This window comes from Mustela erminea, chromosome 1 (genome assembly GCF_009829155.1).
Source record: "Mustela erminea isolate mMusErm1 chromosome 1, mMusErm1.Pri, whole genome shotgun sequence".
In the NCBI taxonomy this organism is placed as follows: domain Eukaryota; kingdom Metazoa; phylum Chordata; class Mammalia; order Carnivora; family Mustelidae; genus Mustela; species Mustela erminea.
The window spans coordinates 144269377-144339439 of NC_045614.1; the positions used below are offsets into that span (position 1 = coordinate 144269377).

Here is a 70063-nt window from a genome sequence, read left to right on the forward strand (position 1 = left end):
GTATTTACTTTAGAACTAAGCACAAAAACTATTTCAAATGCTACAAATAATATAATCAATATAATATTTAGCACAATCAGATTTTTAAGGCTTTAATTTAAAATTTGGACAATATAATAATTCTTTAGGATTAAAAAAAGCCATTTTATACATTCAAAGGAAAAATTTCCAAACTTGTGTTATTAATTAATAAAGGACTTGTTAACTTAGGAACTTATAACAAAGCCAACGATGATTAAATTTAAATGTTTTTATTCACATGTATGGTAAATACTGTCCCCTAATAAAAAACCAATGACATTGTCTTTCAATCTTTCAAACTTATTAAAAAATTCATGTGTTTCTTTTCTGTATCATGTGTTGACATGATAAAGGATGCAGGTTGTAAAAATCAATTTAACAGACATTATTAAATAATTTCAAACATATGCAGAATCTTGGATAAATGGTTAAAATTATAGATGAACATTAAATGTGGGCACATGGATATTTCATGTCCACCAATGGGTTTAACAGAAAATGTGTTTGCTGATTTCTGGTAAGAACTTGCTTTCTGTGAATCTTTAAACGCCCAATTCCAAATCTTCCAGCTCCTGGATAAGGGCTTTCTCTTTTTGAATTTTCTCCAACTAGAAAAGTTCAAAACAACAAAGTTATTAAATAGGAAATGAAATAAAAGAATTACTGGATATACAGCCAAAACAGCAAAGGAGAAAAAGGTTATAAAAAGAGTATTTCTGATACTTTAACAGATCTATTGGAAAATACAGATTTAAAAATACAGGGAAACAAGCTCATTTTTTTCCTGGTATGAATCAAGGGGGCAAAGGACAGATGCTGTCTTATTGCAACATTGAGGGTCCAAGAAATTTTCCATTCTACACTTGGGCTTCCCTCAGAAGGAGAGAAAAGAGCAAACAGAGCAGTATAACCTGAGATACAGAAAGGAAGAGAATCCTATGTTTATCTATTTTAATAATTTGCCTTTATTTTTAATAGCAATGGCCTGAGTATACCTCTTGGGAATACTGATTCTCTCATTCACCATGATCTACATCCTATCTTCCCCTATCCTCTTTTAAATGTGAAAACATTTTACCAAATATATGGCATATGTTTTCAAGTTAAGTTTTTCAATTATAAGCTCTCCCACTTGATTAAATAATTGTTTATAATAAAAAGAAGAGTGGTAGTAATTACAAGCATAAATGAAACATGTAAAAATGACCTGATTTTTTTCTAGCTGTTTCCCAGCTGCTGCTTGTTCTTTCAGTTGTTCGATTGCTTTCAGTTTCTGTGAATATCAAATATATTACAAGTCAAGAGGAAGGAAGAACAAGTAATTTCAGAATGCAAATTTTCTTAGTAATAACACAATCACATGGATTGGAAAAATGAGTAAGAAAAAACAATTATCTTACCTTTGGATCAAGGATAGTCTGTTAAAATGCTAAGGCAAAATTTTTTGTTTTTTAACTTATATGTAAAATTGAATATGTTAAGAACATGGGATTTGGCAAAAAAATTTTCAAGCTCTCAAGTAATTATATTATATATGTACATTTATAAGTATGTAAATATATCGCCAACTTTACTACTTCTTCCAGCACTTCACTGTACCCAGACAATGTGTTTGGCTTTAAGAGGTATTTTGTAATGCAGCCTGGGAAGGCTCTAGAAACCTGGTTTTACCCCAGGGCCATCATCACAAACTGGCTGCAATAAGACAAATTAATAAACTTTTTGTCTCTGTTTCTTCATCTTCAAAACTGGGATAAACATCTGTTCCTACCTATCTCACAAATGTCTGATGAAATACTAAGTATAAATGTGTTCAGTGTATTTCTGTACAAATGTACATTTCTTATTACTCCAAGAATCAATAATAAAAACTAATAATAGCTATCAGACATTTGTGACTAGAACTAAAATCAGTTCCCAAATTATAGAATTTCATAGAGAGAAAGCAATAATCAGAACTGCTACAAACTTCTTAGATGCCTCTCTTCATATATTTCTCATGGATTTCTTTCAATAAATACATCTGATTTTTACTTAAGTGTCTCACCTTCTTTAGGTTCTTGATTTTTTTGTCTACTTCAGGGTCTCCAGAGGTTGATTGTGAGACAGTATTTCGTGGTGTGCTCTGTGGGGCAGGAGTAGGTGCCAAATCTGGACTCTTCTCATTTCTTGCTTCCTGCAGGAAACATTTTCAAAAATTCAATTTTCTAAATTGAAACATTAAAGTACCTCAACCAACAGTCTTGGTATATAAAATGCAGAAACCAAAATGTGATTTTATCTTTTATACTACATTTTATATAAATGATCTGAATTGAAAGTCTCATGAAGTAGCCACATTGTCCCATAACAGAAAGATACAATGCAGCTTAAAAAAAAAAAAAAGAAAGAAAAACACAGTATTAAGGAGACACCCAAAAGGATTTTACCATGCAATCATCATAGTGAACACTTTGTTAGGTCTAAAATTTGGAGTTGAAGTAGAATAATAAAATACTAATAAATGATAAATTAATAAATAATAAAACAAAATAATAAAAATAAAATACATAAAAAATAAAAATAAAAAATAAAATAATAAAAGAATAATAAAATAGAAAATAATCCTATATATGAAAAGAAACGAAATGATTTTAGCAGAAAAACACAGGAGGTTTTTGTATCAGCCTACAAGCATTCCAAACTTTTGGGTATTTTGGAATGTGCCACTATATGAATGGTTTAGAAATGTGAGAGGGCCCTTCTAATTTAAGGTGTTTGAAGTTTTACTTTGATGATGTCCTCCAAAAACTCTAGTAAGTATGTATGATCAAGTACATGTAATGGATAATGTTACTAGATAAGCCCTGCAGAGATTTACTTATAATCAGATCAGTTCAGCTGATCTGAACAAATTTAAATTTGTGACAAATTCCTAAGGAAAACTCAAAGGGATATTGCTCTCAATGTAATCAGACCTGATTCTGAACCACTTCTACTTCCCCTCAGGTGCCATATACTTGTTTTCTGGCCTTCGTGTGTGCTAGAACAACTTCAGGTTGCCTGGCTGACCCTACTTATCGTTTAGGCCTTTTGAAAAATTTTCTCCCAACCCAGAAGACTGGATTAGTTGCACAACACGTGCTATGTATTCCTACTGTAACAGTATATTACACTATCTCCCATTAGATTGTACCAGAGGTTTCTTTGTTCACTGTTCTGTTTGTGCCCCCAGCACAAGACCCGCTTTATGGCACATGCTAAATAAATGAAGTAGTCAAAGAACTACTCTGCTTTTGTAATTATGACAAGACATACATTTTTACAAGAGGGGGGGTAAAAGGTTACTTAAGGCTTTATTAGCCCCAAGACAGAACTTCTATTTCTTCCTTATAGAGCTCCCAGTGGAATACATAAAGCCCCAAGGCCACAACTCTTACTCAGAGTTCTGGGTAAAATGCTCTGAATACCAAAGCATCCTAGGGGGACATGAAACATGGTATCACTCGTATCTAGAAATATTTGCCTGAGAGTTTTTGGAGAGCATAGAACTGGAGTCACTTTTTCTTTTTAAAGCATGTTAGTTGTACTTTTTGTATATTCCAGTTCAACAAGTATTAACTTCTAACCTTCCATGTGAAAATGCATTACTGAGCAAGCACTTTAATAAATAGAAAGAAACTGTTTAGATTCTACTCCTAAGAAGCCTATTTATTCTAATAATATGTAGTTTGGTACTTTCATAGTAGAAAACCAAAGAAGAGTGAGTAAAAGGGGAAGAGAGGTACTGCGCCTATCAAAATTCACTTCTGGGGCACCTGGATGGCTCAGATGGTTAAGCACCTGCCTTCGGCTCAGGTCATGATTCCGGGGTCCTGGGATCGAGTCCTGCATCAGACTCTCTGCTCAGTGAGAGCCTGCTTCTCCCTCTGTTTCTCTCTCTGTCCCTCATGAATAAATAAATAAAATCTTGAAAAAAAAATCATTTCTGATATCAAGTAAGTATTTTTAAAATTTAGTTTGCAAAGAGCTGAGAAAAATTTTCTTCTAGGAAAGAAGACTGATGTCAATACATGTGAAAAACTACTAAGTGAAATATGAAATTTAACTTTCTACCATATTTTTGAAAACCAAGAATAAGTTAAAATGTCTGCATTATTATACTTAAATTCTGGTCATTCTCTAAAAACAATATATATATAGTAAGATTAGATTCTTAGGTTCAATTCCTTTTGGTAGAGTTCATAAGCTTAAAAAGTCATCACTAGTTTATAAAAGCACTTGGTTAGATTATATGTCTCTAACTCCTTTATCTTTGATTACTTAACTCAAGAGTCAGGGCTGAGAAAGTAGCTATTGTCATGGACCATTTACCTTTGTTCTATCACACCACGTTAACAAACTCCTACCATCCATTTCAATAGACATTTTCCCAAAGATGACATACAGATGGCCAACAGACATATGAAAAGATGCTCAACATCACTCATCATCAGGGAAACACAAATCAAAACCACAATGAGATATCGCCTCACACCTGTCAGAATGGCTAAAATCAACACAAGAAAGAATAGGTGTTGGCGAGGATGTGGAGAAGGGGGAATACTCGCGCTGATGGTGGGAATGCAAACTAGTGCAGCCACTCTGGAAAACAGTATGGAGTTTCCTCAAAGTGTTAAAAATAGAGCTACCCTAAGATACAGCAATCACATTACTAGGTATTTACCCAAAGTTTACAAAAATACTAATTCAACGGGATACATACACCCCGATGCTTATAGCAGCATTACTTACAAGAGCCAAATTATGCAAATAGCCCACCCAAGTGTCCGTCAACTGATGAATGGATAAAGATGATGTGGTATATATATACAATGGAATTATGAGCCATAAAAAAGAATGAATCTTGCCATTTGCAATGACACAGATGGAGCTAGAGAATATCACACTAAGTGAGGTAAGTCAGAGTCAAACACCATATAATTTCACTCAGATGTGGAATTTAAGAAACCAAACAAACAAGCAAAGGGAAAAGAGACAGAGAAAGTGGCAAACCAAGAAACAGATTCTGAACTATAGAGAACAAACTGCTGGTTACCAGAGGGGAGGTGGGGTAGATGGGTTAAATAGGTGATGGGGGTTAAGGAGGGCACTTGGTGTGATGAGCACTGGGTGATGTATGGAAGTGCTGAATCACTGTATTGCACACCTGAAACATTATACTGTGTGTTAACTAATGGGAACTTAAATAAAAATTTAAAGAAAATCTTTTAAAATAATCTTTTTTATCTTTTTTCTTATTTATTTATTTATTTATTTATTTGACAGGCAGAAATCACAAGTAGGCAGAGAGAGGTGGACGCAGGCTCCCTGCTGAGCAGAGAGCCTGATGTGAGGCTCGATCCCAGGACCCTGGGATCATGACCTGAGGTGAAGGCAGAGGCTTAACCCACTAAGCCAACCAGGTGCCCCCATAAATAAATAATCTTATAATAAAGAGGAAGAAACACCATTTACAAAAATAAGATTCTTAAGTTGAGTGGGCTTCAGAAAGCTCTTCCATCTCAACGAGAAGGAATCCTATACTGCCACTATGGGCAGATTGGAGGTTCCTCAGAAAACTAAAAACAGAGCTACTATATGACTCTGTAATCCCATTTCTGGAGATATACCAAAGGAAACAAAATCATTATCTCAAAGAGATACCTATATTGTGTTCATTGCAGCATTATTCACAATAGCCAAGGTGGAAATAACCTAAAGTGTCCATCAATGGATGAATGATAAAGAAAATGTGGAATATACATATAAAATGGACTATTATTCAGGGGCACCTGGGTAGCTCAGTTGGTTAAGCGTCTGCCTTCAGTTCAGGTTACAATCCTGGGGTCCTGGGATTGAGCCTCACTTCGGGCTCCTTGCTCAGTGGGGAGTCTGCTTCTCTCTCTCCCTCTGCTGCTCCCCCTGCTTGTGTTCTCTTAAGTGCATACTCCCAACCTCTCTCAAATAAATAAATAAATATTTGAAGGAAAAAAAAGGAAATCCTCCCATTTGCAATAATATGAATGAACATGGTGGGATTATGCTAAGTGAAATAAACCAGACTGTGAAAGAAAATACTGCATGGTATCACTTTTATGTGGAATCTATTAAAAATAAAGTAAAACTCTTAGAAACAAAGAGTAGAATGGTGGTTGCCAGAGGCTACAGAGTGGGGGGAATGGGGACAGACTGGTAAAAGGATACAAACTTCCAATTACAAGATGAATAAAGTCTGAGGATCTAATATATAACGTGACCACAGCTGATAATACTGTATTGTATAACTGAAGTTTGCTAAAGAGTAGAATTTCAGTGTCTTCACCTCTCAAAAAGCAAATATGTAAAGTGATGGATGTGTTAATAAACTCAATTGTGGGCATCTTTTCACCATGTTTGCCTATAACAGCTTATCACATTGTACACTTAAAAATTTTTGTCAGTTATGCCTGAAAATATTAGCTAGGAAAAAAAAAAAAAAAAAAAAAGAACTCTAATCTACCAGTACTTAAAAGGATACTACTGACTTGTAATATTCAGGGCCAGTAAGGGATTTCTACTCACACTGATGAAAGGACAATTCCTGCTTTTATACAAGTCAAATACATGGAATAGATCATTATGCTTAGAATGACCTAAACCTGACCTATTTAAAGATTATCTCTGGAGATGAAATATATCAAGTACAAAAGAGCACACTGATTTTTTTTTAAGCTCAGATTTTAGCAGACTGGTTGCATAATACAATTCTATGACTTAAAATAGTAACTGCCTACCAAAACATAAGCAACCTAGATATGTCAAAATTCCAGCATTACCAGCAAGACTACATTATCTGAATCTTAAAAATGTGATCATGATGACTTCACTAACCAGATACTCCTAGCTTGGCTGACTGCAATATCACCGTAAGCCATATACAATTGTCATTTATCAATTATTACACTGGTGTGGTTTTTTAACTATAAAATCACATAGAAAAGGGGTGCCTGGGTGGCTCAGTCATTAAGCATCTGCCTTCAGCTCAGGTCATGATCCCAGGGTTTTGGGATCGAGCCCCGCATCAGGCTCCCTGCTTGTAGGGAGCCTGCTTCTCCCACTCCCCCTCCTCCGCTGTGTTCCCTTTCTCACTGTGTCTCTGTCAAATAAATAAAAATCTTAAAAAATAAAATAAAATAAAACCACATAAAAATTATTTTAGAACAATTCCATTGTTTAGAACAAGTACCATTGGGTACTTCTGTTGTTTAGACTCCCAGTTGAACAATTTCCTACAGTAATATAATACTGAGTAACAAAATGGCTTTATGGTCATATAATTTCTGATCTCTCTTAACAAACACATGCTTTCAGAGAGCAAACCATACCACTTCACACTCCAACAGAAGGGTCTATAACAAGTAACATACCACATAATCCCATTAAGGTTTCGGGTTTTAAGATCCAGTTCCCTCACTGCCTCATTATATAAACAGAACTACCCAGAAAATCATAGGCAAATACAAAAGAAAGACATTCTTGCTATTTAAGTCTAACTTCAATTACGTTTTACAACACAGTAGTCAAATCTTAGGGTGCCTGGGTGGTTCAGATGGCTAAGTGGCCACTTCTGAACTGGGCTCTGATCATGATCTCAGGGTCCTGGGATCAAGCTCCGCGTTGTCCAGCTCCATGCTCAGCAGGGGAGTCTGCTTGAGGATTCTCTCTCTCCCTTCTCCTCTGCCTTGCCCCTGCTCATGTGCATGTACACACGCTTGCTTTCAAATAAATCAATCTTAAAAGAAAAAAAAAACACACACACCAAAAAAACCCACAATAGTCAAGTCTTTAGGACTACAATCTTTAAACTTTGAGGCTTAAATTAAGCTAATTTAACTGGTTTTATTTTGTTTCAAAAAGATTAGTGTCCCAAATACCTGTTTCGCAGCTTTCTTAGCCTCATGCTTCCTTTGATTTTTAAGGGCTGTTTTTGATAATGGCTTATCACTTCCTGCTTGTGGTTTCATATTCTGAGGTGGTTCCTCCTCATGCTGTGGAAAATGTAAAATAAACAACTGTGAAATGGAATCCATGTTTTTAAAAACATGTATCAGAAATTATACAATTTTGTTACTGTGGGATAAATGTATTTTATTAAATTTATTTTAAGATCACTGGCAAAGGATATTTTAAAACTCAGTAGTAGGCACATTCCAACTATCAGGATGGATTTAATGAGGATCTTATTATTAGTGGATATATGATGTCTTTCAGTTATACAGTGCTGGCAAAACACAGTATAGTTTTGTTAAAACAATGGAACTTTTCTTAGTACTACTACTGACACATGCTTCATAGGAAATCAGATATTAACAACAGCTTCTTCCAGGCTCTTTTTGGACCTGACTACTGCCAACTGAAACCCAGTTACCTCATTTGCTTTCTTTACACAAAGAATTACTTGCTAGGTCTTTACATGCAAAATCAGAGATTAGAAGATTAAAAATAAAAGCAAATTAAAAACTAAAACAGATCAGAAGGAAAAAAAATCCAAACAAACAGCAAGTGGTAACTGTATATTTGTAAATCCAGGATTAACATAATGAAGAAGCTCACAAAAAACTAAATAACTGGTCAGACTATAATAATAAAAAGAGAAAATCATTTCCATCAGGAGATATTTATACAACCATCCATCAACTATATTCCACAACAGAAAGGATCACTTAAGGATAGGATCAAGGAGAAGCTAGCATAGACCATGGTGACTATGGTTAACAACACTGTATCATACAACTGAAATTGCTGAAATTTGCTAAGAACTCAAATGTTCTCACCACAATAAATAAATTATAATGAGGTGGTAGATTCATTAATTAACTAGATTAATTAACTATATCTCACAATATATACATATATCAAATCACCATGATGTATACTTAGATATCTTATCATTCTACATGCCAGTTATATTTCAATAAAAAATATATATACACAGGTTTAAGTCATCTCCACAGTTGCTGGAGGCCACATGAAGCATGCGTGGTTGCACCACAGCTTCTTATCAGGCTCACGTTTACTTATTGATTTCCCTCCAAACTGCTGTTATCTCAGTGTTAACTGTCTCTTACACTCTATCATACTCAGCACATCTAAAGAACCAGATCTCTATGAAGTTTCCTAAGTACTAGATATCAGACCCCTGTGGTACTTGTAAGTGCTCTAAGGAGATGGGCAGGGCTCAAACACTGAAGGTACAGGAGGAAGAAATAAGAAACCATACTGTGACTTTATCTTAGCTGCATCAACTATTCAGGTCATCAAAGTTCTCGGTGTGTACATGCTCTACCTGAAGTAACTGAGTATTTGTAGAACAGACAATTTGATGGCAAGTTTCTTTCACTTCTTTGTTATCCACACTGCATACAATATTAGTTAAGACATAGCAGTATTTGCTGAACATGTGTTTTATACATCAAAATTCTTTCCACAGTGGGCTCTCCTACAGTACCTTGCTTTGGGTGAGAAGCTTCTAGTCATGAGAACGTCAAAAAAAAATGACAAAGCAATTAAAAATGATGTAAGGAAGGATGAGTAATAAGGCTCTTCTATACCATGAACACTATGTAGTCACTGACAGACTTTCATTTCAGACACACAAAAAATCCACATGGCTACTACGGATCATGAGCTTTTCTGGCCATAGTACTGTGCCCACCACAATTTCATCCCTGTTAATAAAATTTGTTTTTTCATTTATGTCAATTATTACCAGACTGTTTTAATGAGTACACTATAAAAGTGAAAGATTTTTGGAAAGCCAAGAAATACTTAAGTAGAATTCATTTGTGAATTTTTCTTTATAAAAAAAGCTAGGAAGTTTTTTCTTGAGAGAAAATCCCATCTCTTTTTTGTCCCTTTTGCTATCTAACCCTCCTCCCTTGTGAAGTTATTTACAAGAATGTCTTTGTTTCTATTAATTTCTTGACTATTTTTTTTGCCACTTAGCTCATTTCTAGAATTTGATACAAACAAAACTTTCTCACTGGACATATAATTCCTTCAACTAAAATGATTTGATAGGATCACATAATCACCATGTCACATACAAAAACAAAAACTTAGTGGAAATCTTAAATGTTACAACAATGCTGGTTTTTTAGAAGTTCTTACCAAGTTTTATCACTATTTTCAAAGTTTATCTTTCTCTTCCTCTCCCTATCAAAACAAATTAGTTTTATGAATCAGAGAATAAAAATACATATTGACTTAAAATTTATTACTCTTGTGCAACCTTACAGATATTTAGAAGCCAGGATATGTTGAGGCTGTTTCTGTTTTTATCTTAGGCAAGGAACATTTTAATATAGAGAATAAGACAAATCCAAAGACTACTGTAGCTCTCTTTTTTTATTCTAAATGGCAAGTATCATAAATGGGGCTTAATTTGTTCATGTATTTTTATGTTTTTAGTAAATAATACAAAAGGATGTTTAAACAGGACACTTCAATGAAGTCAAGAAGTTACAGACTACTGCTAGGTTTTGTGCAGGATGGCTATTCTTTTGTTTTTGAGAGGGTTAGGAGTGGCATGAGGGAGGCATAGGAATATTTATCCTCTGAAAAAGTATCTACTTCCCTGACTGCCTAATAATTAAGTGACTATATAACCCTGTTTACTTGGTTCCAACTTACACTGATTGTAAGGTCACCACTATAATACTAATAATATTATTGTTCATTCTTGCAGAACAGCTTCATTCCTTAACCTCATCCCAGAGACTCAGGTCATTAGTAAATGCTTCTCTGAGCTCTGAGATGCTAACATTTTAAAGCATATCAGAATCTGACCAATGCTCTGGTCCTAAATTTATGATATAGATGGGAACCAACAGCCTAAGGAAAACAAATAGGTTTTTGTCTGACCAACAGTGTTTTAAAAATTGAGAAATTTTATGTAAGCATCCAGACTTGTTCTGTCTTGAAAAATCAGACATTTTGGCAAACTGTGCCCAAATCTCCTATGGAAACAATCAGCTGCTGCTGTGTAGTTGCGGTGGCCTTTAAAGAGGGCATGGTCTCTCCCTTGCATTCTCCCCCAGTCACCAAAGCCTTACATTACCAGCCTCGCCTGACAAGCATCTGAATTTGAGCCCATGATCTCAATAAAGCCAGTATGTTATACTCCGTTCTCTTTCCCACATACTTAAAACGTGAACTGCTTTCAATCGCTACTTTGTCAACTTGACAATGCTAGCTGTTCATGATCTTCAGCAGTAGGTCCTCCATGATTTCTACTCTAGGGTTTATATTCTAATCAGGTACTAAGTAACGCAAGAAAATGCATGAGAAAAAGGTCTCCAGAACTCCACGCACTGAAAAATCTTTTCCCACCAAAATAGTAAAACTTTGCTTACCAGTTTGGAATTGGTGATTGGCTTATTTCTTAAAGCTGGGGGTCTGTAAGCTGTTGCAGCTTTAGGTTCTTCACTGGGTACATCACTTGGAACTGCTTGGTAAGTTATTGCTTTTACTGGAAATATTCCATCTAAAAATGGCTGCCAAGAAACCTGCCATAATTCTCCATTTGACGGGACATCATACTTGTGCAAGACAGAGCCAGTATAATGCCAAATTTTGTACCCGTTATTAACACGTAACCTGGGAGCACACGTGGCTGTTAAGATATGCTCACCATCAGGGCACCAAGCAAAATAGGTAGAATCAGAGGCTACTGGTTTAGAAATAAGTTTGTAGTTTTTAACATCCCATACTTCCATTTGTCCCCTCAGATTTCCAAATCCAGCCAGTACTAGTATATGTCCATGTGGGCTATAGTAGGCAGCATTACGGGGACCAGTTCCAAAGTCAAACACAGGATCACATTTCAAGTTGAAAATTGTTGCTTTGGCAGGCATAAAACCATAAACAGCACAAAACTCAGTAGAACTAGAATTCCAAACAACATCATAAATGGGGCCATTTTTTGCTAGAAAAAAAATAAAAGACCCAAATTAGCAATAAATCATTACATGAATACAATATGTATTAGCCAAGTTATAACTGTATAATACTTATAAACATGTCAAACAGTAAAAAAAAATCCAAAAATTTCAAGATATATTATAATTAAAGTATTATATGATATACTATGGCAATTAATGCTTTATCTTATTTCTTTTAAATATTTTGGCAATGTAAGCTCATAGAAACATATATTATTAGTCCTATTAATAAGCTAGTTTTCATTAGAAGAGGTAATATAGGGACATAGTAATAAAAATACAAATTATATAAAATGATATGCCACAAAATAAGTCCCTCCACACAAAGGCAACCCTCTGTTATATTCTTTGTATATTCTTTCAAAATATTTTTGTTGAAATTAAGCATCTCTCTTGAACACACATATACACTCACACTGAAGTTCTTTGCTGTTTCATTTAGTACTCTATCTTGGAGATTTTTCCACATGAGCACATTAAGATCTGCCTCACTCTTCCAGTGGTAATATATTCCTGTATACTCTCGACTGTGAGTATATACAAACACATCTGCAGGAGTGAACCTGGCTGCTCAAAGGTTATGTACATTTACTTGATAAAGCCAAAATGCCCCTCAGAGAAGCTGTACCACTTTACACTATTGAAAGCATTTTTTTTTTAAAGATTATTAACTTTTTTTTTGCAATCTTTAATCCCAGTGTGGGGTTTGAACTCTCAACCCAAGATCAAGAATCACATGCTTTTCTGACTGAGCCACCCAGGTGCCCCATGAGCAGTTCTTCTTTTTTTTTTTTGAGCAGTTCTTGAGTGTACATATTTTCCCCTCAGTCTCCCTCACACTGTGTAGTTTCATACTTTTATCTTTGCCAAGCTACTAAGAGAAAAACCTTTCTATTTTTTTATTATAAACTAAGTACCTTTTAATATATTTATACATAATTTCGTTTGTTTCTGTGGACTGTTTTTTACTGTCCCATGCTTATTTTTCTCTCCAGTTATTGTTCTTTTACTGATTTACTTCATAGAGTAACAAAATTCACCTTTCTCACATTTATCTCTTGTCTGTCTAAAAATTTTTCCCCAATTTTTTTTTTGTTTTGCTTAATTTATGGGCTTTTCTTCCTCCTATGTAGAAATCTGTATTTTATATATTTGCTTTCCTTTATTCTTCTGCCATGTTTGAAAATCTTTTTTCACTTTCAAGATTAGAAGAGAAGGTTAGGGTGCCTGAGTGGCAGATCAATTAAACATCAGACTTGAGTTCAGATCATGATCTCAAGGTCCTGTAAATGAGCCCTGTCTTGGGTTCCCTGCTTAGCTGGGTGTTTGCTTGTCCTTCTCCCTCTGCCTATCCACCTGCTCATGCTCATTCATTCTCTCTCTCAAATAAATTAAAGAAAAAAGATTTAAAAAAAAGAAAAAAAAATCAACTTTAGAACCAGTTTATCTAGTTAAAAAAAAAAAAGACAACAAACCCTGGCTTTTTAATTTTTAGGTTAATTTGGAGAGAAATGACATCTTCATAAACACTTGTATTTTTTTTAAAGATTTTATTTATTTATTTGACAGGGAGAGCAAGCACAAGCAGGGGGAGCGGGAGAGGGCAGGCTCCTGGCTGAGTAGGGAGCTTGATGCTACTGAGCCACCCAGGTGCCCCTATGAAACTCTTCTTAATAAAGGTCACATTTTGCCTCTTAGAAGTTTTGAAGTTTTCTTCCCATTAGTCCTATGTATTTCTTGCCTTTTGTTAGTTTCTATGGGATCTTTCCTTTCATTATGTTTTTCAAGTGGCTATTTATACTGTGCCTTCATGTACATGCACAGATATGATTCTGTTTTCTCCTTTCAGAACTGTATATTTATTCTTTTGATCAGTTACACTGACTAGGTCTTCCACAATATTAAATTATTGTAGAATCCTTGATGACTTCGGAGGGAATACAAAGTTTTTCTTTTATAAGGAAGTTTTTAATAAGGAAGTACCTTACTTTTACATGTTCAAAATGAAAAGTCAGGGGCGCCTGGGTGGCTCAGTGGATTGAGCCGCTGCCTTTGGCTCAGGTCATGATCTCAGTGTCCTGGGATTGAGCCCCGCATCGGGCTCTCTGCTCAGTGGGAAGCCTGCTTCCCCTTCTCTCTCTGCCTAACTCTCTGCCTACTTGTGATCTCTCTCTGTCAAATAAATAAATAAAATCTTTAAAAAAAAAAAAAAAAAAAAAAAAGCAAAGAAAAGTCAAGGAGTTGCCAGAATTTTAGAACTGTAATAATCTCAGTAATTTAGCTCATCAAAACAAAAGATGAAATGGTAACATTCCTTAGTTCTGCAGACAGTGCTAAACTCACTAGACCAACTTACTGTCATAATAAGCAAGTCCCTAGAGAGTACTACAATGAAATTACCTCACTCGACAAGTTCCCCAGAACTAAATAAACTAGATTTTGTCAAAATAATCTATGTTTGGGGATGATTTTAGGTTTGTTAATTAAGAGAAATTTTACTTTAAAGGTTATTAAAATATTTGAGTTTTGTCATGTGATCAAGAATTTGCATTAGATCCTTCTTATGGCATAGTGCTCTATTGTTTTATCACAAGAAGACAAGTGAATACTCACGCAATTGCACAACAGCACTTTCTCCATTCGCTGCAATGTAGTGCAGTGTTTGTTCCCCATAGTAGGACGCTCCTGTTTTGTCAACATCTGTACTAGCTATTACTAACACAGCAGTAGCTATAATAGTAAAAACTTTAGTTAGATTTAAAACACAAATTAACCTAATATTGATAAGAAAAAAATTCCAAAAAATGTAACAGAGCACATTTTCATTAAATAAGCATCGCTATTCTTTTTTTCTAAATATACAGGAATATGTCAATATTTCATAAATGAAATATAATTATCATACCTTTTTTATTCCATAGCATTGTAACCTTATCAGCTTTAAAGAAACTTTTATTAGCTAAAGCTGCATGAGGTCCATCAAAATTAGGGTACTGATACAATCTAACAAATGAAGGTGCACCCTTACTTCCCGGAACATAGACAGCCACCTGAAATACACACATATAAATCATTACTTAGTTTTTTCAGGCATATAAACTAAGATGGACATGTTTTTACAGTCACTAAGAACCAGGAAAAAGTTTAATCTAGTTACATTCCACATGAACAAAAACAAAGAAATTACCTTATATGGTTGGGGTCCAGGCGATAACACAAAATCATTAATTTTTTGCAAATGCAATTTATTTGCAATTGTGTCTGAAAAAAAGCAAATAGTGTTAGATGGACGAGAGAAGCTAATAGGAACATGATCAATTCTGAATGCATTATAAAAGATTAACTTAACTACACATTGATACTATTCATTACAGTCTCATGTAGGTAAGGCGTACGGTGGAAAAAATGTGGAGTGGGAACAACACAGACCTAGATTTGAATTCCTACCCAGTCACTTACTAGCTGGGTGACCTTGGTGAGTAATGGGACTGCACATCTAACTCCCACTGATGATTTTAAGAAAACAGTGTTCTTTCTTTTATAATTGGTCCCACTAGGTAACCAAGTAGTAGATGGGGGAATTTCTCTTTATAAAAGTAATATAGCTTATAAGTGACAGGGGAGCTGGGGAGACTTTGAACATCAATTTGCAACCACTCATAAAATAATGGATCCAAGCACTGAACATTAATGTCAGCTAATCCTACAAAATTAAAGACCATAAGATGTTATGTGCTTCTTGATAAAAGAATTGAGCACCGCTTATGAGGTAGATTTGCCCTCATTACCCCAAAAAAGAAGAATCTGAATCTGACCAGCTCTAGATCCAAGTAGCTATTTAGGGGACAGATGAACATGGTAAACTACAGGATAGGATACAGTAGCAAAATTCAACTATGAGAAAAATATATGACAAGTAACCTTGTTTCTTTACTAATAAATCTCAATGGGGGACAGAGGAGATGGGAGTGGGAATTAATAGCTTAAAAGAAACTTAAAGATATATATACCAATTTACAATGTGAGGAGCCTTATTTGGAGTCCAAGTTTAAAAAAAAATTGTAACATTTGCAATTATTAGAATTTGGATACTGACCAGATATTTTATAATCTGTGATAATGGTATTGTGCCTAAGTCTTAAAAAATTAAAGAGCCCTAATCCTCAAAGATACATACTGAGATGCTTATAGGGAAAATGATGCTATGTCTAGGATTTACTTTAGCAGAGTAAGAGAGATAGATGTTAGGTAGAGAGATATATGGATGAGGCAGGACTGGCAATGCACTGAAAGTTATTGGGACTAGGTGTCGACTTTCATGTTTCAAATTCTACATAACAAAACATTTTAAAAATCCATATCACAGAACTTTGATAGCAACTAAACACAGAAAGAGTATGCAAGTGTTTTAATTTAATAGCAATTATTAGATAATAAAAGCTTATTATAAAAAAAATCTTTGTTGTAGAATTTTAGTTGGCACTTAGACTTACAAAAGTTATCCAAATGAATTAATTTAACAATGATTATTAAAATATTAACAGTATTTAGGGGAACCCTATGATGCTATATAAGGCAATAAAACTATATACACTTAGAGTAAATAATAAACTTAGTTCATATATCCATACTAAAATTGTTGTTCTCAAAGAAGTGAACTTCGTTGTTAACATTTCGGGCGCAGACAGTTTCATCTTCTGACCAAGATGGACACCTATGTTGAAAAGAAAGAGTATGAACAAAATTTAGACAGGTATAACCTCAGTGTTAACATGCTGAAGTTAGTGATATTGCTTACTATTTAAGGAAAATTACTGATAAATATGTCAAGTCAGATCCCAATAGCTTTAGTTATTAGCATTTGTACTAGAAAGACACCATTCTCTTTCATTCAAATACTAAACAAAAGAAAGATCAAGTTTTCCTCTGTTACATTCCCACACACAAAATCCCTCAAGATCTAGATTTTGGTCGGACAAGTTATTTTCTATTTTAGTACCTGAGAAAAAATATTATATAATACATTTAAAATATTTTGTAAATAATTAGTATTTTAAAGCATTTATTTACCAATTTTGCATTTTTTTCTGGATGAAAGACTTCAAACATGTACCAGTTTTCACATCATAAAGTTGTAGGTTGGGTATCCCAGCTGTGCCATCTTTAGAAGCTAAAATAAAAACATTTTTTTTGCAGTAATTGTCTCCTAACGGTAGTATAAAGAATTCTTTCAAAGAACAACTTTGAACAAGATTATAAAGATCAAGTGAAAGAGTTGCTTTGAATCAACTTTTTCTTTTAGCTTTAATTATGGATTTAATCATCCCTTCCTAAAGCCACAATTTGACAGCTGTTTGAGCAAAAGTTTAGCATTTGTGAAATGAGTTAATTACTATAGATTTTAAGAATACTTAAGAGACTTGTATTAAGTTTGACATGGTTTGCAGTTAAATGGATTAAATTCTGTTATTATGAAATCTTTTTTTTTTTTTAAAGATTTTATTTATTTATTTGACAGAGAGAGATCAGAAGTAGGGAGAGAGGCAGGCAGAGAGAGAGAGAGGAGAAAGCAGGCTTCCTGCCAAGCAGAGAGCCCGATGCGAGACTCGATCCCAGGACCCTGAGATCATGACCTGAGCCGAAGGCAGCGGCTTAACCCACTGAGCCACCCAGACGCCCCTGTTATTATGAAATCTTATGTCTGTAAGTCACACACATAAACACACAAAATTATATTAACTACTCATGATCCTCAATTTCCTTTTTATTTACTTGAAAATGAACACTCATTCAAGTCTATGCCTCTTGGAAGAACAAACCTAGAGGGTTTATAACCCAACAAGGGGTTAATATATTTAACTTAACATATGCCCACGTTATTAAAACATGTTTAAAAAGCCCCTACCCCAGTTCTAAATTATTATTCATCTATGAAGCACATTCATATAAAATGTTCATATAACATATTATCTTTAAATGTGTTAAAAAACGGCACATTTCCTACTCTTTGTCACACCATATGCATTTCTTACCTATTGTGTCTATTTACTTCCTCTTTGAGTGACAATAATTATTTACTTATTTGTCTTTTAAAGATTTTATTTATTTATTTGAGAGATCACAGGTACGCGGGGGTGGGGGGTAGGGGGGTAGGCTCCCCGCTGAGCAGAGAGCCCGATGTAGGGCTCGATCCCAGGACCCTGAGACCATGACCCAAGACGAAGGCAGAGGATTAATACCACTGAGCCATCCAGGCACCCTTGACTGGCAATGATTTTTTTTTTTTTTTAAAGATTTAATTTATTTATTTATTTGACAGAGATCACAAGTAGGCAGAGAGGCAGACAGAGAGAGAGGAAGGGAAGCAGGCTCCCTGCTGAGCAGAGAGCCCAATGAGGAGCTCGATCCCAGGACCCTGGGATCATGACCTGAGCTGAAGGCAGAGGTTTTAACCCACTGAGCCACCCAGGCACCACCTGGCAATGATTATTTAAAATATTTTTCATTTAAGGGCCATTATTATCCTTAATTTTTGAGACCTTCTCCAACCAGTGGTATTCACTTGAGCTTTTTCTTTATCTCATGACGGATCTTTTCACTTACTTACTATACCTTCAAATTACTTAAAGTACATTATATTGTGGCCATACAAGATTCATTGTTCAGTGAAGACACTCACAAGCACTATTTACTATCTAACGATTAATTACTTTCATATAAGGTTTTAAACCTTCTCTCTTTTATTCCCCCCACTGAACTGAACTGGTCCTGTCAATATTTTTACAATTGGAAAATACTTACTAGTGTAAGGTTGCCACGTTGCCAGGACAGTGTTTTTTGGTGAGAACTCAAGGCAAACTGCCTTTGGGAGGTCGAAGGAGTGCAGAAGTCCCTTGTTAGTGACATTGATAACATTTATTCTGGTTTCAAAAGAAAGTACTTCAGCAATGAAATACTGTTTTAAAATAGCCAGCAAGATCCAAAACATTCATGCCTCTTTTCAAATACAAATTGCTATAAAGTGGTCATTTTCATAAAAATCAATTTTCAGTTAATTCTAGAAAATATCTAAAGAACACCTTAAAAACAACAACAAAAAACAAGTGTATATTTTACCAAAATGCCCCTATATAAGGTTGGTATTGGGAAACACAGACTTAGCAGAAGGATACAACAGATGATTCCATTTTTAGCTGAAAAGAAAATAGGCCTTTAAGTGGACACAGAGATACAGATAAGCGGACGTGTATCAAACCAAGGGAAAACAGAAGTGCTAAACTGAGAGTATATTTTTTAATTTGACTAAATGGAAGTTGTAGCGGCTGTGAAATCATCAAGGAGACTTTTGATGTCTATTAAAATCTCAGAAGTAATCTCCAAAAAATAAGACTAAGAATTATGGTGATATCATAATGATAAAAATTATAATAATTATATAATAAAAGCCGTTCCACTTTTTGGATGCTTTCTATGAACCATGTTCTGGTCTAACCACTTTATATACATTTTCTCATTTAATCCTCACAAGAGACTTAAAAAATAGGTATCATTGTCTCTATTTTACAAATGGTAAAAGTGAGGCTTAGAAAAATAAATGATTTGATGATTTGTCCAAGATCATACTATTGATAAATGCCAAAGTCGAGTTTTAAAACCAGTTTGGCTCGACTTATCTTGTGTATTCTTATAGGTAAAAAAAAAAAAGATACTCCATCTTACTTTAGAAAATTGCTTAAAGTTACTTTGTTCTACTCAATTTTGAGCCACTGGTTTAGGATAAGCGAAGTTGTTAAGAATGAATAATTACTGCATATTGTTTAAACACAAACACACACACACATAAATACACAGGATTTTTTACAAGTTACTATAAATTACATATTTTAGAATTACATGAAACTTTTGTTTTTTGTTGTTGTTGATAGCCTTTAATAGTTATTCTTAGTTTAACAGAGTATTTATTTACACTAAAAACCCCACATATTTAAGGAAAAATCAGTTATAGTTTCTGATTAATTAACTATGACCTCAGCAAAGACCACAATCAATACACTACATCTATTTCTCTTGTGCCCAGAAACATTATATGCTGTTGTGGTTGCAGAAATTGAAGGAAATAAATGCTAGAACCAGGGATAGAAAGTATCTATTAAAAAAATGGACACAACAAATGGGCACATTATTAAAAGGTCTGAGAGCTGAATACAACAGAAAGCCAATTGGGGATATGAAATACATAAAATAAAGAACTGTGAAGGTGAAAACAGACTTACTCAAACAACCCTAAGCTAGTAGAGTAAGGGTTACCTCAAAAAGATAATAGACAATGAAAGGAAGTATATTATGTCTCATTAGTAAATTTCTATTAGCTTATTACAGTATAAACTAAAATATAGATTTTAATTTTTTTTCAAAATTACCCTTAAAATATACATCTTAAAAAATAAGGGATGCCTGGTGGCTCAGTCCGTTAAACATCTGCCTTCAGCTCAGGTCATGATCCCAGGGTCCTGGAATCGAGTCCGGCATCTGGCTCCCTGCTCAGCCGGGAGTCTGATTCTCCCTCCACGTGCTGCTCTCCCTGCTTGTGCTCTCTCTCTCTCTGACAAATAAATAAGAAAATCTTAAAAATGAAACAAAATAAAATAAAACTCAAATACTGACAAAAGGTCACACCAAAAATAAGAAAATTTGAGAGTACATTCTTTGAGACTGAGATTAAGACTCTATTAACATTGTGGATAAGACCCAATATGATCATATTCTTTTTTTTTTTTTTTTTACGATTGTATTCATTCATTTGAGAGAGACAAAGAATGAGTTGGGGTGTGGGGGAGGAGCAGAGGGAGAGGACCAAGCAGACTCTGTTTAACATGTGGACCCCAACATGGGGCTCAATTCCAGAACTCTGAGATCATGACCTGAGCCAAAATCAAGAGGAAAACACTCAACTGACTGACCCACCCAGGCACCCCCAATATTATTATATTCTTACTAATTTATGAGTAGTAGTTTACTGGTTGGTTTCAATAACTTAAAAAAATAAGGTGATTAACATTTTTAATTACAAAAACTAATTCTGCCAGCTACTCATAGTCATCCAAAGTGAATCATCTAATTCAACACAATCTTTTTAGCATTAATTTTTAAAAATCAGGTGTTTAATCCAATCTGACTTTAGAATCCATCATCACTGTGTAAAAAACAACATTTAAAATGTACTTTTCATATTAATGAATACATTTTCTACCTTGTAAAAACCCTAAGGTATTACATCTGGTTAAAAACAACAAGAATAACTTTAAATCAAGCAACAAATACTTAGGCATTTTCCTGGTTCTTTGAACTGAAATGCTATAGTGACTATGGAAAAATTGTGCATGATTTTCTTAGTGAAATTATGAGTATTTAATCAGAATACTTTTTTTTTGCAAAACCGATTTCGTAATCTGATTATTTTATGAAACAGAAACTAATGTACTTTTGAATAATTTATAAAATTCTTAAATGACATACTTTTATATATAATAAAACTCAAAGAAATAACTGTTGTTACTAATTTAAAAGCAAAGATATAAGTATCTAAGTCTAAGGTAAACAAACAAGTTATTCTCTAAGTGTTAGTGCAGAACTGAAGAAACCCTTACCAATAACATAGAGCACTATTTAAAACAACTCAGCTTCTCCAGCATTAAATTAATTGCCTCTTTTAATATATTACTTTTTAATCCTAAGAAACTATGGTAAGTCAAGTGATAGCATATAAATAGAAGTTAATAACTTTAGAGTTCTAGGGGAGCTACACTGGAGATAATATCTAACTACATCATGACATTAAAAGAAGGAATTTACTAATAACATCAAAACACTGTTATTCAAATAATGCCACTTATGTTTTATACTGATAAAAATATATAAAGGAACACTAACTTTTCTCCGTTGCCCCAGGCAAACAAGGTGCCATCCTTACTAAAAGTATAGACTTTGCAATTTTTCCCAGATTCCCTGAAAATGACAAGAAAAAAAGTTTAATAAGCATTATTATTTTTTAAAAAAATGATTAAAAATTTACAATCTTACTACTAATTTAATGATTATGAACTTACATAAATTTAAGAAGTAATTCCAAAATGCCTTAGTCTACCAAATGCCTTATCTCTTAAAATGCAGTGCCAACAACCACTGTAAAGTAAGGTGGAAACTGATGTTACATCAACAGATCAATCTTAAGAAAAAAAGAAAGCCCTTTTGGGTGAATAACTAGTTTGTGTGAAAACTCAAAAATGTAAGTGAACATAGAAGTCACCAGCTGTCAGCCCTAATCTTGAGAGGGCTGAAGGATTTCAAAATGGAGACTTTGTAAAGAATGCCCAGATCGCCTGCACAACAACCTAACCATGGATAGAATACCCTCAAGAAACCAATAAGTGCCCCTGGATTTGAAGGACAAAGATCTTCCATCAATTTCTGATGTACAGAGACAAGAAGTGTAACAATAAGAGGATCTTCACGTTAAACTGTGGATGCAAGATTCTCTATAAGAACAGACCTAGGAAATCAGACTTCTTGGCAATATTCTATCCAATGATCAAAACTCTACATACTGTATCTCTCAACTGGAGATGGCTACTAGGAGTACATCTCCCAGCAATAAGGAACATACAAACAGAAATGTGTATGTGGGCACATGCAGAATGTCCATATGTGTAGTCACATAAAACCAGAATTTCATCAGCTAACAAGCATTTGAAGTATTAAATAACAAGCATTGAGAACTGACCAGGACATCCCCCTTAAACTGGATACTATCTTTACATTACTAATTCATCTGAAGATGGTATCTGTAATCACATAATAATGGTAGCTTATCTCAGTTTGTGGTTACTGAAACATTATTTTTTGTCCTCTTCTCACATAAACAACTATGAACAAGAAGTCCTCCATCTTCCACCTGTGCTGCAACTTATTTCATTTATTACCCAGTCCTTGGATATACAGGTTTTTAAAAGCTCCCCATGCCATTCTAGTGTGCAGCCAAATTTGAGAGCCACTCATCTACAATCTCGACTAAGGTCACAGGAATCAACTTTGGGGGGGGGTCACACTAACCTTAAGATGGGACACTTTGAGCAATGGAAAGAAAAAAATCACGAGTCCATATTGATATATGCAAGTCTATCCTCTCATTCCCATGCTGAAAAAAAAAACTTGGTTTCTAATGATTTTTAATATGTTATATATTTATTTATTTATATCATACAATGGATTTAAAATGGCGTATCAATTTTCTGTTACCAAGAAAACAACTGAATGCATTTCAGAATTTTGCATGTCATCATATGGTTATGCCACCAACTTAAACTTAGTATTTTCATTATAATTTTCTGTTTATTACCCATTCATTGTTTTTTTCTAGGAAAAAATATATCTGTATCTACCTAGTTATATATATATGTATTTTCTATTTCCTTCCTTTCCTATACCTTTTCCATTCTCTGACTTCATGAAGACTATAGCCAGGGGTTTGGTCATCACATTTGCAAGTTTTTCTTCATCCCCCAAGATAAGATTCTTCGAAACTAAAGGCTTGAACTCAAATATACTAATGTCTACACTTTTTCTTTTAAACATGCTGAATTATTATTTTCACATCTAAAGATTGATAATTTTTCTCGATAAAGATTATGCATTCTTTCCATCTTCTGTTGATATTACATAACACACCCCAAGAAACCAGCCTATCTGTTCTTTCTTTCTTGTTCAGAATGAAACAGCAAAAAAATAATTTAGCATGTATCATATAGTTCCCCATAACCTTAGTCAACAATATAAACCATACCTTGGAAACACAGTGCTTTCTGTAAAATGTGGTGGTCCATTTAACATGTACAGTCCTTCTGATCCTCGGACTAAAGAAACAAAATGGAAAAAACCATCATCAGTTTGTTAATAAATACTCAGTAATCACAAATATTTTAAAAAACAAAAAGCTTTCAGGGGCACCTGGGTGGCTCAGTCAACTGAAGCATCTGCCTTCAGTTCAGGTACTGGGGTCCTGGGATAGAGTCTGAGTTAGGCTCGCTGCTCAGTGGAGAGCCTACTTCTCCCTCCCTTTCCCCTAAACCCTGCTCATGTGCTCTCTCACTCTCTTAAATAAAATCTTAAAAAAAAAAAGCTAACAAAGTATCAATGAAATTATTAAACATTTCCTAGAACTATAGAATGTTAGCATTAAAAGGGTACCTTTTTCTTTTCTTTAAAGATTTTATTTGTTTATTTGACAGACAGAGATCACAAGCAGACAGAGAGGCAGGCAGAGAGAAAAAGAAGGAAGCAGGCTCCCTGTTGAGCAGAGAGCCTGATGCGGGACTCGATCCCAAGACCCCGAGATCATGACCTGAGCCAAAGGCAGCGGCTTAACCCAATGAGCCCCCCAGGCACCCAATGGTACCTTTTTCAATAAATAAATAAATAGGTACATTTTTCTTAACCCTATTGCATGAAATCCTGCAACTGCTGGGAAATCAATAGGTACTGCAATTGAATGAATGTTTATGTCCCCCCACAAATTCTCATGTTGAAACACTTATCCCAATGTGATAGTATTTGGAACTGGGGCCTTTTGGAAGTAATCCGATTCATGAGGGTAGAGACCTCATAAATCAGATTAGTGGCCTTCTAAGAAGAGCTCCAGAGAGCTAGCTAGCTCTCTTTCTGCGATGTAAGGATATAATAAAAAGTTGGCAGTCTGCAACCTGGAAGAAGAGGATATAGAAGAGAAAGCAGGGTAGCTGTGTGCGTTATTTAAAAACAAAACAAAAACAAAACCATAAAGATACAGAATATATTCAAAGTCCTTTAAAAAGTAAGGTATTATTAATATATTTACAATTTCTCAAACTAAGAGAAAAAGTGGGATGAAACACATTTACTATGTTTCCAATAATGGTAAAATCCTAAAAACTAAAGTCAGAACAGAATTCAAGATTCAGCAAAAACATCGACAGAATTATATATTTTTATTTATTTTTTTAAAGATTATTTACTTATTTGACAGAGAGAGACAGTGAGCATAAGCAGAGGGAGCAGCAGGCAGAGGAAGAGGGAGAAGCAGGCTCTTCCCTGAGCAGGGAGCCCAATGCAGGGACCCAGAACCCTGGAATCATGGCTTGAGCTGAAGGCAGACGCTTAACGACTGAACCACCCAGGTGTCGCAGATTAATTATGTATTTTTAAATGGCTGACTTAGAAGCTTCTAAAGCTGAATCAAAGAAATTGATTTGTTCATTTGAAAAATGCTTCCTGAGCAAAAATAAAAACTACCTCCCAAACCTTATGTAGAGTACTGATGATACAACAGGGAGGAAAAATCAGCCTTGTCCCTAACCTCATTAATCACATAATCAGTCAAATACATGGAATTCTGTAAGTGTGCTTAGTGCTATAAAGTAAAGATTTATGGAGCTAATCCAGTGAATAACAGGGAGTTTTGATCTAAAAATGGAAGGTTAGGGAAAGTGTCATGGAGTACAGGACTTGTGTGCTGAGTTCTGGAGGATGGATAGTAGTTAACAAGCAAAGAGAACAGCAACAAGTGCAAACAATCCATGGCAAAAGAGATGAGAGGGCGCCTGGGCGGCTCAGTGGGTTACGCCGCTGCCTTCGGCTGGGGTCATGATCTCAGGGTCCTGGGATCGAGTCCCGCATCGGGCTCTCTGCTCAGCAGGGAGCCTGCTTCCCTCTCTCTCTCTCTCTGCCTGCCTCTCCATCTGCCTGTGGTATCTCTCTGTCAAATAAATAAATAAAATCTTTAAAAAAAAAAAAGAGAGATGATAGAGCATCAGAAGTAACTAAAGTCCTTTATGGAAGTAACTGAGCTGGAGAAGAAAACAGGGCTCAGACCAAGCACAATCTCTTGTGGCCTAAGTTAGGCAACGTTGGTCTGTGGCCTAAGGTGGGAAACTTCTAAAGGGTTTTAGGTAAAAAAATTTTTAAAAGATTTTATTTATTTATTCAACAGAGAGAGAGAGAGAGAGATCACAAGTAGGCAGAGAGGCAGGCAGAGAGAGAGAGGGAAGCAGGCTCCCCGCTGTGCAGAGAGCCCAATGTGGGGCTCGAGCCCCGGACCCTGAGATCATGACCCAAGCCAAAGGCAGAGGCTTAACCCACTGAGCCACCCAGGCGCCCCTAGGTGAATTTCAAGAACCAGTTTTGCATTTTGAAAAGGTCAATCTGGTCCAGCATAGAGAATAAAACTGGAAGAAAGACTGGATAAGACTATTCAAGACAGTTCTGCAGTGGTCCCACAGGAGAGTATGGATATTGGACTGGTGGGGTACAGTGGAAATGGTGAGTGTGTGTTCAATACTTAAGAGATAAGACTGGCAGAACCTGGTGATGAGTTACTATCTTGTCAGCTAAAATTCTTGCTAGCAGCAACAGTTAAGCACTGAATAGAAGAAAAACTTATACTAAGGTTCATGGTTGTAATTCTATCTGCTTCTTTTTCTGCCAGCTGTTCACAAATCTTCCACTCTTCCCTTTAGTGAGAAAGCAGCACAGTTGGTAAACAGGGCCACTCTTGGCTCCATTTTCCTTCTCAAGGTACAGTTCTCATAACACTGATTTTCATTTTTTTTTTTCTTTAAAGATTTATTTATTTGACAGAGACAGAGAGGGCGAGAGAGAGCACTGGGGAGAAGAGAGGGAGAACCAAGCTCCCCATGGAGCAGGGAGCCTGATGATTCAGGGCTTGATCCCAGGACCCTGGGACCATGACCTGATCCAAAGATAGAGACGTAACCAACTGAGCCACCCAGGAGCCCCATCATTACACTGATTTTCTACCTGAGAATTAACCAGTTCAATTTTCAGATATTGAAAGTAATATAACTTATAGTCCCAAAGTAAGTAATTTAAAGCCAGGAAGTTATTAAGGAAAAGAACCACTGATGAATAAGACAAAAAAAACTATGCCCTCATGGAGCTTCCACTCTAGTGGAGGGACCAAGATAAATAAACACACAACTAAACAATGAATTGCTTGTTAGATATCTACAAGTACACAAGTCCATACCATGTTACCTCACATGCAAGCACTAGACTGAATGGTCAAACTGTTACAGGTCATTTGGCCTTGAATAGAGTGAAGCCGAGTGAAGTGTTCTGCGTGTATCAAGATCTAAACTTGTAACACTACACAGCTTACAAGACAAGGCTCTATATGATCTGGTCCCTTCACAGCTCTGTGTGCTAGGCATGAGGGATTTAAAAAAATGAATCCATAACTGCATTCAAGGCAATAATTTCAAAGGAGCTCAGTCTATTGCTATGCCTTGAATGAAACACTGAGATTTTAAAACTATGAACTATAATTCTCTAGCATCAAAATTCTCAACTGCTTCGCAGTTTTTTGGCTAAGATCAAGGGTAGCATCAAAATTCTTTTACTAAACAGGCAAAACAGTGCTATTTCTCATCGCGGAATCATTTGTTGTAACGAGGTACAACTCATTAGCATTTAGAAGAGGCCGTTCTTTTCTTTAACCAACTGAGCCACCCAGGCGCCCCAGGCCATTCTTTTCTTAATACTATAATAACAGCTTTAACACTTATCTCAGGGTTTAATAAAAAGTGAATTTACCAAACTAGAGAGTTTAGTTTCCAGATTACACTTTAATACTAGGCTACATACAACTGTCGTCCTAATGAGGTCCCTCCCACAAGCTGCTATTGTGGTTTAACACACTAAGGGCTCTCTTACAGAATTTACATATAGGCCTAGGAAAATAAAACAGCATATGGTCAGTGAAGTCCCAATGAAGTTGCAGCGTAATGAGAAAATGTGCCACAAGATGATGCAATCAAACCATGTTCTGTTTTAACTGCTGACCCTGAGAACATAATGCCTGAAGCGGCTGGTAAAACAGAAAAAACAAGCTTTATCGATCTCATCTCAGCCTCTTGTGTTCTCATGAACTTGGAACTAGTGACTTGGTCCTCCATATTTGTTCATTTTTCTGTTATCAGCAACCACAATGTTATAGTTGGGGTGAAATTCAAAGTTTTTGTACATTATGCAGTTGACCCCTGAACAACAGAGGGGTTAGGAGTGCTGGATCTGGTGTAACTCAAAATGCGTGAATAACCTGACTCCCCCAAATATTTAACTACTAATAGCCTAGAGCTGACCAGAAGCCTTTCTGCTGATATAAATGATTAACACATATTTTGTATATTTCATATCTTCATACCAAACTAAGACAGGTGGAAAACTCCAAAGGATCTACTACAAACTGTTTACCACCCACATCATTCAAATGTTGAAAGTTAATCCCCGATGTGGTGGTATCTGGAGATAGGCCTCTGGGAGGTGATTAGATTCCGACAGCAGAGCCCCCAGGAATAGGATTAGCACCTATATAAAAGAGATTCCCGGAAGCTCCCTCGCCCCTCCTAGCCCTATGAGGACACAGCAGACAATGGCTCTCTTTGAATCAGTAAACAGATTCTCACCAAACAATCAAATCTTCCAGTACCTTGAAGTAGACTTTCCCAGACTAATAGAAGTATGGGAAATAAATGTTGTTTAAGCCACCCACTCTATGGTATTTTTGTTACGGGAGCCTCAATGGACTGAGACAGAGTAGCAGTGAGAAACAAAAACTACTTAACCCACCCTCTTTCATACAGATTGTTAACTCAAAATCTTAAAAGGCAACACTGGACAGAAAAGTCCATGTAAGAAAGTGTCACTATTGAGTGTCACTCAAGAAGCATTCAGTCTCATGTGGTTTTCAGTTCCTGGTTTTAGTATGCTTCTGGAGAAGCAAAATCTTGAGTGAAATTGATCAACTTCTTTTCAACATGCACATGTTCACATTCTAAATAAAGAGTTTTAAAACAAAAATCCAAAAAGTTGTATGTTCTGATTCCATTTATATAACATTCTTGGAATGACAAAATCACTGAGGATAGATCAGTGGCTGCCCATGGTTAGAGTGGAAAGAAGAGTATGACTATAAAAGGGTAGCATCTTTTTCTTCTTTTTTTAGAGAGAGAGCACATACAGTGAGGGGTAAGGAGTAGGGGTTGCGCAGAAAGACAATCTTATGTAGGCTCCACACCCAGGGCAGAGCCTGACATGGGACTTGACCTCACCACCCTGAGACCATCATCTAAGCCAAAATCAAGAGTTGGATGCTCAAATGGATGAGACATCCAGGATCCCCAGGGTAGCATCTTCTTTGCAATGATGGAGCAGTTCTATATTATGACAGTAGTGGTTACATGAATCTACATATGTGATAAAATTTCTTAGTACCATATATACACACAAACTGGTGAAATCCAAATAAGGATTATAGTTTAGTAAATACTCCTGTACAAGCACCAATTTCCTAGTTTTAATAATGTACTATGGTTATATATTATCACTGGAGAAAGCTAGGTGAAAGGTACACTAGGAACTCCCTTTATTGTTTTTGTGACTTTTTATAAGTCTTAAATTATACCAAAATATAAGGCTTTGTAAAAGACCACCATTTTTTATAATGCTTTTTCAAAATATGGCAAGAAATTAAGCCAATCAAAAGTCTGGAAAAAAGTTTTTCTTCTTCTTCTTTTTTTTTTTTTTTTAAGATTTTGTTTGTTTGAGAGACACACAGAGGGAGAGTGAAAGGGAAAAGGAGACCGCCCGCTGAGCAGGGAGCCCAAGGTGAGGCTTCATCACAGGACCTTGAAATCACGACCTGAGCGGAAGGCAGGTGCTTAACCAAATGAGCCACCCAGATACGCCTGGAAAAAAGTTACTCAACATTTCTCAAGAATGGATTTGCTTGGGAATACCAAATAAAAGTGTTTCATTAAAATAAAAAATTGGGGGCGCCTGGGTGGCTCAGTGGGTTAAAGCCTCTGCCTTCAGCTCAGGTCATGATCTCAGGGTCCTAGGATGGAGTCCAGTGTCGGGCTCTCTGCTCAGTGGGGAGCCTGCTTCCCCCACCTCTCTCTGCCTGCCTCTCTGCCTACTTGTGATCTCTGTCAAATAAACAAATAAACTCTTAAAAAAAAAAAAAGAAAATAATAAATAAAATTAAAAATTGAATAGATCAAGATTTTTGTACTAAGATAAAGTCCATGAGACAAAAGTACAAACCAGAGCTACTTTAAAAAACTGGTGATACTAGTGGTTATATTCTTATAACAGATATGTCTATTTTAGGGGGATTAATTATCAACTGAATTCATCATAAAAATCATATTGGGTCACTACAGTCTTGCTCATACATACAATCACTATTTTTTTTCTTTTCTTTTTTTTTTTTTTAAAGATTTTATTTATTTGACAGACAGAGATCACAAGTAGGCAGAGAGGCAGGCAGAGAGAGAGGAGGGAAGCAGGCTCCCTGCCAAGCAGAGAGCCCGATGCGGGGCTCGATCCCAGGACCCCGAGATCATGACCTGAGCCAAAGGCAGAGGCTTTAACCCACTGAACCACCCAGGCGCCCCTACAATCACTATTAAAGCAAATATTTTATTTCACACCTCCCTACACAGAAGCATAACTAAAATGCTTAAATAAAATAACATAAAGTGCTGTAAGACATTTGGGAACCACTAAGATACTTTACTGGATTTAATCAGTTTTAGTAACTTATACAAGAATAAATGGATATGCAGTGTATTAGAAGACACAAAATCATATTCATAACAGAACATAAATTGTATTACAAGTTAACAAAAGCAAAAATATAAATATGAATATAAAGTTCTTTTCAGTAATGAAAACAATTTTTCTACATTACTTTTAATGAGGAATTCATTTTATTTATTCTTATTTTTTATTTTTTAAAGATTTTTATTTATTTATTTGACAGAGAGAGATCACAAGTAGGCAGAGAGCGAGGAGAAACAGGCTCCCCGCCGAGCAGAGAGCCTGACCCTGGACTCGATCCCAGGACCCTGAGATCATGCCCTGAGCCGAAGAAAGAGGCTTAACCCACTGAGCCACCCAGGCACCCCGAGGAATTCATTTTGATTAGAAATGACTGAATGCAAAACATTGAATAGACTGTAGAGATAGTTTAATATAGTGTACTGAGAGTTGCTATGATCTGTTTTTAATGATCTTCCCCTGCAAATCAAAGGGGATCTGGAAACATGCTCTATTAGAAAGAAAAACCTAGAACGTGAACAGCTCTTTTCAGTAAAGCAACAAATACATGCCAGAGTTTCACACAGAAAAACTGTTTAAAATCAACAATATTAAATATTGTATTTAAATAATCTTTTTAAAAATTAGTAGCCTTTCTGGATACTCATGTACCATTTATTGCTCTAGGCCTCAATTAATATGAGAAAACTACTAGGTTTCAACGAACAAGGGTTCTATGCCAGGGATACGGTGATCATTATAATGGGATACTTTTTCCAATCCTTGTATCTACTGCAGTACCATCAATGTAGGACAATGACTTCATTTTGGTTTTTTCTGTTTTTGTTTTTTAAATTTAATTTATTTATTTGCCAGACAGAAATCATAAGTAGGCAGAGAGGTAGGCAGAGAGAGAGGAAGGGAAGCAGACTCCCTGCTGAGCAGAGAGCCCGATGTGGGGCTCGATCCCAGGACCCCGGGATCATGGCCCGAGCCGAAGGCAGAGGCTTTAACCCACTGAGCTTCGCAGGCGCCCCAATGACTTCATTTTGAATAAATTAACTCAGTGGCCTCAACCAGGTAAGCTGATTAGAAATATGGGTTTCACATAAGGATCACTGTTTTACATGCCTGGCATCCAGAATCCACCTTCTAGAAGACTCTAATTTTCCAGGGAAAACTGTCCAAGCGTGAGAATATAATTTGGTCCTGGTGATTCGATTAACAACTGAATGATTCAAAGATAAGCAAGATCCAGGCCAAGTCAAGCCTAACAGACAGCATTGAGATTGGCAAAAAACATGCTTTCCTTTGGGGCTGCTGAGCTGGTTGAATGTAAACATGGAGAGCATTAGCCTGAGAATGAATTTTGTTTTAAACATTTATTTATTTATTTAGAGTGCACACATGCAAGCAGGAGGAGGGGCAGAGGGAGAGAGAAATAGAAAAAATTGCAAGCAGATCACCCACAGAGCTTAGAGCCCAACTCAAGAGAGGCTTAATCTCATGGATTAATGCAGTCGGATGCCCAATGGATTGAGCCACACAGGTGTGCTTTGGCTTTTTATCATTTCCAATTAAAAGTTATATGTACCAAAATTTACTTAACAATGTCCAAATTATTTTAAACTCTAAAATTCCATGAGTCTAAGTTTAAAAAAAGATGTTAGAAGTAAAAGAATCTATTATTGGCTGAAATATCTATGCTAACAATGTTTACAAAATTAATATGTGTGTTTAAGTAAAAGAAAAATGGACCATGGAATTGAATGACTAAATATAATCCTGATTCTGCCAACTTGGAATAACAATCTCTCTGGGCCTCCATGAATATGAGAATATGAGAAACAGAAAGACTAGTTGACCTTTAAGCTCTTACAAAGTCCTTGATTTTAAGCATTATAAGGAAATTGTCATTCTTAGTTAATTTGACTGTAAATGAAGTGATGATCCTTCATTAACTTATTCCTCCATTAAACATTTAGAGTGTCTATTGTTTACCATGCACTGTACCTGGTACTGAGAAGTCAGGGAGGAGTAAAACTCTGCCCCCACTACCAAGGAGTTCACAGTCTAGCAGGGCAGAAAAGCATCTAAACAACCAGATAATTAACCTATGTGGAAAAAAAAAATTCAAGTATATATGAAGTACAAAAATAGCCTAGGACTGACTGATCATCTGGGAAGAGTGGAAAAAAACTTCAAAAGGCAATGATGTTTGAAATGTGTTTTAAAGATGAAAAGTAAGTCAAATCAAGAGGAACAGGATAATCCTAGACTGAAGAAGTTATTTCTCAAGGGTTTTATAAGCCGTTTTTTATAAGCAGTTCAATACTGATGGAGCACAAGCCAGATGTAAAGAGCTTTTCAAGGATTATGAAGGGTTCCACATTCTATGCTAAACTGGAATTTACCCTGTAAGCATCAAGAAGACCCTGTAAGGATTTTTAAAGGAGAAAAATTTATAGATCATTTTAATGTACTATTTTTCTATTAGAGTTCAAATAAGCATTTAGTATTCCAAAAATGTGAACATACAAGTTATCTTTATGAAGCCAGAGGAAAAAATTCATTTAATTATGTAATTATGCCTTTTAAAACAGTATCTGCCTGGCATAATCATCTAATAAATTATAGTCAACATTTCATAAATATCTGATGAAGGAACTGCGGTAACCAGACTGATATGAGTGGACGTGGTGCTTAATAATAAAGATCTTAAAATGAAGAATGGGAAAAAGGTCAAGTTTTTAAAGGTTCCTTTCAAGTCACAAGGGGACATAATCCCCTTCCTCAAAAGTGGACAACCTTGGGGCGCCTGGGTGGCTCAGTGGGTTAAGCTTCTGCCTTCAGCTCAGGTCATGATCTCAGGGTCCTGGGATTGAGCCCTGCATCAGGCTCTCTGCTCAGCAGAAAGCCTGCTTTCCCCTTCTCTCTCTGCCCGCCTCTCTGCCTACTTGTGATCTCTGTCAAATAAATAAATAAATAAAATCTTAAAAAAAAAAAAAAGTAGACAACCTTTCTGTTAAAATGACTTTCTCCCTTCTACATAAGCTGTCCACGACTTTTAGAAAGCCTCTGTTCTTTTCTTTCCCAACACCCTTCTCTTTATTTGAGAGTCATATGAGAATCCCAATCGTTACTGTAGTCCAGTCTTCTCGGACACAGTCCAAGACTAAGTTAATTATCTTTTCCAAAATTATAAACTCTAACTCCACTTCAAAATCTCAGGAATCCTCTCATGTTCAAATTCGAAAATGCTCATAACCATTTCAACATCAAACGTTACCAGATCATTTCTATAATACTCACTGCTACAATCCCAGAGCACACTTTCATCACTTTAAATCTACACTAATACAGTTCTACTCTCTCTATTCTATTCTCTATTCTAATCTAATTAAAGCAAGGAGCACAGAATTTGGTCACCCGTAAATAGTGACTCCTACCAGCATAGTTCTCAATTTACCGGCCGGGAGCCCCACATAAGTCTCCCTTAAGTTCAGATGTATTTAATATGTGTGCTCATTCTAGGGACTTAATCATTTGTTTTTGTTTGTTCCTTATTAAAGGGATGAATGATTTCTCACTGTCAACAAGGTCTGTCACCAGATGAGGGTTCGTATAAAATCAGTGCTGCAGACCCGGGGTAACAAATTCAACCAGCACTTTCTGATCTTATCTTCCTTCCCCAATTCCAGTGAAACTTGAAGCGACAGGGAGGAATGATGGATGGGCCAAACGGGTGGGGAATGCTGGGGCCCAGAGGCGGGGGCCTCACTTCCGATTGCCACGCTACACCAAGAAACCCAAAAGGCCTTCGAGATCTTCCACAACCCACAAGGAAAAGTGCATCAGACACCAATGCTTCTCGGGTTATCCCCAAGAGCAAAGACACAAAAATAACGTGCTCTGAAAAACAGTCCCTCGCTTGTTCAGGACTCACCTGTCAGAAGCGGCGTGGACGGCGCCATCTTGTCCCGGAAAGAGAAATCCACCCGCTTGGGTCAGAGTTCACGAGGGCCAAACCCGGCCCCAACACGTCTCTTCAAGCGTGGAAACCGCGCAGAGTTGTTTCCGGTATCACAAGCCTCGGGGCCAATTCACTTCCGGTTGGAGAGAGTAGCGGAAAGGAGCCCGAAAGCGCACGCGCAGCTCCGGGGCAACACTTTTAAGAGCGTCGGGAGGCTAGGCTTCGTCCTCCCTTTTCTGTTTCAGCAGGCGGAGCCCGCGCTTCCGCGGGGCGGAGCCCCTTCAGTGCTGACGTTGGCAGCCGAACCCGAAGTAGTTCGAGGTTACGGACGGCACTGCCCGGTTGTTGCGTTGCATTTCCTTCCTCTTTCACTCCACGCTCCCGGCGGCGGCCAGAGCGGCGGCGCAAGAATATCCCGGCGGCCCGCCGTCGTCTCGCGCGCACGCCTTCGGCCGGCCAGTCCGGCGTCGTCAGTCAGTCGGCGGCCCGCGCCCCGCTAGCGCTCGGCACTCGTGCTCTCTTAGCCCAGGCCCAGCGGCCGGAGCTAGTGCCCCGCCTGAGAGCCTCCTAGCTCCGGCGGCGCAGGCACCGGGAGCAGAGCGTCGCGGCGGCCCAAGGGGAGGCGAGCGTGCGCGTCCAGGGGGTGCCGGGGGCAGGTGGTGGGGCCGCGAAGATGGTCGCCAAGCAGCGAATCCGTATGGCCAACGAGAAGCACAGCAAGAACATCACCCAGCGCGGCAACGTAGCCAAGACCTCGGTAAGGAACGGGCAGGCGCCCCTCGATCCGCCAGCCCAGGCTCAGGCCCGGGTCGTAGGGCCGCGTCGAGTTCTCCCCGAGACCCGAGGCTAGGGGACCGGGGCCGCGAGCTGGACTCCAAGTTGGCGGGGGCAGGCTGGGGCGCGGTGGGGGAGGTTCGGGAAAGTGGGTGCCGGAGCTTGGTGGTTCGGGAACGCAGGGGAAACCTGTGAATTGAGAGGACCCGGCCACCTGGACCGAGGTGTAGGCTGCAGGAGCCCGGGGTTGGAGCGGGGTTTTGCATTTGAAAAGGGAATCTTCATTTTTACAGAGAAATGCTCCCGAAGAGAAGGCGTCTGTAGGACCCTGGTTATTGGCTCTCTTCATTTTTGTTGTTTGTGGTTCTGGTAAGTGTTTGGGGGCTACCATTGGGTAGGGCTTTGGAGGTACGGTTTGGGATGACGTGGTGATCCATAAGTAGTGACTCCTGGCAGCGTAGTTCTCAATTTACCTGCCAGGAGCCCCACATAAGTCTCCCTTCATCTGAACCGAATTACTTGTCCCACATATGCACAGAGGGTGGTGCTCCAGAAACTTCTCACAGGTTGATTTGTGCTCACAGGAGATCAGAAAAAGAGGGCAGGTCCTTAGTTAGTAATGATCAAGTTGGAAGAAATTTAGACCAAAACAAAAAAGCCTCACGGAATGAGAATTCAGAATGTTTCGCAGTCTCATTATCGATACATTTGCAAAAAAGCTTAGGAACATGACGTATGTTATGGACGTTGAACTTAGTTTAATGTGTCCCAGAGTCTAATGTCTTAATGTCAGAATTGGGTATCTTTTATAAAGTAAAGAAAGCTCTTGAAAAGAATTGATTCTGTATAAAGAAAACGGATCTGACTGGCAACTTAATATATGAAATAAATGTTTTTAGATTAAAGAAACGTTTGACATATGGTAGGAAAAATAAATTATCAGGTTAACCTGCTGTTAAAGTAATAGATTCTTGTCTCTACAAATTACAGAATATCTTTTCCTCTCTTCATTTATCTTCATTTATTAAAATGCAAATTGTTGCATATTAAGTTGTTGATATTGAAGTACACATTTTTGTTTTTTACATTCTGATATTCTAAAGTTACTGAGGTTTCTCTTAAACATTTCACTTTGCCTCCTTCCTAAACTTAATAGTTAGAAGCTTTCTTGATAAATGGCTAAGAGCCAAGCAATTTACATAACCTAAGGATTATCAAATTTCAGCTTTGTGAGAATGAGGAAACATGATTATATTACAGGCCAGGCCTTAGAAGGACACTTAATATTTTGGGGATAAATCAGAATAATTCTATGCTAGAAAACATGTTTGCTTTGGTGCTTGAAGTTCTTTCTGAAATGGTTGCGTATTGCAAAATCTCTTGGACATTAAGACATAAAATTCAGAGAGGCTGAAATTTTAAAATATAATTTGACATTCAGTTGTTTAGAATAGGCTTGTCTTTATTTTTTTTATTTCAGTGAAGTTGCATAGCATTTACAAGTAATTGAAAAGGTGCTCTTGGGTTCTTGTGAGCTACCTTAATAAGTATTTATCGTGCCAGACCTATTTTATTCAAAGCATGCTTACTAAAACATTTGCTCTTTCTCTTTACAGCAATTTTCCAGATTATTCAAAGTATCAGGATGGGCATGTGAAGTGACTGACCTTAAGATGTTTCCATTCTCCTGTGAATTTTAACTTGAACTCATTCCTGATGTTTGATACCCTGGTTAAAAACAATTCAGTAAAGCATCCTGCCTCAGAATGACTTTTCATATCATCCTTCATTTGTCATTCCAAGGTTTCTTCACAGGTCATTCCAAGTTTTCTAGTCCATACCACAGTGCCTTGCAAAAGCACCACATGAATAAAGCAATAAAATTTGATTGTTAAGCTACAGTAGTGGACCCTACTTATTCAGTCAGTAAAGAGTAAATTTTTTTAATGTGGTTATTAAAACAGTATCCAATATAGATAATTAGGTTAAATTTATGTAGACAGGGTCTAGATTTTGTTAACCCTAATGTGTAAATGCAATTAGCTTAATTTAAAATTTGGAGTTACAATTTTTATATAGCTAGGCACTTTATTACTGTATCTTGAATTGAAAGCACACTCCCATATAGGGTCATGTAACAGTCCTCTAATAAAGTGCTTGTAATGGAACAACTACACAGTTAGCCTAGTTTCCCATAACCTTTAGCACCTAAATTTTTTAAAAGCTTCTAAATGCTTAATATAAAAGGAGATGCTTATAGCTACAACATCTATTTTAACAATATTATTTCTGTTACACTACCTTGGATTTTGCATGAGTAATTATACTGACCTGAAATGCCATAAGAAAACAACTTGATTGAGCATTTTGTAACTTAATTAGTCAATTGATTTTCACCAAAAGCTACCGTGGTGGAGTAAAGTCGGGAAAGTATGTCACCATTAAATTCACCAAAATTATTTTAATATATCAAAGGGGTCTACTATGCTAGACAACATTTTAGGGAAAAATACTACTAAAACTGGGTGTCTCATCGGGACGTACTGATGAGTCCAATGTGCCATAAAACATCTTAGCACATGAATAGCACTTTTAATACCAAAAAAGGCACATCAACTAAAAACTTAGTTTGGAAATAATTTTCTAGATCTATGATTAAAATTTTGTTAGGGTACTAGATACATCAGACTAAAGTGCCATCTGGAATTAAATGGATTTACTGATAAGGATCAGTGTTTAGTCTTCCCTTTGTTTTGTAATTCTATAGGTTATGATCAAAGTTTCTTTTTACTAATGGTAAGGGTGAGAAGGCAGGTTTTGGGTTTTCTGGTACCAGAAAATTTAAAGTTTAGGCTAATTTAAATATGTAGTCATAACTTGATTTAAAAAAAACAAAGGCATGAGTGAATTGGAAAGAAAGCTGCTCATCTGCTTTGTTAATTGTCTCAGGATATCTCTTTTAAAATAAACTCTTAAGAGGAACAGAAGGGAAATCTACCTAGTCATGCACAGTGTGAACCTCAGAGAGAGCTTCTGATACCCCTAAATACAGGGGGAGAATGAGGGAGAGGAGCAGGTAAGAATGTTGAGGAACTTTACTCAAGAACAGGGAAGGAGTCAGCTGACCTTGGATCGGCAGGGTTTTTTCTGCATTATTAACCTGCCTTTCTCACCCAGGAAATCAACCCTAGACTTGTTTCCCTCTTTGAAACAAGTGTCTTGGTTGACTAATTCTATTTTATTATAACTTTAAAAATTAAAGTTTTTGTTCTAAAGTTATAGCAGGTGCCTTATTCTTTGCTTTGAGTGAAACCATTCCATATCCCCTGGTTTACTATAGATAATTGGCTTTAAGATGTTAGGGTGTTTTTTTTTTTTTTAATTGTACGTGTCTTTATTAATTTGACTGTTAAATTGCTATAGCTAGCAATCATTTTACATATGTAAAGTTGCATTCCCTTTGTATTTCATGTGTAATTTCCTAATTGAGTACATTTTATATTAAGGATGGATTATGCATGTTTGGGTCAATGAAAGCTATGTCTTATTTGATTTGTCCTTTAAAAATAAAGTTCCCTGAATATTTGATGCCTTCTAAAAGGAAATGATTTTACAGGTTTCTTATTGGAGTGTACTTTCTATAGTTAGTAGAAAATGATTTTAAAGAATGCCTACGATTATGTTGTATTTGAGTTAAGTAAGTACCCAGAGACACAGATTAAAAGTTTATAACTGGGAATAAGTAGCAAGAAATACATAAAAAGCACAGTGAATTAAATACTTCCTTTCCCAGGGTTTATCCTCATCTCATTAGCTAATTCTCATTCGAGGAAAAATCATAGTTCCTTCGGTCTCCCTTTCCCAGTTGAATTTTATGTCATGCAGTGTTGAACACAGTGTGATAATATTGGGGGATTGTCTACATTATCCAATTACTCTTTGTCATTTACCTTTAACATTTCTAGGAGTTGTCAGTGATTTCATTGTATCCATTGGGTTGTATATAATGTTACTCAAAATAATTGAGTGGGCTTCCAAAATAAGGAAAGCTTTTCATTGTAACAGGATGTAATGGGCTTTGACTTAACATCAAAGAAGTGTGTATCTGAATTCAACAGCTGGGCCATTGCTCTTCTCACTGAGATTACTGGGGTTTTGCTGGCACAGAGGAATATCATGGAGATCTGGATTGTGTTCTTGGGAGGTTCATCATCAACAAAATTTTATTGCTTTTAGAGTATCTAAAAATTTAGAGCCTCAAATTTTCCACTTAGAAATTGTTTTGACGTTTGATTTGTCTTTACATACCTTTTTAGTTTTTTAACATACTGTTTGAGGTGCAAACCAGAACTTGAAGAAGCAGGAGTTGGGTTCAACAGCAAATTCTCTGTCCCTTCCCTTAGAGAATCATTTCCTGTCAAAACTTCATCCCACTCTAGCTGCTTGTTCTGTGTTAGCTTCAGGTTGGATTAGAACAGAAATTTCCTAATTTGAAAAGACCAATAATGAGCAGTAAAGGCTCGAAGCCAAGCTGAAGGGGAAAGTTCAGCCGTCTGGACTCAGTTAATTCAAAGTAAAATCATCTGTAGTACAGAATCCTAAAGATAGAAAGGACATGGGTAGTTTAGTCCAACTGCCCCAGTTTACAGGGGGAAAAAAAAATTCATTTATTCTGTAAATATTGAGCTATGTGCCAGATACAGAGTTAGAGCTGTGAATACAGAGTCCCAGCACTCCAGTATCTTTCAGTCCTGTAGTAGGGGGGAAAAGACCGTAAAATGAAGACTATATTTGTGGTTAGTGTTTCAAAAGAAAAGTAAAATCAGATAAATGGTGTCCACTCTCTCAGAGCTTGTTGAGGTAGAGCAGAAACTAGAATCAAGATTTCCGGACTCAGCTGTATCCCAGAGAAACCATAGGAATGACTGGAGAACGTCCACACACAACACTTCTGTTTTCATGAGCTCTTTACTTCTGCTTTTAGGAAAACCAGTAATTTAAAAATATTTTTGCATGTTGCAAACTTAAAAAAAAAAAAAAACACTTGTCCTTTTATAGATGCAATGTCTTTTGAAAATGAATTTAAGTGACAAATTTACTCTTGATATTTCCTGTACAGCACAAAAATAGGTCAAATCAGTAATGTTATTCACTGTAACATATCCAAGAGTACATTTTTAAAGGGTATTTTGTTATATAACCTTACTGTATTTTGTTTTAAAAATTTTCATCTGTGATGTTGAAAAATCAGTCTGGTAGCCCCCCCCAAAAAAAAAGAAGGAAAATGGAGTCATATATCCTACATAGATTCTTTTTATTACAAAATTTTAGTGAATAAATCATGTGTGACTTTTTTTCACAGTGTGAACTTCTACTTTGGGATGCAGATAGAACAAATTTGCAAATTTAAATAAAACTATGATTTCAATGTCATTAAAAGCACTAGTAACAGGTTTTTCTTCTTCTTTTTTTTTTTTTTTTTGTTTTTTGTTTTTCTTCTTTTTTCATTGTTATGAGGAAGTCTGAACCAGGGAAATGAAAATAACTGATTTTAGACCGAGAAGGAACTTTGGAAATTATCTTGATTAGCCCTTTTATTTTACACTTGGGGAAATTATGGCCTAGAGAAGTGATCTTCCCCATTACCAATGAACCATTGACAGAACAAGGATTAGATAGTCTTGTGGTGACCTAATTGGCTCTTTTAATCCGTTGAGTGCTAAAGAATTCTGATTCTTCTAGAATGTCTTTTTTTTTTTTTTTAAGATAACATGTTAAAATCTCATGAAACCCTTAAGAGTTCTGTGAAGGTAAAATATGAATACCTACTAAATTTCAGTGGCTTCCTGCTGCCATTGGAATGAAATGTCTCTTTAGCTCTGATTTTTTCAGGAATCTTCACAGCATGGCCCAACCTACCTTTTCAGCTTTGTCTCCACTGCTTCTCTCCTCAGTCATGTTAGCCCAAAAAGTTCACTTTTCAAATACCTGTGCTCTAAGTGTTGTTGCTTATTTTCCCTACATTACAATACTACTTTCCCTTCAATATCTAGCTTAAGTATCACCTCTGTGAAGTTTTCCTATGTCATGGGAATTAGAAACACTCTCTTTGGGATTGATGACTCTGGACTAGTTAGCATTTATTATGTTGCCATGTTTATTAGCGTTCTCAGTTTCCCAGCTAGAACATGAAATCCTTAAGAACAAATGCCACATTTTTCGTAATTTTTTCATCTACTTCCACCACCCTTGAGGCTAGTATGAAACTTTTTTTTTTAAGATTTTATTTATGTATTAGCACAAGCAAGGAGGAGCAGGAGAGGGAGAAGCAGTCTCCCCACTGAGCAGGGAGCCTAATAAGGGGGCTCAATCCCAGGAGGTTGAGATCATGACCTGAGCTGAAGGCAGCGTGTAACCAACTGAGCCACCCAGGGGCCCTTGGGCTAGCATGGAACTTTACACACATGAGGGGAGCTCAACATTTTAGATGAGTGATAAAGAGAGCACCAAATGCCCTATCATATTAGAATAATCTTTAAGAACATGTAAAATAATCCACCCCGATACAAAAGCCATCCCAACTACTTCCAATCTTGGCAACCTCTGCTTGATGGCTGGGCTCAGCACCGTAATCCAAGTTTACCCTTCAAATGAACTCTCTTAGGATAGGCTTGATGTTTGGAAATATATCAACAGTTGTATTTGTCCTTCAGGCATATTTGAGAACCGTTCATTATAAGTGTCATTGAGAAAACTATAAAATGTGCTTTATAAAGAAAGCTGACACCTCACCGCACCAGTCTGCCCAGTTATAAGAGTCTGACAACACTGTTCAGAGCAAGTGCCCGTGGGCTGTTAGCCGCCCTCTGTCCCAGGCCCCATCCTATAGCACAGAAAGGGACAAGGATGTCACAGTGGGCACCTTTCTCCAAACCAGCCCACAAACCCAGATGGCTCTGTTCTTCCCAAACCAGATCCAGTCCTTGAAAGGGACAGCTTATTCTCTTCACAAAGAAATTCCCTACAGCAAGGCCACACCACACCACACCGGTGAGCTTTTATCATGTCATGTGGTTACCAAACCAGATCTCCGACATTGGACAAAGGAAACTCTCAGGGCCCACCTGGGAAAATGTCATCCATGCAGCCATGTGGAAAATCACTTAATTCCTACACACGGGAGCACCGTGGGACTAGGATGAACCACCAAGATTCACGAGTTTGTGTTCTGTCTGACACTTGAGCCACCAATTAATGAACAACTGTAGATGCCAAGGTTCAAATGCGTCTGGGATTGAGATAGAGCTAACAGAGCCCAAATCATAAAGATAAACACTGGCAATATCCAAGCATATTTCCACCTAGTTCCACCCTTGGTTACAGGTGCACAACTTCCTGTTAACCACAGATGGATTACATGAAGAAGGAAAGTCTAACATTCATTTCTGCTTGATTGAGAACAGGATCAGAATGCTTTTCAAGGGCCACCTGGCTGGCTCAGTCAGTAGAGCATGCGACTTACAGGGTTGTGGGTTCGATCCACACTTGGGTGTAGAGATTACTTAAAAATAAAACCTTTAGAGACGCTTGGGTGGCTCAGTCGGTTAAGTGTCTGCCTTTGGTCAGGTCATGATCCCAGTGTCTCGGGATTGAGTCCTGCATGGGGCTCCTTGCAGAGTGGGGAGACTGCTTCTCCCTCTCTCTCTGCCTGCCACTCGCCCTGCTTGTGCACTTTCTCTCTGGCAAACAAACAAAATAAAATCTTTAAAAAAAAAGAATGCTTTCCAAGGCCGGATCCCTTTCTTTTCTAAACATTATGTTAAAGCCCATCTGTACTGACAAGTACCCGCAGGGAAAGTGGACCAATGGAGTTTAATAACCAGCCTATGTCAATGGTCTTATCTATTATTAAGAGTGGGGCCAACAGACCCACAGTAACCTGGAAGTCTGTTAGGGGGCGCCTGGGTGGCTCAGTGGATTAAGCCGCTGTCTTCGGCTCAGGTCATGATCTCGGTGTCCTGGGATCGAGCCCCGCATCGGGCTCTTTGCTCAGCGGGAGCCTGCTTCTCTCTCTCTCTCTCTGCCTGACTCTCCGCCTACTTGTGATTTCTCTCTCTGTCAAATAAATAAATAAAATCTTTAAAAAAAAAAAAAAAAAAGGAATATAGAATCTTGGGCTTCACCCAAAGCCCACTGTATCAGAATTTTCATTTTCACAGGATCCTTAGGTAACTCATATACAAATTAAACTTTGAGAAGTGCTGAAGAGGTCTCAGAGTTCTGGTTCTGAAATGGATACCTAACTTCCTTGGGTCTTGTTCTCTTTGGCTACAGAAAAGAAAGCACTTACCCTCCTGTTTGATCCCACCGTTGTGAAAACTTGATGGTAAAAGCACTTATCCACTAATTTTACAAACTGCAAAAACAAGATATCTCCCATAGGCTGAGGGGCCTTCCTTGTTGAAAACAGAAAGTATCAGTAGCCTCTGTATTGGACTTGGTAGAAGTCACCTACTTCTTAGGGTCACTTGCTATTCATATATCTTGAACTAAATCTCCCTTTCCCAATCTTATGCCTTCTGAATGGCTTTTCAAAACTTACGGGACTGTGAATCCTATCCAGCTAATCAGGATTGGAATAAGAAGACATATTACATTTGGAAAGCTGAAGAGAAACCAGGGGATACATGGGTCTCAAATGAGACTGAGCCACCAGGCATCCCACCTTCGCTCATTTTAAAAATAAACATTGGTGATGGGCATTAAGGAGGACACATAATGTGACGAACACTGGGTGTTATACACAACTGATGAATTATTAAACACTATGTCTGAAACCAATGACGTATTTTTTTATTAACATATAATGTATTATTTGCCTGAGGGGTACAGGTCTGTGAATCATCAGTCTGACATATCCCACAGCACTCACCATAGCACATACTCTCCCCAGTGTCCATAATCCAACCATCCTCTCCCCTCCGTCCCCCCTCCCCACCTCCACCACCACCGCAACCCTCAGTTTGTTTCCTGAGATTAAGAGTCTCTTATGGTGGGACACCTGGGTGGCTCAGTGGGTTAAGCCTCTGCCTTTGGCTCAGGTCATGATCTCGGGGTCCTGAGATGGAGCCCCGCATGGGGCTCTCTGCTCAGCAGGGAGCCTATATCCCCCTCTCCCTCTGCCTGCCTCTCTGCCTACTTGTGATTTCTTTTTCTCTGTCAAGTGAATAAATAAAAATCTTAATTAAAAAAAAAAAAGAGGCTCTTATGGTTTGTCTCCTTCCCCGGTCCCATCTTGTTTCATTTTTCCCTCTCTACCCTCCATGACCCCCTGCCCTGCCTCTAAAATTCTTCATATCTGAGAGATCATATGATAATTGTCTTTCTCTGATTGACTTATTTTGCTCAGCCTAATACCCTCTAGTTCCAACCACATAGCTGCAAATAGCAAGATTTCGGGTTTTTTGATGGCTGCGTAGCATTCCATTGTATATATATAATATATACCATATCTTCTTTATCCATTCATCTGTTGGTGGACATCTAGGTTCTTTCCATAGTTTGACTATTGTAGACATTACTGCTATAAACATTCGGGTGCACGTGCCCCCTTGGATCACTACTAATGATGTATTATATGTTGGCTAATTGAATTTAAACAACAACAAAAACTTAGATTTACAGAGAAGTTGCAAAGATAGTACAGAAAGTTCCTTTGTACACTTCACTCAGCTTCCCCTAATGTAAATATGTTATGTAACCATGGTACACTTGTCGAAATTAAGACATTAACACTGGAGCGATACTATTAACTAGATTAGGACTCTGTTTGGATTTTACCAGTTTTTCTACGAATGTCCTTTCTCTATTTTAGAATCCAGTCCAAGCTACCACATTGCAATTTAGCCCTCATTCCTTTTTTTTTAATGAGTAAACTGCACCTAATATAGAATGTTATGCTTTGGAGTTTTAAATATTATAATTGTAAAAAATTTCCAATATACACAAAATAACATGAGATGTCTACATGTCATCATCAATATGCCACAGTTGTTAAAATTTTGCCATATTTGCTTTAAATCTCTTTTTTAAGTATAAATAAAATGTTAAAGATACAACAAATACACCCTTTGCCTTATGAAGTCACTGTAGGCCATGCTTATGCATTTTTGTACCCTTACTACACATATATAAATTCATAAACAATACATATTCTTGTGAGCTTTTAAGATTTACATAGGTAGTGTCAAACTGTACATTTTATATGCAATTTTACTTTTTACTCAGCATAATTTTGAGGTTTCTCCAGTGGATCTGATTCATTCATTTTAATTGCCACATAGAGTTTACCTATTATGAATAAGCCACACTTACGTGTCCAGACTCCTGAGAGATGTTTTTATGTGTTTACTGTTACACTCTGGGCTGCAATGAATGTGGATAATTATACTTTATTTCCTCTTTTTAAATTTTTAAAAAGATTTTATTTATTTATTTGAGAGAGAAAGCGCACAAGCAGGGGGAGCAGCAGAGGGAGAAGGAGAAGCAGGCTTCCTGCTGAGCAGGGAGCCTGATGCGAGTGCTCTATCCCAGGACCCTGGGATCATGACCTGAGCAGAAGGCAGACGCTTAACAACTGAGCCACCCAGGAGCCCCTAAACGTTGGCTCCTTGTATAAATATATAGAGAATTTTCCTAGTCTAAAAGTAGAACTTAAAAAAAAAAAAGATTTTATTTGTTTATTTTAGAGAGAGAGAGAAGGGGTAGCGGCAGAAGGAGAAAAGAATCCCAAGCAGACTCCCCACTCAGTGTAGGGGGGAGCCAAATGCAGAGCTTGATCCCATGACCCTGAGATCATGATCTGAGCCAAAATCAAGAGTCAGATGCATAACTAACCAAGCCACCCAAGCACCCCTAGAAGAGAAATTTCTGAGCATGAGGTATATGCATCTTCAAATGTGTTAGGTATGGTAAATTAACTATCCAAAAAAGATTGTGAAAAATTAAGTTTCCATCAGCAATATGTAAGAGTTTTTATGTCCTTGAGAGCTCACTAAAACTTTATTTCATCAGACATTAACTTTTGCCTTTATAAGAAGAGGGGAAGTTGATTCAGAGTTGTTTTAATATGCATTTCTCTGGTTACTAGCAAGGTTGAGCAACTTTTCTTTTTTTTTTTTTAATTTTTAAAGATTTTCTTTATTTATTTGACAGAGAGAGATCACAAGTAGGCGGAGAGGCAGGCAGAGAAAGAGGAAGAAGCAGACTCCCTGCTGAGCAGAGAGCCCAGCCAGAGGCTTGATCCTAGGACCCTGAGATCTTGACCTGAGCTGAAAGCAAAGGCTTAAACCCACTGAGCCACCCAGGCGCCCTTGAGCAACTTTTCAAGTGTGGCTCTAGACTCATTTGCATTTATTTATTTTTTTTTTCACTTTGTTCCTTTGTGACCTTGGGAAATCTTTTCAATTCTATTTCTTCAGTTACAAAGGAATTAAATGAGCAAATGTAAATAATATACATAGAAAAGAGACTGGCATAACAGGGTGTCCCAAATTCACCTGAGATACTTCCTTCCCTAGACTTGGAACTGTCATCTATGGTTCTTTTTACCAGGATACCAGGATATGGTATTTAGAGATTACAGTCTAAACCCTAGGGGAGTTTTTTGCAACTGTGTTCTCATTGTTACTAAGACTATTAGTGAACAAAACTAAAAAATAGGTATTTTTAAGGGAAAGCACATCATGATTTTATATTGGTATTTCCAATTCAAACTTAAGATGACAGGTTTTCACTAGTTTCTTGAATTTTATATTTGCATTCTTTTTTTTTCCTTAAATTGAAAATCTTGGTTCCTAGCAACAATAATGTGATTGCTTAGTCACTTTATCCTACTAAATACACTATAATTTCAAAATATAGCAATTTTATTAACAATATGGCTATTGAAAGCAGTTTCTAAAAATATATTTATTTATCTTTGAAGTCCTTTTTGTCCTTAGGCAGTATTTCATGAGGGATATAGAGCCAAATTATTAGCCTTTATTTGTAGGTATGTCTGTATTATGTATGTATGTACGTTTCACAGTGCTTGGGTTTTATTTAACATCACGTCCACGACCGGAGGCCAGCTTGGAATCCACAGTCAGGACAGTCACAAGGTCTGGGGCCCACCGGGACGCCCGTTCTGCCAGTCTACCTTGTGCTGACATAAGCCAAGGGGCCCCCATGAAGCAGGCACGGGACTCAGTTCACTTGCAGGTTTTTAGAGCCCTTGTAAAACGGATCCCCAAAGTAGCCGCTTCTCCGGGAAAACTGTCCGCGGTGGTGGGGCAGGGCAGGGTGGGCTCCCAGGAGCTGGTCCTCTTTGGTTGTGGTCTAAGCTTGTCCCAAGCTCTCCCCGGGGCCCCTTTCCCCACGAAGAAGGTGATGGCAAAGTTACGCTTGTATCAGTCTTGGTTATAATACACGTGCTTCAGAAAATTTTTACTTAGAAATCCCTTGTAAAGGTCAGCCATTTCTTCTGCGTGTCGTGTTGCTTTATGACCAGATCCAACTCTCAGTTCCGGTCCTTTCGCCTTGAGTGAATAAATTCGTCTTTTTCCTTATGAAATGTCGAGTTCTGGTTTGCCCAAAGGTGTTGGAGCCATTCTTGTGTTTCTTGCCCTCATCGTCTTGGCTTTTGTTCCAACGGTGATTCGTCTTCGGGGAAGTAAGAGTGAACGGGCCGAAGGCTTGGATGTTTACTGGGGGTCTTACCCACTCACGGCAAGATTTTCTTGGAGGGCAGAGAGCGCAGACCTGGCTGGAGGCCGCCTCCCTGCGCTCTGCGCCTCGCTCGCTGGGAGCTGACCGCCGGGGCCGCGAAGCCTGGGCGCGGAGCCGAGGCAGAAGGGCCCTCCCCGGGCCGCCTCGGCTCACGGCAGCAGATGACTAGCTTCTAAATCGTCTGAAATTTCTCTGTGGGATTGTGCCACTACCTTGATATCCAATTAGGCTCACTTGTCCCATTTGACTTTGCTTTTCAGGATTTGTTTTTTTTAAAAAGCAGCTTTTTGGAGATGTAGTTCGCAAATCATTCAATTCACCCATTTAAAGTGTGCCCTTAAATCGTTTTCAGCGTGTTCAGAGTTGTGCATTGATCACCATGGTCAGATTTTCATAACCACAAAAGGAAATCTAGTATTTCTGGGCTCTGATCACTCAACATTCCCCGCCATCCCCCACGCCATAGCCTAATGCAACCACTAATTTCTTTTGTCTCTTATATTTGCCTATTATGGACTTCTCATATAAATGGAATCGTTGACTATGTGGTATTTTGTAACTAGCCTCACCCATGTTGTAGCATGTATTAGCACTTCATTCCTTTTTAAGGCTGAACAATATTCCAGTATAAGGATATGCCAAATTTTGTGGATCCACTCACTATTTAATGGAGATTTTAGGTTTTTTGCACCTTTGACTCTAACGAATAATGTTGCTATAGACATTTGTGTACAAGCGTTTGCATGGACATATGTTTACATTTCTCTTGGATATATACCTAACAGTAGAATTGCTTGTCAAATGGTAACTCTATGTTTTAACTTTTCTGAGCACCACTAGAGTGTTTTCCAAAGTAGATGCACCACTTTACATACCAGCAGTGTATAAAGATTCTAAGTTCTCTACATCCTTGTCAACCTTTGTCAAAGAATGCCAACATCCTCTGTTATTAACTTTTTTATTCTAGCCGTCCTAATGGGTATTAAGAGTTATCTCATTTGTGGCTTTGATTTTCATTTCCAGGATGGCTAATGACTTTCATATGCTTATTGGTTATGTACATATCTTCTTTTTTTTTTTAAGATTTTTTTTTAAATTTATTTGACAGATCACAAGTAGGCAGAGAGGCAGGCAGAGAGAGAGAGAGGAAGAGGAGGCAGGCTCCCTGCTGAGCAGAGAGCCCCATGTGAGGCTTGATCCCAGGACCCTGGAATCATGACCTGAGCCGAAGGCAGAGGCTTTAGCCACTGAGCCTTCCAGGTGCCCATTACATATCTTCTTTAGTGAAATATTTTTGGAGATCCTTTGCTTAGTTTGGTTTATTAAGAATACTTAATAGTGGCGCCTGGGTGGTTCAGTGGGTTAAGCTTCTGCCTTCGGCTCAGGTCATGATCTCAGGGTCCTGGGATCGAGCCCTGCATCAGACTCTCTGCTCAGCAGAGAGCCTGCTTCCCCCTCTCTCTTTGCCTGCCTCTCTGCCTACTTGTGATCTCTCTCTCTGGGTCAAATAAATAAATAAAATCTTAAAAAAAAAATAAAGAATACTCAATAGAGGGCACCTGGGTGGCTCAGTGGGTTAAACATCTGCTTTTAGCTCAGGTCATGATCCTAGGTCCTGGGATCAAGTCCCACATTGGGCTCCCTGCTCAGCATAGGACTGTCTGCTCAGTGGGGAGTCTGCTTCTCTCTCTTCCTCTGCCCTCCCCCCTGCTCATGCTCACTAGCTCTATACATGTCATTGCAAATGGGAAGATTTCATTCTTTTTTATGGCTGAGTAATAGTCCATTGTATCTATATGCCACAACTTCTTTATCCATTTATCTGTTAGTGGATACGTGGTCTGCTTCCATAATTTGGTTACTGTAGATAATGCTACTAAAAACAACAAGGTGCATTTATTCCTTTGAATTAGTATTTTTGTATTCTCTGGGGAAAGTAGTGCAAATGCTGGATCATAGGGTAGTTCTAGTTTTTAACTTTTTGAGCAACCTCCATAGTGTTTTCTACAGTTGCTGTATCCGTTTGCATTTCCACCAACACTGTAACAGGATTCCTTTTCCTCCATATCCTTGCCAAAACTTGTTGTTTCTTGCGTCTTTGATTTCAGCCATTCTGACAGGTGTGAGGTGATAGCTCATTGTACTTTTGATTTGCATTTCCCTGATGATGAGTGATGTCAAGCATCTTCTCATGTGTTGGTTGGCCATGTCTTCTTTGGAGAAATGTCTATTCATGGCTTCTGCCCATTTTTAAATTGGATCATTCATATTTGGGGTGTTGAATTTTATAAGTTCTTTATATATTTTGGGTACTAACCCTTTATTAGGTATATTATTTGCAAGTATCTTTTCCCATTCAGTAGGTTGCCTTTAAGTTTTGTTGACTGTTTCCTTCATTGTTCAGAAGCTTTTTATTTTGATGTTTATTTTTGCTGTTCTTTCCCTTGACTCAGGAGACATATCTAGAAAAATGTTGCTCTGGCCACCATCAGAGAAATTAGTGCCGGTGCTCTCTGTTGGAGTTTTTTTGGTTTCAGTCCTGATATTTACATCTTTAATCTATTTCGAGTTTATTTTTGTGTGTGGTGTAAGAAAGTGGTCCAGTTTCATTCTTCTGCATGTGGCTGTCTAGTTTCCCAACACCATTTGTTGAAGCGACTTTTTCACCTTATATATTCTTTCCTCCTTTGTTGAAGATCAATTGACCATATAATTGTGGGTTAATCTCTGAGTTTTCTTTTTTTTAAAGGTTTTATTCATTTATTTGTCAGAGAGAGAGAGAACAAGTAGGGGGAGAGTCAGGCAGAGGAGGAAGCAGGCTCACCACTGAGCAAGGAGCCCAATGTGGGACTTGATCCCAGGACCCTGGCATCATGACTGGAACCAAAAGCAGATGCTTAACTGACTGATCCACCCAGGCATCCCTATTTCTGGATTTTCTTTCTGTTCCACTGATCTATGTCGTCGTCGTCTTCTTCTTCTTCTTTTTTAAGATTGTATTTATTTATTTGACAGAAAGAGAGAGAGAGCGTACAAGTAGGGGAGAAGCAGGCAAAGGGAGAGGAAGAAGCAGGCTCCCCACCGGGCAGGAGCCTGACATGGGGCTCCATCCCAGTACTCTGGGATCATGACCTGAGCTGAAGGCAGACGCTTAACCAACTAAGCCTCCCAGGAGCCCCATATATCTGTCCATTTTTGTGCCAGTACCATACTGTTTTGATTACTACAGCTTTGTAATATACTCGAAGTCTGGAATTATGGTACTACCAGTTCTGTTGTTTTGTTTCTCTTTTTTAAGAATGCTTTGGCTATTCAGGGTCATTTGTGGTTCCATACAAACTTCAGGATTGTTTGTTCTAGTTGTGTGAAAAATGCTGTTGGTATTTTGGTAGGGATTGCATTAAATCTGTAGGTTGCTTCGGGTAGCATAGACACTATGACAATGTTTATTCTTCCAATCCATGAGCATGGAATGTCTTTCCATTTCTTTGTGTCATCTTCAATTTCTTTCATCTGTGTTTTATAGTTTCCAAAGTACAGGTCTTTCATGTTGGTTAAGTTTGTTCCTGGATAGTTAATTTTTTGGGGCGCAATAGTAAATGAGATTGCTTTCTTAGTTTCACTCTCTGATGCTTCATTATTAGCATATAGGAATGCAACAGATTTTTGTACATTGATTTTGTATCCTATGACTTTACTGAATTCATTTATTGGTTTTAGTAGTTTTTTTTGTGGAGTCTTTAGGGTTTTCTCTATATAGTATCATGTCATTGGCAAATAGTTTAAATTTTAAGACTTCCTTTCCAGTTTGGATGCCTTTATTTCTTTTTGTTGTCTGACTGCTGAGGCTAGGACTTCCAGTGCTATGCTGAAAAAAGGCAGTGAAAGTGGACATCCTTGTCTTGCTCCTGACCTTAGGGGAAAAGCTCTGTTTTTCCCCATTGAGTATGATGATCGCTGTGGCGTTTTTTGTTATATTGAGGCATATTCCCTCTACACCTGCTTTGTTGAGGGCTCTTGTCATGAATGGATGTTGTACTTGGTCAAGAGCTTTTACTGCATCTATTGAAAAGATCATTTGGTTTTTGTTCTTTCTCTTATTGATGTGATGTATTACATTGATTTCTGAACATTGAACCACAATTGCATCCTGGGGAAAAAATCCTACTTGATTATGCTGAATGATTTTTAAAAAAATGTATTATTGGATTCAATTTGTTACTGTTTTGTTGAGGATTTTTGCTTCTATTTTCATCAAAGATATTGATCTGTGGTACTCCTTTTGTGTTTGTGTGTGCATGCGTGCATGTGTGTGTGTGTGTGTGTGTGGTCTCTTTATCTGGTTTTTGTATCAAGGAACACTGGCCTCATAGAATGAATTTGGAAGCTTTCCTTCCTTCTCTATTTTTTGGAATAGTTTGAGAAGAATAGGTATTAACTCTTTAAATTTTGTGGAATTTGCCTGTGAAGCTGTCTGGTCCTGGACTTCTATTTGTTAGGCGTTTTTTTATATTACTGATTCAATTTCATTGCTGGTAACCAGTTTGTTCAAATTTTCTATTTCTTCTTCCTTCACTTTTGGTAGGTTATATGTCCAGGTATTTATCCATTTTCCACTAGGTTGTCCAATTTGTTGACATATAATTTTTCATAATATTCTGTTACAATTGTTTGTATGTCTGTAATGTTTTTTTATTTCATTTGTGATTTTGCTTATTTGGGTCTCTCTATCTCTCTCTCTCCTTTTTTATGAGTCTGACTAGAGGTTTATCAATTTTGTTAATTTTTTTTGTTTCATTGATCTGTTTGTTTTCTTAGTTTCTCTATCATTTATTTTTGTTCTAATCTTTATTATTTCCTTCCTTCTGCTGGTTTAGGGTTTTGTTGCTCCTCTTTTTCTAGTTCCTTGAGGTGTAAAATTAGATTGTTTGAAATTTTTCTTGCTTCTTGAGGCAGGCTTGTGTTGTTATAAACTTCCCTCCTAGAACCACTTTTGCTGCATCCCAAAGATTTTGAAATTACATGTTTTCATTTTTATTTGTTTCCATGTATTTTTTTTTATTTCTTTGATTTCTTGGCTGATCTACTCATAGTTTAGTAGCATGTTACTTAACCTCCATGTATTTTTCCTCTTTCTAGATTTTTTCTTGTGCATGATTTCTAGTTCCATACTGTTGTGGTCAGAAGGTGCACAGTATGACTTTGATCTTTTTTAATTTGTTGAGGTTTGTTTTGTGGCCTAATATGTAATCTGTTCTGGAGACTGTCTCATGTGCAGTTGAAAAGAATATATGCTCTGCTGTTTTATGGTGGAATGTTCTGAATATATCTGTTAAATCCATCTGACCCAGTGTGTCATTCAAAGCCGCTCCCACTGATTTTCTATTTGGACGATCTGTCCACTGATGTACGTAGCATGTCAAAGTCCCCAATTATTATTGTGCCACTATCAATTAGTTCCTTTATATTTGTTATTAGCTGCTTTATGTATTTAGGTGCTCCTATGTTGGGTGTGTAAGTAATTATAATTCATATGTCTTCTTTTGGATTGTCCTCTGTAATATTATATAGTGTCCTTCCTAGTCTCTGTTACAGTTTTTGTTTTAAAGTTTATTTTGTACCATATAAGTATTGCTACTCTGGCTTTCTTTTGACATCCATTTGCATGCTGGATGTTTTTCTATTCTCTCACATTCAATCTGCACGTGTCGTGATGTCTGAAGCGAGTCTCTTGAGGCAGCAGATAGATGAGTCTTATTTTATTAATCCACTCTCTCATCCTATGTCTTTTGGTTGGAGCATTTGTTCCATTTCATTCAAAGTAATTGTTAATAGATGTGTATTTATTGCCATTTTGTAATTTGTTTTGTGGTTGTTTTGTAGTTTTTCTCTGATACTTCTTTTGCTTTCGTTTCTTGTTTGCTGGCTTTCTTTAGTGATATATTTGGATTCCCTTCTCTTTATGCATATCTGTTCCTGGTTTTTTTGAACAGAGATTACCATTAGGTTTGTATATAACATCTGCATATAATAGTCTATAGTAAGTAGATGGTTACTTAACTTTGAATCCATTCTTTACTCCTCTCCCCTCCCCTGTTTTAGGTGTCTGATGTCATATTTTACATTCTTTTATTTTATGAATTCCTTGACTTTGATGAAATACTTATTTTTAATGCTGTTTTGATTTTTCTTTTCACGCTTTCACTTATAGTCTCTCTTTTCTACTCAAAGAGTCCCCTTTAATATTTCTCATAGGGCTGGTTTAGTGGTCATTAACTCTTTTAGTTTTTGTTTGTCTGAGAAACTCCATACCTCTCCTTATATTCAGAATGATAGCTTTGCCAGATGGCTATAGATTTTTTTTCCCCTTTCAGTGCTTTGAATAGATCAAGGCACTTTTTTCTAGTTTGTAAAGTTTCTGCTGAATAATTCTCTGATAATGTTATGGCGTTTCCCCCTTCTATGTAACTACCTTATTTTCTCTAGTTGCTTTAAAATTTTTTAATTTATTGCTACTTTTTGCCATTTTAATTACTATGTGTTGATGTGGATCTTCTTGGGTTGATTTTTCCAGGGGGATTCTTTGTTGTCTCCTGGATCTGGATATCTGTTTCCTTCCCCAGATTAGGGAAGTTTTTAGCTATTATTTTTTCAAATAAATTTTCTTTCCTCTTTTCTCTCTTTCTCTTCTTTTGAGACCCCCATAATGGGAGTGTTATTATATTTGATGGAGTCACTGAGTTTCCTAAGACTATTCTCACTTTGCATGATTTATTTTTTCTTTCATTTGTTCAGCTTGGCTACTTTCCATCACTCTGTCTTCCAGGTGGTCATTAATTCATTCCTCTGCTTCCTTTAGCCTGCTATTTATTCCCTCAGGTGTATTTTTAAATTTCACTTATTGTGTTCTTCATCATTGACTGGTTCTTTTTTATCTTTTTTTTTTTTTTTTTTTGACACAGAAAGAGAGAGATCACAAGCAGGCAGAGAGGCAGGCAGAGACAGGGGGAAGCAGGCTGCCCCCTGAGCAGAGACCTCGACACGGGGCTTAATCCCAGGACCGTTAGATCACAACCCGAGCTGAAGGCAGAGGCCCAACCCACTGAGCCACTCAGGGACCCTGGTTCTTTTTTAGGGTCTTTTTAAGGTTCTTTTCAAGGGTCTCACTGATGTCATCCACTCTTTTCTCAAGTCCTGTGAGTACCTTTAAGATCATTACTTTAAATTCTCTATGGGGGGTGGCTCAGTGGGTTAAAGCCTCTGCCTTCAGCTCAGGTCATGATCCCAGGGTCCTGGGATCGAGCTCTGCATTGGGCTCTCTGCTCAGCAGGGAGCCTGCTTCCCTTCCTCTCTCTCTGCCTGCCTCTCTGCCTACTTGTGATCTCTGTCTGTCAAATAAATAAATAAAATTTAAAAAAAAATTCTCTATGGGGCATATTACTTATACCTGTTTCACTTATGTGTCTTGCTGTGGCTTGGTCCTGTTCTTTTATTTGGGTCATATTCCTGTCTCCTCATTTTCTCTACTCTCTGTGTTAGTAAAGTTAGCTATGTCTCTTGTTCTTTAAGGTAATGGTCTTATGAAGAAAAAGTCCTTTGGTGTCCTGTAGTGCAGTGTCATCTGTTCCCTGGGACCTGGCACTTCAGGGAGCACCTCTCATGTTTGTTGTGTGAGCTCTGCTCTTCAGGCCTGGACACTTTTTCCTTTAGTCCAGTCATCTGCAGAAGCTGCCTTTGCCTGTTGTGGGCCGTGTTTGGTCCCTGCTGGGTGGGGCACATTTTAAGAAGGTATGCACTAGTCTGCCTGTGAAATGAGACCCGCCACCATTGCTGCCAGAACAGAGGTCCTGCAAAAAGCAGGTCTGAAGACACAGTGCTGGTGAGGTTTGTGCCCGTCTCCTGAGAGTGGGGGTGGGGGTTGCTGCAGTGCTAGGACTAAGGCATGACTGGTAGAAGTGGCTCTGCCAAAGTGCAGGGGGCAGGGCTTGGTGTAAGCAAGTTAGGCAGCAGGTGTCCACACTGCACTGGTTCCCACAGGTGGCCTTGTCCTCATGTTGAGGGGAAGGGAGGGAAATGGCACCTGCCAGTTTCTTTGTTCCCAGAGGAGTCTTCCTGTGACCACTGCTTCTCAGGGCCATGCTCTGACATGAGTAAATCATTCTCTGTCTCATTTGCCACATGTGTTTTTCAAATTGCTGCTTCTATGCTGTTTTTCTGCTGGCCATGGAGCTATCTCTTTAAGGCGGGGGGACTTAGTTTTCTCTAGTTTTTGGCTTCCTCATGCTCTCAGGCTCTCCTGTCATCCACTAATTTTTAAAATTCCAGGCATTAGGTTCTGCTGGTTGCAAGAACTTGTGAATTTCAGCCCTTCTTGCTTTCCAAGCCTGATGGTATAGGGATTTGTCTTCCCTGTGCAGGCTCCCTATTGTGATAGTCTGTTTTTCATTCTTCTCTGAGACCTGGCTCTCTCTCAGCCATGAATGGCCTGGTCCCTTTTGCTCCCAAACCACATCTTCACCCTTCTTACTTTCTTTGATGTGGCCTTTTCTCTGCCTTTAGTTGCAGAGTCTGTTCTGTCAGTCTTCAGCTCATTTTCTGGGTTATTTACGCGGATGTGAGTGTTATCTAGTTGTATACGTGGGATGAGGTGAGCTTAGGGTCCTCCTACTTGGCCATCTTCCCAGCCTTCAGATGTGCAAATATGTTTTTGAGATAAATTCTTAGAAGTGAGAACTTTGGGTGAAAGAATATATACAGTTAGACATTAACAAATTCCCTTCCATTCTAGTTTACATTCTTAGCCAGTATCCCTATGTGGTTACCTGTTATAATGTGCTATATAGGACTGAAAATAACAATGTGTTTTCTCTAGTTTTTGGTGCCATTCCCATGGTTGTTCCTTTGGTCAAAATGTTAATTATGTTGTTTAAATATATATTTTTATTAATTTTTTAACTTCTTGGTAAAAGTTTATGGGTTTATTAATTTCTAATATTTCCATACATATTTACTCTAAATATTTTGAGCATATGTCAGATGTTTTTATTTTATTTTTTAAAGATTTCATCCATTTATTTGACAGAGAGACAAAGAGCACAAGCTGGGGAAGTGGCAGGCAGATTAAGAGAGAGAAGCAGGCTCCCCGCTGAGCATCATGGAGGCCAATGCAGGGCCCAGTCCTGGGACCGTGGGATCATGACCTGAGCCGAAGGCAGATGCTTAACCGACTGAGCCACCCAGGTGCCCCTGTTAGGTGTATTTTAGTTCAGGGATATCTTTTTGGATAGGTTTTTTTTTTTGTCATTATGTAGTATCCATCCTAATAATGCTTTTTGACTTAATCTATTTTATTTTGTGTGTAAATATATATATTCACCTTTCTTTTGGATATTGTTTGTACAGTATATTTTTCTATCCCTTTATGTTTAATCTTTCTGTGTCATTATTTTTTGTGTCTTGTTTAAATAGCATATACTTGGATTTGATTATGTTTTAACTTGTCTTATCATCCTCCTCCTCATCATTTTATTTTGCTTAGTTTTAACTTCCATTTCTACCTTCTTTTGGATTGATTGGGACTTTAGCTTTCTGGGGCATTTTAAGGGTGAAATATACCTTAGCGGCACGACATTTTCTTCATTATAATTTTTACCTGTGGCTCTTTTATTTCAGAAATTGGAGGGATACCTGGGTGGCTTAGTCAGTTAAGTGCCTGCCTTCAGGTCAGGGTACTGGGATTGGGTCCCTGCATTTCATCGAGCTCCTTGCTCAGGAGGGAGCCTGCTTCTCCCTCTGCCTGCTGCCCCACTGCTTGTTCTCTCTCTCCCCCTCTCTCTCTGACAAATAAATAAAGTCTTAGAAGAGAAATTGGAGACCATCCTTTCATTAAGTTGTAGTTTCTTCATCCTCTTCCAGCTTAGGAAAAATTTGAGAAAAACTTATTTTGTAGAAGTTAGTTTGAAATTATCTTCCTCTCTAAGTCATAATTTAAGTGTACATAAAGCACACAAAACTGTATCTTACACTGTATGAGGCTTTTTGGAAAAAATACATTTTTATTTTAATCTCTTATACTCTACAAATATTCTGTAAATTCCATCAAAAGAGACTCTTTTGAATAATGCCATTATTAGGAAATACACACTAAAACACTTATGGGCAAGATTCATGTTGTATGTAACATCTGCAAATGGTTCAGGAAAATAACTATATATACATACATAGATTTATTAGAAAGAAAGGGAGAGAGGGAATGATAAAAGTGAATGGTATACAAGAAACAATAAATGTTGGTGAGGTTGTGGAGAGAAAGGAACCCTCTTGCACTGTTCATGGGAATGCAAGCTGGTGCAGCCACAGCACTGGGAAACAGTACAGAAGTTCCTCAAAAAGTTAAAAATAGAACTACCTTATGGTCCAACATTTGTACTACTAAGTATTTCTCTAAAGAATACAAAAATACTAATTCAAAGGAATACCTGCATCCCGATGTTGTTAGCAGCATTATATACAATAGCCAAATTATGGAAGCAGCTCAAATGTCCATTGATAGATGAATGGATAAAGAAGATGTGGTATACAGAATACAATGGAATATTCCCACTTACAACAACATGGATAGATCTAGAAAGTATAAAAATGCTAAGCAAAACAAGTCAGTCAGAGAAAGACAAATACCACTTGATGTCACTCATATGTAGAATTTAAGAAACAAAACAAACAAGCGAAGGGGAAAAAAAAGAGACAAACCAAGAAACCTGACTCAAGTACAGAGGTTACCAGAGGGGAAGTGGCAGGGGGGTGGATGAAATAGGGGTGGAGATTAAATAGAGTATACTTATCAGGAAGAGTACCAGGCAATGAATAGGATTGTTGACTCATATAGTACACCTGAAATTAATATAACACAGTATGTTAACTATAATGAAATTAAAATTTTTAAAAATCTCTTTAAAAAGAAACAAAAGTGAGTGGTATAAAATGTTAACAATAGGTAAATCAGGGTGAAGGATCTAATTATGTTTTGGATACTATTTTTAAAAATTTTTTAAAAAAGATTTTATTTATTTATTTGACAGATCACAAGTAGGCGGAGAGGCAGGCAGAGAGAGAGAGAGAGAGAGAGAGACAGGGGAAGCAGGCTCCCTTCTGAGCAGAGAGCTGGAAGCAGGGGCTCCATCCCAGGACCCTGAGTTCATGACCTGAGCCCAAGGCAGAGGCTTTAACCCACTGAGCCACCAAGGCACCCCTACTATTTTTATTTTTGTAATATTTTATAATTTTGGAATTATTTCCAAAGGAGGAGTTTTAAAACTTCATATTTAATAAAAGGTTAGAAAGGTAGCTTCTTTTTAAGATTTTTCATTCATGGCAAGTAAAACACACAACACACACACACACACACACACACACACACACACACACACACACACCCTAACCCCCTAATATATGTTTTTTATGATTGGGTGTCCCCTAGTGTTCAATTTCTGCAACTACAAAACTAACAAATTAAACCCAATTTCTCAAAACTGGTTTTGGAAAGAGCTTTTATTGATTTCTTTATGATGGCAACATAAGACTTGCAAAGAATGTGTGTGATATCAAAATTAGTAGAAAAAAGAAAAAGCTCAATCTACTAAACTATTAAGGAAAGAGATACCAAATGCAGATTTCTGCCTCCTTTAAATCTTAACAAAGTCGCAAGAAGACATCAAAGTAAATAGAGGATTCAGAAGGACTCCAAGCAGTGCACAGAGTAGTCAAAACTAGAGGTTTACACATAATCCATGATAATTACGTGGCTTAGAATTTCTTCAAAACATCCACATACTCGAGGTGAAGTGACCACAGCAGGGAAACTGGCAATATGCTTTTTCTTTTTTTTTCTAAGCAACAGATGTTGTGGGGTTTTGTCCCAAATAAATGCCATTACAATAAAAGAACAAAGTGGGTTTCACATCTGACTGAAGGTAATTTAGTATCATCAATTTTTAAAGAAACAGAATACTTTAATACATCCATCTGTTGAACAAACCACTCACGCTAGCAATGTTTAAGACTTCTTCAAGGATCGTGGCTATGGTCCAAATTCTAATCCTCAGAAAGATCAGAATGTAAAATGTTGAGTTCAGTTTGGATATGCTCAGCGTCTTCACCATCATCCCCATCATCAAACAGATTTTGATACCATCTCTGGGAACACACATAACCTGCCTTTGACCGTAGCTTGTCCTGGAAGTTCATCTCTCCAGCGTTATCAGCAGGACAACGTGAAATATATAACTTTGCTGTCAAGGAGTCTTGTAAACTCACCGATAAAATGTCCAAAGTTCTTATCCTAACCTTTCTTTCTTGATTTCTTCTGACTATCCAAACATATTGCTTCCAATTGCCCATTTCCCAACCTTTAGGTCATAGGTCGACCTTTAGGTCATAGGGCATACTGGCCCATTGTCCTTGAACATTAGTTCTCTTATTTCAGGCTCATTCTCATTCTTATCTCTGCACCTCTTTCCACCTCTATTCTTGGGCACAGCTGCAATGGAGGTGTGGGTCTCTGTCTCTGTCCCTCCTGCGTGAGGAACAGCCTCCATGGGAGGCTGGGGGCCTAGTTTGGGAGAGCGTTAATGTGTGGGAGAGCATCCGGTTAGGGGTTCCTTATTATTTCCCTTTTGTGCCACTCCACCTTTCTCCGAATTAAACATTCCTTTTCTATTGTCTCAGCGAACTCTTTAAAAACCAAACCTGGTATATTTGATGGAAGTCTAAAATTCATCTGTAATTAATCTTCCTTCTGGAAGGAAGAGCTCAAATGCTTTGATTTCAATCATCTCCCTCTTCCATATTTTATGGAACAATAGTTATACAACTACTATTTTATAGTGGGGTATTTTTTTTTTTTTGCCCAAATTAGCCATTATTGTTTTTTATGAGCATGTTTTACATTGCTCCATGTTTACCAATTTCTTTGCTCACCATCCTTTTTTTTTTTCCTTTTCTTTATTTACTTGACAGAGAGAGAGAGAGAGAGAGAGATCACAAGTAGGCAAAGAGGCAGGCAGAGAGAGGGGGAAGCAGGCTCCCTCTAAGCGGAGAGCCTGATGCAGGACTCGATCCCAGGACCCTGAGATCATGACCTGAGCTGAAGGCAGAGGCTTAACCCACTGAGCGACCCAGGTGCCCCTCACCATTCTTTCTTGCATCTCATTCCTTTCAAGTTCCTTTTCCTTCTTCCTGAAGTACATCCTTCAGTAATTCTTTCAGTAACTAACACTGAGGGATAAATTCTCTTTTTGTTTATATGAAAATGTTTTAATTTTTTTCTTCTCTCTTGAATGAGTTGGGTACTGATGTCCACAGTGACACTTACTCTCCTTCTGCAATCAGAGGATAGTATTCTCTCATCTCCCAACCATTCTAGTACTGCTGTCATAAAGTCAGCCATCAGTTTATTGCTCTTTCTTTGTGAGTTACAGGTATTTTCTCTCTGGGATCTCAAGTCTCAAGAGACTTTGTGTGTTTGGTGTTTTTCCATTTCACTAAGGTATTTGTGACAGTGGGTCTATTTTTATTTTTCCTGATTTCTAGATCATAGTGATCCTTGAGTTTGGGGATTTATGTCTTTTACCAAGACTAGACATTTTTCTGCCATCTTTCTCGTCAAATTCCTCTGTTTTCATTCTTTTCTCCTAGAATTTCTATTCCAACTATGTCTAGCCTTCTCACACTGTCTTCTATGTCTCTTCATTTTTTGGTCATAATCTCTTCTCTTTATCTCTCTGTATTTATCATTATCTCTCTTTATCTCTCTGTGGTATTTTGGCTCATTTTTTTCACATCTATCTTTTGACCTGATCATTATCTCTTTAGTTTTATTTAGTGGGTTTTTTCACTCATCAGTTGTATGAATTTCTTCTTAATTTCAATAATTTTTTTCACTTCTAAAATTTCTATTTAATTCTTTCTCAAATTTTCTCCTCAGTCTGCCTGTTTTTTAAAAATAGGGTCTTGTTTTATTTAGTTTTGACTATTTAAAAATAGTTTTAATAATTTCAGAGATGATTATTTTCTTCTGCTTCAGTTTGTCTTTTTGGTTATCTCAACTTCTGGTACTTGTGTTCACTGACTGTCACTCGTGGTGGAATGATTTCTCATGCCTTTTTAACAATTTTTTACAGTAAACTCATCTTTAGCTGGGACTGTGTTTTTTGAGTCCAGAATAGAGACAAACTTCCTTGACATCTTCCTGACTTGGTGGACACATTTCATTCTGATCCACTCTTTCACTGAGGGTGTAGACCTTTAAAAGTCTCAATTTACTTACCTCCACCTCCTTAACCCTTGTGGAACTGGGTGCCTTATAGCCTGTGAATTTATTCTCTTGAGGGGATTATTTTTATGTTTTATTTGGCAATTCTTTGAATGGAAGGATTGAGTTTTCTAGTCCTCTTATTGGAACTGGGAGGCCCGACCTTGTTACAGGATGATTTTTTAACAAGGCTGTATTTAAGATTTATTCAATTCATTGTTAATGAAGGAGTTGGTAGGATGTTAACTAGTTTGAAGGAGAAATCAAAGGAGCACAAATCTGTATGGAATGAAGATGTGTGGAAATGAATTTACAAATGAACAGGAAAGCTGGCTTTTTCGTGGGAGGGAAGTCAATCCCAAACGCCCCTCACCCCTGAGTGTATTTGCATGTGTATAGAAAACACGTACTTTGCCTTGCGATCACTCATCCATCCCCAAGTTTACAGAATTGTAACATAGCTGCGGGCAGTGCAAGGCTGGAATCTGAGTAACTGCCAAAGTGGGCTCTAAAAAGGCTTTGTTTTGCCTCAAAGAATCCCAATAATCTTTTTTGCTCTTTCCCAAATATTCTTACAACTGCCGGTCTTTCTATGACCAAACCTTAATCAGTCTCCTTTCAAATCTCAGCGGTTGTGGACTGAATGTTGTGTCCTCTGCAATTCATATGTTGAAATTCCGGACATTCCCCCCCACCCCCATGATATTAAGAGGTGGGGCCTTTGGCAGGTGATTAGGACTGGAGGGTAGAGCTCTTGTGAATGGGATTAGTGCCCTTATAAAACAGGCCCCAGGGAGTCCCCTCACCTCTTCCCCCACGTGGGGACACATGGAGAAGACAGCCATCTATGAACCAGAAAGTGAGCTCTCCTCAGACACCAAATATGAGGGCACCTTTATCTTGGACTTTCCAGACTCCAGAACCATGGGAAATAAATGGTGTTTAAGCCACCTACTTTGTGTTATTGATGAAGGGTAATAGAAGGCAGGTAGGCAGGGAAGAGGTCCCCCACCTCACCCCCAAGAGGACACGACCCTTAAAAGGATTTTACACCACCCTGGAAGGAGTCCTCCACCCTTTCCCATGGGATAGATAGATGACAAATATCTAACTGGATGACGGGGGAGGGGGGGGGAGGGTGTTAATCAGATTAAAATAGCCTGTCAACAAGCCCATAAAAGCTCCTAGATTTAGAAACTCCTGTTGCCCTCCCAGGTTCCCTCCTTCTTCGGCAGCTTTGTGCTGTCACTACGGTATCCCTCAACAAACCTTGCTTTGCTGCCCACCACTCTGCCTGGTCTACCTTCACTCTTCGAACATGTGTGACCAAGAACCTGGGGCACCCACAGAGCAAACATCCTGTAAAATAGTTTTGTTGTAGTAGCTCAGACTACGGCATCTCTTTTAAAGTAGGACCTGACTTTTGGGCTGCTGTGTTTGCCTTTCCCTTGTTCGATTTTAGCAAGAATCCTGCCAGGTTAGTTTGACCAGAATCCCCTATCCTTGGAATGGGGTTGGGTGCCTCAGCCTCCACCATCACCTAGGTGATGTCTGATTTCTCTGCCTGCCTTCGGCAAGAATCCCGTCAAGTCAGCTTAGCCGGAGTCCTCCCTATCCACTGATGTTTCCTCTGAGTAATTTTCCATTCACTGACCCCTGCCCCATCTTTGGCTATACATTCCCACTTTTCCTTATTGTATTTGGAGTTGAGCCTGATCTCTCTCCCCCACTGCAAAACCTCATCCCAGTACTCCCTACACCTACAGAAATGGTCCAGAAGTCTGCTTTATTATTCTTTAACAAGTGTCATGAATAGATTTTGTGAACACAGCCTTGGATTTTTAAGTAATTTTGCAGAGAACACCTTACCTTCATAATGATTTCCTTATCTTCATAATAAAAAATGGAGTATTTTCTCTTCCATCTTTTGCTCAGTTGATGGAGCCTGACTTGGGAGTGGGAGTCAGGGATAAAGAAAGAAAAGGAATTAACTTTAATATTTCCTCCTGTTCTCCCGGAGTTTCAGAAAAATAGAAGGGGCCATAAATAAGCATTTGATTGTAGTCACCCTTGGGACCTTAATGTATCAGGTTCTTTATTTATGGAAGAGTGGGTGATAGAGAGTGGGAGGGCAGTTGTTGATTTATACAATATGCACAGAGTACAAATACTTTAGGATTACAATCCATTCTCCAGCTACCTACTACTCTAAACCATTCCTTATGGAGCATATTTCGAAAACCACAATAGGAGTTTGGGAGATGAAATCACAGTCAGGATTTTCCTTTAGATTTCAGGGTTGGACCTTCTGGTTTCTGTTTCTAAGAAGGAAGATTAAGCAGATTTGGCTCATGTATGATTACCCGAGGGCTGAGAGCACTTTGGGGGGGAGCCCTTCCTGCCCAGCCCATGGGAACTCTAAAGAAGTTTGAGGGATGAAAAGTCCTTGTTCAGTGGGATAAAAGTCGGGAAAGATGACCTCTTCCTGTAGCAGCGGGCAAGCAGCTGGCACTGCTTTTCACTGATTTTATGCCTTTGTGAGGCAACTGCAGTGTCCTGCCAGAGAGGCCCTCGACAGAGGCAGTTGGCGATTCAAGAAGAGATTAAGGGGGTGGGGGAAAAGGCGGAAGCATCCTGTTTTCTTAAATGTGGGGAGCGATGGAAAATTTATAAGGAAGGAAAGACTGTTCAGTTTGCTTTAAACACTTGTGTGAAGTAGAATTCTGAGGAATAGAATTAGGAGGTTGAGAGAGCTGTGCAGATTTTAATCCGTTTCATGCAGACCCTATAAATCAATGTAATACCATTTATAGGGTAACATGGAAATCATGAATAAGTGCAAAGAGCAGGATGTAAAATAACATGTACACTGATATATCCATACTAAAATGGGAAAGAAATATGGATATTATTAACTTTTTTTTTTAAAGATTTTTTTTTAATGTATTCATTTGAGGGAGAGAGAGAGAGGGAGGAGTGGCGGAGGGGCAGAGGGAAGAAGCAAGCTCCCCAAGGAACAGGGAACCTGATGTGGAATTTGATCCCAGGACCCTGGGATCATGACCTGAGGTAAAGGCAGACACTCCACCTGCTGAGCCACCCAGGCGCTCCCCCTTTTTTTTTAAAAACCAGAATAGGGTTACTTGTGTATTTTATTTTATTTTTTTTAAGATTTATTTATTCATTTGACAGAAAGAGACACAGCGAGAGAGGGAACACAAGCAGGGTGAGTGGGAGAGAGAGAACCAGGCCTCTCGCTGAGCAGGGAGACTTACACGGGGCTAGATCCCAAGACCCGGGACCACGACCCGAGCCGAAGGCAGATGCCCAATGACTGAGCCACCCAGGTGTCTCTACTTGTATATTTTAAAAAATTATTTATGTTTTGATCTATGTGACCATAATAATAATTGGATTTTTAAAAAACTTTTTAAACTGAGCAGGGAGCCTGATGTAGGACTTGATCAGGGGACTCCAGAATCATGACCTGAGCCGAAGGCAGTCGCTCAACCAACTGAGCCACCCAGGGACCCAACTGGATAATTTTAAAAAGCAAAAGTAAAGCACAAGGAAAAAAAAATGTATTTGCTTACTGTTATTGTAATTATGACTTAGAGTGCAATCTTTCACATTTTGCCTATATATTTACACATGTATATACACACACACACACATATATATATATATATGCAAGGTTATATATATATAACCTTGAAGTCTAGTGAATAAGATATAGTGGGTTATTTAAGGGAGGATGGGAAATACCTATGGCAAGATAACCTATGGAATTTTCAAGTCGTGTTTGCTCTCTCTCAGTTTCGCTCTTTAGGGCTTCGAGGCTTCAGGGATGCTTTCAGGCTATGCAGAAGCAACCACAAGTCCGATGTTCCAAAAGCCTAGAGAAGCAATGAAGCTGGGGGTTAAGGAGGGTGAGAGAGGCCAGAGGCACAGGTCTCTGGGTTCCCTGGGGCTGGAAAGGGCCCCTTGGAGGAGATTGCCCAACACCCTGAGAGGGGTGGAGGTCGAGAACCCCTCAGGCCCACCTTGAGTGACAGTCGGAGAGTCTGTGTCTGGGGTCTGCGAGCTGGAACTTCGTGTTTGAAATGTGGGTCAGTACGAAGGCCTCCACAGAGAGGTAACCTGGTGCAGCCAATGTCTCCCCGACCGCTGATGATACAGAGCATCCCTTCGTGCGCTGCTCTGTCCTCACTGTATCTTCCCTGGACAAATGTCCACGCAGAGCCTTTGCCTCTTGAAAAAAATTCGTGGTTTGCCTTTTGATCATAGAGCTGTAATAGTTTCTTGTACATTCTTCATAGAAGTCTCTTATCAGATACATGATCTGATGAAGTTTCGTCCCACCCTGTGGTTTTTCTTTTCGCTTTCTTGATAATGCCCTTTGAAGCACCACAGTTCTTCATTTTTTTTTATAATTTTTTATTTTTTATAAACATATATTTTTATCCCCAGGGGTACAGGTCTGTGAATCGCCAGGTTTACACACTTCACAGCACTCACCAAAGCACATACCCTCCCCAATGTCCATAACCTCACCCCTCTTCTCCCAAACCCCCTCCTCCCAGCAACCCTCAGTTTGTTTTGTGAGATTAAGAGTCACTTATGGTTTGTCTCCCTCCCAATCCCACCTTGTTTCATTCATTCTTCTCCTACCAAAAGTTTATCATTTTAATGGTGTCCCCTTGGTTTATTTTTCCCCTTTGCTACTTATGCTTTTGGGTTCATGGCTAAGAAACCAGCCACAAAGGTTTATGCCTGTCTTTCATTTGAAGAGTTTTACAGCTTCAGCTCTTACATTTATGTCACATTTATATAACATCGATGTTGTGAGGTAGGGGTCAGACTTCACTCTTTTGTGTGTGGATACCAACATGCTGAGGCATCATTTACTGAAAATTATTCTTTTCCTACTCAGTCTTTTTGGCACTCTTGTCCAACACCGATTGACTGTAATCGTGATGGTCTATTTCTAGATTCCAATTCAATTCCTTTGATCTAACATGCCTCATTTACATCAGGACCACGCTGTCTTGATTACTGTCACTTTATTGTAAGGTTTGAAATCTAGAAGTTTGAGTTGTTCAACTTTGTTCTTTTTTTAAGACTGTTTTGGCTGTCGTTGGTCCCTTGCAATCCATATGAATTTTTTAATATGTACTAAGAAGTCACTTAGTATTTTGAACTTTTTGTGTTGAATCTGTAGATCAATCTGGAGGATGCTGCCATCCTCCAAACATCCTTAACAATATTAAGTCTTCTGATCCATGAAAACATGATGTCATTAGGTAGGTTTAGTTAGGTTTTCTTTCATTTCTTTCTGTAGTGTTTTGCAGCTTTCAGAGCATAAGTCTTGCATTTTTGTTAAATTTATTCATAAACATTTTATTCTCTTTGGTGCTATTGTAAATAAAATTGTTCATTTCATTTTCTGTTGGCTCACTGCAACTGTATAGAAATATAATTAACTTTTATATATTGATTTTTGTATCCTGTACCCTTTGAACTCATTTATTACTTCTTATAGTTATTAATAACAGCACTTTCAAAAATAATAGAATAATAATAATAATAATAGAATAATAGAGTTCCTAGGATTTTCCACATATAAGATCATGTCATTTGCAAAGAGAGATAATTCTACTTCTTTCCAATCTTTATGCCTTTTATTTCATTCTCTTGCTTATCTGCTCTGCCTAGAATGGTCCAGTCAATAAAGTGTTGAGTGGAAGTCTTGAGAATAGATATCTTTGTTTCCTTCCTGGTCTTAGGAGAAAAGCATTCAGTTTTTCACCATTAAGGACACAGCTGTGAATTTTTTGTAGATGTCCTTAATCAGGTCAAGGAAGTTCCCTTCCTTTCCTAGTGTGAGTGTTTCTATCTATGAAGGGCTGTTGAAATTATGAACATTCTTGTACATTACTTGTGTTGGGTACACATGAAGCACGCACTTCTGTTGTGTACATACCAAGAAGTGGAAATGCTGAATCATTGGGTATGCTTAAGTTTAGCTTTCATAGACACTGTCAAACAGTTTTTGAAAGTGCTGTTATTAATAAACACTTCCACCAACATTATATGAGGATTCCAGCTGCTCTCTGGGACGGTGCTGCATTAAACCACTGGCTGAGAGAACCACTTCCTCACCTTGGCCATCAAGGTGGTCTCCCTGTGTGGGCAATGGCGGTGGGCAGTGGTAACCAGACTTGTGACAAACGTAGGAATTGCCCTGATTCACTGCTCCCATTTTGGCTTTGGTGGGAATTCAATTCATAGGATGGAAGAAAAGGATTTAACATCTACCAAAGCAAGGTGTGAAAATGTTATTTTAATTTTCTGGCTTTTACTAGTACTGATGTTCAGACAAATTTTCATAGTTTTGTTCATTTGTATTGTGTGATTTTTTCTGTTCAGGTCCTTCTACTTTTTAATTTTTTTTCAAACAAAAATCTGGTTTTTAAATTAGTTTTCAGCCCTCTTTATTCATAAAGACATTGTCCCATTATCTGTAACGTCTTCATATTTTTAAATACTATTTTTTCAGAATCACTGTCTATCTTGGTGGCTTTTCATTTTTATGAGAATAGATGTGCCAGTCATTTCCTTATGATTTTTGGCATCGATGCCGTGTTAAAAAAGACTCTTCCCATCCACAGTTATACAAATATTACTATATTTTTCTCAGTATTCTTTTTTTTTTTTTTAAAGATTTTATTTATTTATTTGACAGAGAGAAATCACAAGTAGATGGAGAGGCAGGCAGAGAGAGAGAGGGAGGAGGAAGCAGGCTCCCCGCTGAGCAGAGAGCCCGATGCGGGACTCGATCCCAGGACCCCGAGATCATGACCTGAGCCGAAGGCAGCGGCTTAACCCACTGAGCCACCCAGGCGCCCTCTCAGTATTCTTTATATGTGTTTTGTTCTATAATGTAACTGAAATTTATTTTCATGCATAGTGTGAAGTAGAGATTTAGCTTTATGTTTCTTTAACATGGTATCAAAATTCTGACAGTGGAAAGAATCCACAACAGTCTATGATTTTTCATCACCTTTGACAGGGGCAAGGTTAATCTGTGCTGGCTTAATTGCTGCAGATCGGGAAGGAGGTCTTTTTCCCCCTCCCCCAGCAGAGTGGTAATACGTGTTCATTGTAGGAAATTTGGAACCATGGATATACCTAAAAACTAAGTCAAAAATTGGGACATGAACTCACTTTTACTCCAGCCTTGTCTCGGGCCTGACTCCACTCCTGTGTGTCACACAGGTACACACACCGCAGTTGTGTTCCATGACCCTGATTTCAACTCTTCTTTCCTGATCTCCAGTGGATTGGTAACTGTAGTGACTCTTGCTGACCTCAGCTGAAGTCCCTGAGGATGTGAATCATCTTAGTTAGCAAAAGAGCTCTGGAGTTAAAATTTGAGACTTAATGAGTACTTTTTCTTTTTTGACCTGGTACAGGATTGCACGAACACTGCAGAAGAACTTGTTCCAGAGAATTCCACCACCTCTCTCTGGAACCCTTCACTGGTTAATTCTGGAAACAGAAGTC

At 37.9% G+C, this 70063-nt stretch overlaps 2 protein-coding genes and 1 pseudogene across 8 annotated transcripts; 1 reads left to right on the forward strand and 2 right to left on the reverse strand.

Annotated features, from left to right (window-relative positions):
* Positions 1–235: 235 nt before the first annotated feature.
* EIF2A (eukaryotic translation initiation factor 2A) lies at positions 236–34739 on the reverse strand. Of its 7 annotated transcripts, none has more exons than XM_032345570.1 (14): positions 34621–34728; positions 23863–23932; positions 21954–22028; positions 18825–18943; positions 17094–17193; positions 16655–16737; positions 15211–15284; positions 14929–15073; positions 14637–14753; positions 11436–12007; positions 7956–8069; positions 2069–2197; positions 1229–1294; positions 236–629 (listed from the first exon to the last, which is right to left on the reverse strand). In XM_032345570.1, the coding sequence occupies exons 1-14, from the start codon at positions 34646–34648 to the stop codon at positions 564–566; spliced, it is 1758 nt and encodes a 585-aa protein (XP_032201461.1). In that variant the 5' UTR covers positions 34649–34728; the 3' UTR covers positions 236–563. The 7 variants fall into 7 exon arrangements, with proteins under 7 accessions (XP_032201461.1, XP_032201464.1, XP_032201465.1 ...); XM_032345573.1 differs by lacking the exon at positions 34621–34728 and adding an exon at positions 22130–22205; XM_032345574.1 differs by lacking the exon at positions 7956–8069 and having other exon boundaries at positions 34621–34739.
* A 455-nt stretch (positions 34740–35194) lies between these two features.
* SERP1 (stress associated endoplasmic reticulum protein 1) lies at positions 35195–39026 on the forward strand. The gene is made up of 3 exons (XM_032345578.1): positions 35195–35404; positions 35715–35790; positions 37038–39026. Exons 1-3 carry the CDS (start codon positions 35321–35323, stop codon positions 37076–37078), a joined length of 201 nt encoding a protein of 66 aa, XP_032201469.1. The 5' UTR covers positions 35195–35320; the 3' UTR covers positions 37079–39026.
* Positions 39027–47747: 8721 nt separating this feature from the next.
* LOC116591093 lies at positions 47748–66807 on the reverse strand (annotated as a pseudogene).
* Positions 66808–70063: the final 3256 nt, after the last annotated feature.

Coding starts and splice junctions, on each gene's coding strand:
- EIF2A (XM_032345570.1), bottom strand. CDS start 34,648: ATGGCGCCGTCCACGCCGCTTCTGACAG. Junction 16,738..17,093: donor CAGAAAAAAATGCAAAATTG/GTAAATAAATGC, acceptor TTTTCAACATAG/GTGTCCATCTTGGTCAGAAG. Junction 15,285..16,654: donor CTTTGAGAACAACAATTTTA/GTATGGATATAT, acceptor GCTTTTTTTCAG/ACACAATTGCAAATAAATTG.
- SERP1 (XM_032345578.1), top strand. CDS start 35,321: ATGGTCGCCAAGCAGCGAATCCGTATGGCCAACGAGAAGCACAGCAAG. Junction 35,405..35,714: donor GCAACGTAGCCAAGACCTCG/GTAAGGAACGGG, acceptor TCATTTTTACAG/AGAAATGCTCCCGAAGAGAA. Junction 35,791..37,037: donor TTTTGTTGTTTGTGGTTCTG/GTAAGTGTTTGG, acceptor TTCTCTTTACAG/CAATTTTCCAGATTATTCAA.